Genomic DNA, 72,089 nt, shown 5'->3' on the forward strand with positions numbered 1-72,089 from the left:
AGGTGAAAGTTTTCATTATATGAGACAGATGCTTCCAAGAATAACTGATACCAAGATTAAGAAAGGCAGTTTTGTTGGTCCACAGATCAGATACATCATCAGTGACAAGCGGTTCAAAGATCTGTTAGTGAGGCCAGACAAAATCACTTGGAAAGCATTCAAGGTTGTTATTGAGAATTTTCTTGACAACTGGAGAGCACTGAACAACATCCAGATGGTTGGCAAATTTCCTACAGCAGGGGTGTCAAACTCGTGACAACATGTTGTAATCACATGACATATCACAACTTTTCCCCCTTTGCTAAACCAGGGGTGGGGATCGCCAGTGTGTGATGTATCTGGCCCATGGACCGCAAGTTTGACAACTCTGTCCTACAGTATACAAGACCATGAAGTGCAACATTGTCAGAGTTTGCACAGCATGACTACTATTTTGAGACAACCCAGGAGCAAAACACAGTTCACAGAGTTTTTTTTCTTACAAACAGTGGTCTATATACAAGACTTATATATGCAGAGCTACAATGATGATAGAAACACAGAGAAATACAGAAGGAGAGAGATACAGGAGGAGAGAGAGAGAGATGCCCTCACATGGTCTCCCTTATATATTCAGCTTCTTAAGGTGGTAGTAACCCTGCTGACTCATCCTCATGTCATCATCTTGGTTTACAGCCTTACAGCAGCTGGTCAGCTATTAAATCGTCATTATCCAGACAAACATGTCACTGAAGATTTTCTGCATTCACACTTGGGTTTCTTTTCTGAAAATCTGGATGCAGTCAGTGACAAACATGGTATATGTTTTTACCAGGACATTGCTACAATGGAAAAAAACATATCAGGGCAACTAGGATCCCATCAAAGCTTGTTGACTGCTGTATTACTAGACATTGCAGTGAGATGCATCAGACACTTGGTACAAGTGAAAATCAGGAGCAAAACATTTTTGGTCCTTTCATGTAACATGTCAGAAACATTATGCGATAAAATATATTATGCTCATTATAAGTTAAGTTCATATTTCTCAAGATTCGTATGTGATGCACTCATTCTGAAATTATATTTGTGATCAGTTTGAAGAGGTCTATTATGATCACCAAAAGTCTTTCAGGAAGCAAAAACTCAAAAAAAAATTCTTGTCCATTGTATTTGCAGCTTTTGACAAGGGTGTAAGGGATTTATATTTGTTGCTATTTTTAATCAACTTTTATGAGGAAGGGACGTGGTGGCTCAGTGGCTAAGACGCTGGACTTGTTGATCAGAAAGGTTGGCAATTCAGCGGTTTGAATCCCTAGCGCCATGTAACGGAATGAGCCCCCGTTACTTCTCCCAGCTTCTGCCAACCTAGCAGTTCGAAAGCATGTAAAAATGCAAGTAGAAAAATAGGGACCACCTTTGGTGGGAAGGTAACAGTGTTTCATGCGCCTTTGGCATTTAGTCATGCCGGCCATATGACCAAGGAAATATCTTCGGGCAGTGCTGGCTCTTTGGCTTTGAAACAGAGATGAGTACTGCCACCTAGAGTTGGGAAAGACAAGCATATATGTGCGAGGGAAACATTTACCTTTATGAGGCCTCAGTCACCAGTCTTAGGCTGTTTAGACTGTTTACATATTGAAATTAAAAACAGCAGCAACAAAAATAAAAACCAAAACTCTAATACGTACTCACATTGGAGAAGGATAGCCAGTTCAAACCCATTGATATTGGTCAGAATAAATTATCTGGGAATGCAGCCTATCCTAGGGGTGTCCAGCCTTGGCAACTTTAAGATCTGTGGACTTCAACTCCCAGAATTTCCCAGCCAGCCATCATGACTGAGGAATTCTAGGAATTCTAAGAATGGAAGTCCATAAATCTTAAAGTTGCCAAGATCGGACACCCCTGCCATCAGAGCTGTATAGGCATAGGGCTGAGATGGAGAATGCTATTTCTACAGGGGAAGCTACAGAAAAGGCACATTGTGACATTCCATAAAATGACAAAGCTTCACAAACTGGAATTGGCCATTCTTTCCAGATCTTCCAGGTTAAGTAGGAATTATTTACACTTGGAATACTGCATTATTATACATCATTATACTGCACACTTGGAATACTGCATTCAGTTCTGGTCGCCACGATGTAAAAAAGATGTGGAGACTCTAGAAAGAGTGCAGAGAAGAGCAACAAAGATGATTAGGGGACTGGAGACTAAAACATATGAAGAACGGTTGCAGGAACTGGGTATGTCTAGTTTAATGAAAAGAAGGACCAGGGGAGACACGATAGCAGTGTTCCAATATCTTGGGCTGCCACAAAGAAGAGGGAGTCAAACTATTCTCCAAGGCACCTGAGGGCAGAACAAGAAGCAATGGGTGGAAACTAATCAAGGAGAGAAGCAACTTAGAACTGAGGAGAAACTTCCTGACAGTTAGAACAATTAATCAGTGGAACAGCTTGCCTCCAGAAGTTGTGAATGCCCCAACACTGGAAGTCTTTAAGAAGATGTTGGATAGCCATTTGTCTGGAACGTTATAGGGTTTCCTGCCTAGGCAGGGGGTTGGACTAGAAGACCTCCAAGGTCCCTTCCAACTCTACTATTGTATTGTATTGTATTGTATTGTATTGTATTGTACTGTACTGTATTGTATTGTATTATCTGCAGTGATCTTTGATGAAATGTCCCCTATAACCTCTGTACATCCCACTATCCAATCCATCTTACTTCTTCCTATTCTGCCCCCCTCTGTTTAGGAAATTTAAACCTTCCTTTTCTTTCCTATTTAATTAATGTCCTTGTCTACATTCTCTTGTCTTGGTTGAGGGAGAGGGAGGGGTGGGGAGAGAGAGATGGCTGGCTGGTCTGTTTTCTAGTATTGTTTTTATTTTAGCACAACTTCCCCTTCCTCCCCACCCATTTAAAAACTTTTCTTTCTCCTTCTTCCCCTAATGCAGAATCTTACATTTGGTTTTGCACCACAATTCCATCCCCCCACTTTCTAAAAAATCTCCCAATTGCACTTTCCTTTCCCACAATCCCTGCTGTTCTTTCTTCTTTTTTTCTATTCCCCGCCTTCTCTCTTTTTTGCTGCAACGGTTGTTCTCGAACTTTTCCTAGCCCATTGTCTTTTTCTCTGGAAATCTGTCCCTTCCTTTTTCCAGCCCCAAATCTCACATTTGCTGCATCCAACTGCAGGCATCATCTCCTATTGTAGTCTTTCTTAGTTTAGACCGCTCCCTTCTTCCCCCATCAAAGGAAGACTTCAGTCTACACACACACCCAAAAAAAAAACCTTCCCTGTTCGACGTGCCACATTAATTGCATCCTTCCTGATTTCAATCCCTCTCCATCCCCCCCCAGTTCTTCTATGCGACATAGTTTCTGCCAGTTCCTCTGTTGCCACGTATTCATCCAAGGTACCACATTCCCAGCTCATTGCCATGGTGACCATTAACCCCTTCTATATTTGTCAGGAGGCTGAGCAGCTCTTGATGCTTCCTTATGTTGAGTGAGAAAGTTGACGGACCTCCAGCCTCTCTTGGATTTCTGCTCCCCTGAGCTCTGTGGAGAAATGGTCCCCTGGACAAGAGCCCCCAAATCCCTGTCCCCCAACTCACACAACTGACCCTGCCAGATCCCATTTTCCCTTTTCTGATAACAGTAACCCTCTCATTTCAATTTTGGGAACAAATTTCCTTCCCTTTCCTGCTTTCTGTAAATTTTCTCCCACAGAGAATCAACATTCTGCTGGTTACTGCCCTGGAAAAAGTAAACCAATAAAAGAAAGTACCTCTTCTTTTATTGGTTTTTTATAGCCCCTTTTCCTTTCTTCTTTCTTTCTCTTTTTCTTCCTTCCTTCCTTTCTTTTTCTCCTCTTTTTCTTTTTTCTTTCTTTCTTTCTCATTCATTCAATTAATTAATGTATTTATTTATAATAAATATAACTCCTTCCTTCCCCACAACAGCCCTGTAGGTTGGGCTGAGGGAGTGTGGTGGCCCAAAGACATCCACCCAGCTTTTATGCCCAAAGTGGGACTAAAACTCCAGTTTCTTGGATTCCAGACCTGTAGCTTAATCACTAGATCAAACCGACTCTCTATGACCCATTCTTTTAACTCCCTGGGGTTAAAAGAAATTCCCAACCATCGGATAGATTTTTGTAGCCTCATACACTCTGGAATTTGTTAGGATCCCACCAGGGAGGGAATTCCATAGCCATAACGATGCCAACTTGGTTTTGTTTGAAATAAAGTTTATTGAAGTTGTATTTACAGTATAATACAGAGTAAATAATATTTTGTTGTCCCAATCCCTCCTCATTGCAAGGAGGGAGATGGGGTTGGGACACTGTATTAATAATAATCATAGTAATTAATAACAATTTCCTTGTAATTATTTTAAAAACCCAGGTTCTTTTGTTCATTAAACTCCTCCCCTTAGAATTCCCTTACCCCCTACCCCACTCAACCCAAAAATCTAGGATGCAGACTAAGAAAATAACACCAGTGTCTCTCGAAACCAGCCCTGTGGCTCTGCCTCGTTTGTTGCAGATCCCAATTTTCTCACAAAAGCAGTTCCCTACTTGCTTTATATTTGAAGTTTCATTCTGTTTAACTTTACTACTAATAGGGAATAAAATGCTGGGCTGGTACCAATGTGTGTGTGTGTGTGTGTGTGTGTTGAACAAAGCAGAACATTTCTGTTTCTTCCATAATGTGATCAAACTGCTATGAATAGCAATATTTTACTTTAGGGAGGTATATGGCTTGATCATATACGGTTTTTCCCAAGCCATCCTTCTAACCTCAGTGCTGACAACATCCCCAATTCCTCCTCTCTTTCCTCTGTGTAAATGTACAAGATGGCTTTTAGCCCTTGAAAGTCTTTTTATTATGTAAAATATTTAGCTCCATGCATGTGGAACCCAAGTCTTGACAAATGTGTTATTTCTCTCTGTGTCAAAATCCATGAGCCAAAAATCTTCATTCCTCTTGCAGAATTTCTGTGTTTTAGCAGTTCTAGATTGGATGGAAGCTGAACAGGTGCATCTTTCCCAGCCATGAGATGTAGGATTGGTGAAAGACTTAAATTATTTGATTTTCATTCATCTGTAAAGGCACATGAGCCCTGCTCTTTCCGAGCACAATAAAAATAAAAGTTTTCCTCTTGCTGCTTTCAGCTCTTTTCTGCAGGAAACCATGAATGCAGTGTTAGCAAATTGAGGTTCTGAAAAGACACTCCGCACCTTACATTCAGGAGGAATTCTCACCAGATGTTTTCTCCAACGCTGCAGAGTTACCCTTCTTAAAGTTATGGGAAGCATCTAAGAAATCAGGCTGCCATATTTATTAGAAGTTTTCCCTTTCCTCTGTATGCTCTACATCTCCTTCCTCAGAAATCTCATGGATAGGAACAAGGATAGATGAAGAGGGGTAATTGTCCTTTCTTGATTCGTATATACTCAGACTGTGTTGCCACAGTACATAGAAATGTTCTAATTTCTGGATTCACATAATAGGCTGAAACTTAAACCAGCCACGAACGTGGGATCAGTCATACATTGCCTTATCTAGATTGCAAAACCCTAGATGACCTCTAGATGCAGCAGCAGAGATATAAAATACTACCTCTTTGGTGCCATCTAGTGTTCAGGTCAGGTACAGTAGCTTAATAATACACTCAGCTGAAATCTGGATTGTTAGTTTTGTACCTGCCTCCTGCAAACCCAGCCTTAAGCGCCCCTTGGTGGCTGCTAGGGTATTAAGCCCATGTGAAACAATGATCCAAGGCCACACATCACTAATAGGCAACATCTCTCCAAAGCCTAAATCATAGGTAAATCAGCACTGTCCGAACACAACAGAGGCAGGTGTCCAGTTCATGCTGTCTGAACTCTGAATAATCGAAAGGTTTATTTCTGAGTCAGAATGCACAATATAAAGGACTTGAAGACTTACATTGCACAGTCACTTTGTTTAATGGCCCAAGTCTCCTTCCTACTGTTCCTTGTGATTTCCCTTATTCTTCCATGCTTTATATTCTGAACTTCTAAAAGCTTTCTCTTCCAATGCATCCTTCCTTTAAGCTGTTTTAGCAATCCCTGAATTTTGTGCAGACCCTGTAGGAGGAGAGCCATGCTTAGTCGCTGGTAGCAAAATGATCAGAAGCTCCTGAAAACTTATGCCTTTTAATTCAACACATTAATTGGAAACGGTATTACAAAGGGCTCCTGGTTTAGGGGGTGGAATGCGACAGAAGCGTGAGAAAGTAAATACTGCCCTAATTGAATATTCTTGGACCCATCTCTTGAAGAGCTTTATGGCAGCCAAGAGTGCAATGTTGATTTTTTCGATTTTGTTGCTTCATCTCGGAGCCAGGAATCAGCTGGAAGCTTGCCTTTTGCACATCAGCCATGGGATACAAAAGGATGACCTTCCCACAAACTACCAGTTAGAAAGATGTGGGAAGAAAGCAGTGGGCACTCTTTTATTTTTCACACCGTCTTTGCACTTGCTTGCGAGTGTGAATTTTCGTTCACAGCCTGTATACCTTAATCTTCCATGTGTCAGCAAGCGTATACTAAGCTGCAAGATTTTACACACCTGATTACTACAGCAAACAGCCACCCACTTTAGTGGGATTTATTTCTGTGTAAACAATCAGAATATGATACCTTTTTCTTTCTTATTAAAAACATAATCCTGCATTCAGAGCTCTCGTCTGTCATTCAGCCATTTACAGCTGTTACATATATTTTTAAATTGGTCTGGTGGTATAAACATTGCTTTTTTTAAAAAAAATTGAATATTCTGAGTTTTTAATCACTTATAAGGAGATACAAGGAATAAGCATCCCCCCCTTAAAAATTCCTTATCATAAATGAGGCTGCAATTCTGAATAAATAGGATGACATCAATGAATCTTTTCACAGGCATCTGTTAAAAACATATAAAATAAAGAATATATGCTTATTTATTTAGAAGAGTTTGTTTTTTGAAAATGCATGATTGACTATGCTGTCATAGGATCTCAGCAGGTTCGGAGCTTTAGATATCTGTGACTAAATTCACTTAAGACCTACGGTACTTAAAAACAAGAAATTCTTCTTTAGCTTTCTGTAACCAAGTAATGTCTGAGTAAATATGCATAGGACTGAGTGGTAAAACCACTTTAATCCCATAGCAATGTTACTTGGCATTTGATTACTTGCTAACATGTCTGCTGGAGCATTCTTACATCTACAGATTCCCCATGGCAAACTGTTCCCAACCTTTCGGGCTTGGAGGAACAGAGTGGGGAAGGGGGAGAAGGAATGGTTCCATCCCATGCAAGCAGCAGGCACCCACATGAGTGCACAGAACTCCATTCGCCTGTGTGGTGGGTACACACGTGTCATTGTACAAATGGAGCTTTGCACACGAGCATGGCCACCACTCGTGCAAAGAGCTGCATGCGCACACATGCTCATCCACCACTCGCATGGCCCAATTGCAAATGTGCCACGGCCTGGTAGTGAGCTGCAGCCCAGAGATGGGGACTCCTGCCTTACGGTTTCTATGAATTTTTCCCCCATCATCAGAATTTTCCTAGTTATCAAATCACAGCTTCCCTGAGTACAGATGTTGTGTTCCAAAAGGAAAACTACTGCCCTGGATAAAGAGACTTTTCCAGGAGATGGGAAGCAATTTGGAAAATAGGAGATCTTGTCTTCCTTCTCATCTGATTGCCTAACAATCAAGACATGATCTTGTGGACCTCTGGAGCATTATTAGATTATTTCTCCTCAGTTGTGAAAGAACATTTTGCCCTCATGGTGGTTGTATAGACTGGCTTATGGACAATGTCCAAGATAAATAGGAACAGGATAGATCTACCTAGGAGAAGTGATCCTGACTGAAGCCGCACAAAATCTAGAAAATACACCAAAGAACAAAGCTAGGCCTTCAGACTTAGCCATGCAGAGTTTACAGTGGTTCATTCCTCTTATCTATGTCTTGGTCCTTTGTCTGAAAAAGGCAGCCTTTAAATAGGAAGCGGAAGTCAATATTACTATGTATATGCCACAGTAATGCTTTCTTGGAGCTATGAGATCAAAAGGACTAGAAACTTAATTCAGGGCAAAGAGTAATTTGTACAGTCCTGTTCATTCACAGCGCCTCCTAGAGGGCAGATGTTTTCATAATTCATACCAGTCCCATTCCCCCACCCAACCCTACCCCAAGATTAGAATATCTTATTATAGTGTCACTATATACAGCTATGAAACTTCAGTGGTTGATTTTGGGTCAATCGCTGTCTCTCTCTGCCCAGCCTACTTTGCAGGTTTGTTGCGGGAAGCATGAGAGGAGATAAGTTTGTCTTGCTTTATAAAAAGAAAAAAAATGCGGGGAAGAGGAAGACTTATTTGAGCCAGGCACACCCTCTTGCAACAGAGCAAGTTTAGCAACTCCTCCTTTACTTTGAATAAGCTGGGATGAAGAAGGAAATGGAAAATGAAAACACTTGGAGAGGTACCCTTGAGCGAGGACAAGGGGGAAAGCATGTGCACGAAATAGTTCTTGTGCTGGATTGTGATCTCCAACCTGAAGGTAAACAAGAGCTGCAGTTGATGCTGACAGCAGCAGGAGGAGACATGCCAGGGGGCTGGGGGGGGGGGATGAGGGGGAGGGGAAGGGAGTTGGGAGTGGGGGGAGGGAGAAGGCTCTTTGTGTGCCAGATCTGAGTCAGCATTTTTTTCTTCCTCTCCCTTTCAAAGCCATTCAGAGGGATCCGATATTCTTTATCCTTCACAAATCCTTGTGATTTGCCAGTTCTTCCTACTTCTACGGTGTCTGAGCACAATGGCTCGTTCGTTTCCTCAACAGCCTTCTGAGGCAGTTCTTCGCCATTGCTTCAAACTGGTTAAAAGAAGAAAAAAAAAAGGAGCCTTTGCTTCTCCCACGGAGGATGCGTTGCAAATACAGGGAAAAATTCTGTATTTGGGAATGACCTCCTGTTTCCATTTAAACATCTCAGTCAGCATTTCTCGACCCTCACAAGTTTAAAACATGTGGACTTCGACTCCCAGAATTCCCCAGCCAGCCAGGGGTTCTGGGTATTGAAGGGCACCCGAGTGTAGAAGAAGCAATGTGTGGAAACTAATCAAGGAGACTAAGAACTGAGGAGAAATTTCCTGAACAATTAATCAGTGGAACAGCTTGCATCCAGAAGTTGTGAATGCCCCAACACTGGAAGCCTTTAAGAAGATGTTGGATAGCCATCTGTCTGAAACGGTATAGGGTTTCCTGCCTAGGCAGGGGGTTGGACTAGAAGACCTCCAAGGTCCCTTCCAACTCTGCTATTGTATTGTATTGTATTGAAGTTCACGCATCTTAAAGTTGCCAAGTTTGAGAAACATTGATCTCCCTCTTGCAAAATAGGTTTGGATAAGCCACTTAATCCAATAAAGCCCATGTTCCTTTCTCATTCCTCATAAAGAAAATGGAACATTTCCCCCACTTTGCTTATACAATGGGCCAGAAAAATAGGTTGGGGGAGGGGGAATCACTAAGGAAAAATACAGTCCTCTTGTCTTACACAGTATGTAAGCATGGAGCAGAGATGAAAGGACAGGTAGTCCTCAACTTACAACCATTTGTTTAGTGACCGTTTGAAGTTACAATGGCACTGAAAAATGTCCATTTTTCACACTTACGACCATTATAGCATTCCATAGTCATGTGATCAGAGTTTGAATGCTCAGCAATTGGCATGTATTAATGACAGTTGCAGCCATAAATACATCCCCGCAGTCCCGGAATCATGTGATCCTCTTTTGCGACCGTCTGACAAGAAAGTCAATGGGGAAGCCAGATTCGCTTAACAACCGTGGTATTAACTTAACAACTGAAATGATTTACTTAACAACTGCGGCAAGAAAGGTTGTAAAAATGGGGAAGACTTAACAACTGTCTTGCTTTGCATCGGAAATTTTGTGCTCCATGTGGTTATAATTCAAGGACTACCTGTATTTCATTTCCATCAAAAACATTTTATATTTCCATAAAAATAACCCCTTTAGACCTAGTAAGATTCCTCACATCTTTTTCATTTACTGTTTACTGCTTCACTTTTCCACCAAATGCACTCTATTTTACTGTCCCTTCCTTTTTTATCCAACAATTATATTGGCGTGTTGCTTATCATGGCATTTTCTTCCAAATTTCTTTGCACTTTTCAATACTTGGTTCTTCTTGGCTCAACACTGCATACACAGAAGCTAGAAAGGAGTAGCTGAATAACAGAGAGAAAGGAGGAACAGGGAAAGGTGTGGTTTTTTAAAAACATGATAATGGATATATATTAAAACAATGGAATATTATAAATAATTAAATTAGATCAGGGAAAGGAAAACATTTAAAAAAAACCACTGAGCATCTGGAATGCTTATAGATGTCTACACCAGTAATAAAATCTGCAAGAAATTGAAAATGGAAGTTAATTAAAAGGAAGATGAAAATGTGGTTAATTAAAAATTAAGAGCGAAGGAGCAGATGCCTCAAAAATATAAATAATTTTAAGAAGAAATTAAAATGGAGAAGGCAGTAAAGCAGTAAGTAAATTGAGCAAACCAAAAATGAATAAAGTCTGAAATACAAAGGAAGAGGAAGTTGAATCTAAATTATTTCTTTATGAGTGTGGGTTTTTCTCTCTTTGAGATTCTTTTTTTTTTAAATGTGGTTTTCACCTTGCCAGCCCTACGTGGCATCAAGATGGAAGGAACCATGACTGAAGAGAGTCTTGTGTTGTAAGGAAATTGGATTTATGGCCAACTACGGCCAGGTTGCTTAAGATGGAGGTGGCAATTGAGGCATTGATGGCTGGAAGACACTATTAGTTCCTCACCCCTTTATAATGATGTATTCATTGTCCTTATTGATGGAGGAGGGTGGGTCCAAATGAAAACGTCTCTTCAAAAAGGTCTCTGGAAGAACAACCTGTAGAAGTCGGTCCTTCACAATACTGAAGAAAATAAAAATGGAGAAACAGCCAGGAAGTTGAGTCAGCAAGAAGGCAAATGGCATGAAAAGCTTTGGAGCAGTTGTAGATGTTAGCTAGGTTACTTCTTTCAATGACAGAACAGAGATTGCAGAAAAAAAATATCTCTGATAGGATCCATCTATTAGCCTGCTGTAATGATGCCGTATTATTTCAAAAGTTTCAAGAACAGGCTTGGAAGCAATATCAAAAACTTCAACCTTTGCAACTTTCATGTCTACGGACTTCAACTCCCAGAATTCTGGGAGTTGAAGCCCATGGGACTTGAAGTTGCCAAGTTGGACACCGCCAACTAGAAGATGAGAACGAGGGAGCAAGAACTGAAGTCAGGATACAGAAAATTACTTGGGGTGCTTCTAACTAAAATTCATTTGGAGTTAAAAAAGTATTGGGGGGAAAAACTTGCAGAAATTGCTAGATCAGTCTAGCAACAATCTCAGAACTATGCTTCATTCCAGAATACAGTTAGTCCTCGACTTGTAACCCTTCATTTAGCCACTGCTTGAAGTTACAACAAGCACTGGAAAAAGTGACTTATGGCCAGTCCTTACTCTTACAACTTTTGCAGCAACCCCACGGTCACATGATCAAAATTCGGGCGCTTGGCAATTGGCATTTATTTATCACCGTTGCAGCATCCCAGGGTCATGTGATTGCCATTTGCGACTTTCCCAGCCAGCTTCCAATAAGCAAAGTTCATAGGGAAAGACGGAGTCACTTAAGGAGTCACTATGTGATTCACTAGAGTGATTCATTTAATAACCATGGCCAAAAAAAGCCATAAAATCAGGCTGAGTCACTTAACAACCACTTGCTTAGCAAGGAAATTCTGGTCTCAGTTGTGGTCGTAAGTCAAAGACTATCTGAAATGGGGGAAAAAAACAGCAAGATACTTCATTGGACCAGGCCATTCGTAGTCAAACCAATATGGTATCCATATATATATATATATAACCTGTCATTTCTTACTAACACATGGTAAGATTTACTGTTTGCTGATGGATAAAGAAATGGTGTTTTTGGCATGGAGGAAAATAAAGTAAGATGCCATTTGATGTCAGGAAACTAAATACATCGCCAATAAGAGTAAAGCAATTATCTGCAATTTGATAAGATGGGGGCACTGAACCTCTCCGATCAGAATTGATTAAAAAAAAATCCCCAGCATTTGGTAATTCTTCCTCTCAAGATTTGAAAAGCAGAGATGGTTTCAACAACCCCATTTTTGTCAAATCTTTGGGGAGCAGGTTGAGGGAAGCATGCTTGGTGAACTGATTCTTGATGGCAATTCCAACTCTCTGGGTGAAAGGAGAAAACATTTGAGGCAGCATCGCAGGAGTAGAAAACATGTTCCTTTGTGCCGCTTCTTCTACTGGTCTGTGGAGGACCAGGAAGTTAGGAAAGGGTGAGGAAGAATTTTTCATTGGATGGCGAAGCTTCCTGGAAGAATCCAAAAATGAAAACAGTTTTCCAGCATGAACACCAGCAATTCCATAGGTGGCTTGGAAGACTCCCACTAGCTGGAGAAGAAGGAAGTGGGAGAAAGGGAAAGAGAGAGAGAGAGAGAGAGAAGGAGGGAGAGAGATAGGTAAGATAGATAGACAGAGAGAGATATGGCATTTATAGCAAAGCAGGTGGTAGAAGGTCTTCAAAGGAATGAGCTCCCCATTAGTAGGGCAGCCTGACGGGGAGCTGGGGGGGAATTGGACAATGTAGTCTACAAGCAAAGGCCAGGCTCCTTGTCCACCATGTTCTATGGCAGGTCTAGCAAGGTGATGTTGATATGTGCATATGTTCGGGATACTTGATGGCTGGTGGGTAGTTCTGAGTCATCTGGATGGAAACATCACTGGAGATGTCAGAGGGGCTGCGCCCACGGTGCCACACTTCAGGGTGCAAGAACTGGCCCGAGTAGTCAGAACAGTCGCTCAAGCGAGGGCGATAGAAGGCCGGATGTGGGCGATACATTTCCTCTTCCGCGTAACGTTTGGTGAAGAGGTAGACGGACATCACACCTGCACCCTGCAGAGTAGTGACAGAAGGAAGGGTCGAGATTAGAACACAGAAACAACAGTCGACCATCATGAAAGACACAAGGCAAGACAAACACCACCAATATTAGTAACTCTGATTGGAGACACTTCCTGATTGGAGAGCAATTAGGTAGAATAAAATACAATGACAAATAGTTTTCACTGCACAGGTACCCCTCAACTATACTGTATGATCACAATTGAGTCCAACATTTCTGTTGCTAATTGAGTCAGTTGTTAAGTGAATTCCTCACACCTTTCTCTTTTACTACCTTCTTGCCATAGTTGTTAAGTGAATCACTGCAGTAGTTAAATCAGGGGTGTCCAAACTTGAGAACTTTAAGACTTGTGGACTTCAACTCCCAGAATTCCCCAGCCAGCTATGCTGGCTGGGGAATTCTGGGAGTTGAAGTCCACAAGTCTTAAAGTTCCCAAGTTTGGACACCCCTGAGTTAAATTAATACCATGGGTGTTAAGTGAATCTGGCTTCCTCAGTCATTTTGATTGCCAGAAGGTTGCAAAAGGGGATGGCATGACTCTGGGATACTGCAACCTTCATAAATACATGCCAGTTGCCAAGCATCCAAATTCTGATCACGTGATCATGGGACTACTGTATTGGTTGTAAGGGTGAAACATGGTCATAAGTCACTTTTTTCAGTGCTTCAAACAGCCACTAAATGAATTGTCTGTAAGTTAAGGAATATCTGTAGTTGTGAACCTTAGATTCTATGGGGATAACATGTTATATCTATGTATCACGTGAAGTGTTAATATCACTTTATAATGCCTTGGTAAGGCCACACTTGGAATACTGCATTCAGTTCTGGTTGCCACGATGTAAAAAAGATGTGGAGACTCTAGAAAGAGTGCAGAGAAGAGCAACAAAGATGATTAGGGGACTGGAGACTAAAACATATGAAGAACAGTTGCAGGAACTGGGTATGTTTAGCTTAAGAGAAAGAAGGACTAGGGGAGACATGATAGCAGTGTTCCAATATGGGGGTTGCCACAAAGAAGAGGGAGTCAAACTATTCTCCAAGGCACTTGAGGGTAGAACAAGAAGCAATGGGTGGAAGGAGAGAAGCAACTTAGAACTGAGGAGAAATTTCCTGACAGAACAATTAATCAGTGGAACAGCTTGCCTCCAGAAGTTGTGAATGCCCCAACACTGGAAGTCTTTAAGAAGATGTTGGATAGCTATTTGTCTGAAATGGTATAGGGTTTCCTGCCTAGGCAGGGTGTTGGACTAGAAGACCTCCAAGATCCCTTCCAACTCTACTATTGTATTATTGTATTGTATTATTGTATTGTATTGTATTGTATTGTATTGTATTGTATTGTATTGTATTGTATTGTATTGTATTGTATTGTATTATTGTATTGTATAATTTTCTTTGTACAGATTGTCCTTGACAGAATTGGGCAAGAATTTTCATTGCTAAAGAAAGTGGCTACCACACCTGATTTCATAAGCTTTTTTGCCACCGTTGTTAAGTGAATCACATAGTTGTTAAGTAAATTCAGCTCTCCCCGTTGGCTTTGCTTGTTGGGAGCTGGTTGGCTGGGAGGGCCGCAAATGGTGATCATGTGACCTTTGGATGCTGAAACCATGACAAATCCATGCTGGTTGCAAAGCACCTCAATTTTGATCCTGCAATTGTGGGGATTCTATCATGGTTGTAAGGTTGAGGATTGATCATAAGACACTTTTTTTCAGTGCCACTGTAGCTTCAAACAGACACTAAATGAATGATTGTCTTCCCTCTGCCAGGACCTTGGGAAGGTCTTGGTATAGTATAGTATAGCCTTTATTGTCATTGTACATTATGTATACAACGAAATTGGCTTTAGCCTCACTGGTGCAATCCATGACAAAAAAATACAACATAACATCATAAATAGTATAAAGAATAATCCCTATGCAAGTAATTGGGGTGGGTGGGAAACTAGTCATACGTTTCCACACGTGCATGGAGTGATTGTGTATGTGGATAAAGATGCAATTCCAGTCTGAACATCTGATTGACAGTATGACCAAATAACAACAACAACAATTCTCAGAAGAGCACACTGACACTTTCAAGATCCTGTTATAGTTCTAATAAAATTAGTTTTAGATCCACTTTGTGTTTGTCTCTTAATCTGGTCAACCTTACTTGACTCTCATTGGCAACTTTAAATTGTGTCTCCCCACATTCCGTTGGGGTTCTCTCAAGTTAAAACAGTATGAAACAAAGAACTAAAAGGGAAGACAACAAGGAGAAAGATCCCCAGAGAGGAAAATGCCATGACTGTGCCAATCACTAGATCCTGTAGAGCAGAACTGATTGTGGTAAGTTCCTAAGGAACCACTCCCTGAACAGATTGTTATTGTTGTTGGTGTGTGTGTGTGTGTGTGTGTGTGTTGGGGGGGGGCATTGAGAAAGCGATTGAAGCAGCCTGGTTGAAGGAAACTTGCAAAGAAGCAACGTTCATTATTAGACATTGTATAGGGAAGAAGCAGAAGTGCTGCCTCTTATGGTAAATATATCTTTTAGAACCTTGTTCCCCAAACCCCGGGCCACGGACCGGTGCTGGTCCGTGAATCAATCGGCACCGGGCTGCCCGAGGAACTTCCGCTTCCTGATTGGCCAAAAGGCAAACCTCACCACTGTTCCCTCACCACAATTCTGAGAATTGAAGTCCACCAGTCTTAAAACAGCCCCAAGAAGCGAGGCGGCAGAAAAAGAAACGGAGGCCAAGGAGCTTCCCCCCCGCCCCCTCCCAGCAAAAATCTAACCAGGGAGCCGGGCGGGCAGTAGCAAATTAGCTGATCACGCCGCGTGATCGGGCGGCGTGATCGGCTAATTTGCTACTGCCCGCCCGGCTCCCCGGTTAGATTTTTGCTGGGAGGGGGCGGGGGGGAAGCTCCTTGGCCTCCGTTTCTTTTTCTGCCGCCTCGCTTCTCAGCCCCGCCCGACTTCAGGATCCTCCCTAATCATTGTGGGTTGAAAAGAAAAAAGGGAAAGGGGTGCTTAAAGTTTCAAAATATTGCATTGGAGCAAAATATCACTTCAGAGGCAACAGTTCTCATGGGGAATTAGCCCTGGAGTTTCAATGCCCCACCCGGTCAAACCTCGCTTTCCATGCATGCCGCGTGATCAGCTAATTTGATACTGCCCGCCGGCTCCCTGATAAGATTTTTGCGGGGGGCGGGGGAGAAGCTCCTTGGCCTCCGTCTCTTTTTCTCCCTCCTTGCTTCTTGGGGCTGTTTTAAGACTGGTGGACTTCAATTCTCAGAATTCTGGGAGTTGAAGTCCACCAGTCTTAAGAGCCAATTTTGCCCAGGGATCTGCAAAATTGGCTCTTAAGACTGGTGGACTTCAACTCCCAGAATTCTGAGAATTGAAGTCCACCAAGGGCATCAATCACTCTCAGAATTCTGGGAGTTGAAGTCCACAAGTCTTCAAGCTGTCAGGTTTGAAGACCCTGGGTTTTTTTTTCCTAAAGGGTTAGGGGTGCAAAGGGTCTTGCAACTTGACAGCTTTAAGACTTGCACACTTCAATGCCAGAGTTCCTGAGCAAACATTTTGGTTGCTAAGCAGGAGCGTTGTTAAGTGATACTGTCATTATATAACACTTTTAATTAAGCGAGTACCTTGAAGAAACATAACTTTGAGTTTCAAATAATACTGATTTCGTTGTTGTCTTAGGTGACATTTGTGACATTTTGGTGTAGCTGTATTTTATTTTGAAGGCATGTTTAAATACAATTAAATTAAAATTATTAAATCAAAACAAGTGGGCCATGGAAAAATTATCAAACATTTACTGGTCCGCGGCGATAAAAAGGTTGGGGAGCACTGTTTTAGAATACTGTTAGAAGTAGTGAAAAACAGGTTTTCTTCTCCCTGAAATGAAATTTTGGGATTCTGCTGTCCTCTCTTCTATCTTGTTTGAAGCCAGGAAACACTCTGGTGTCAGAAAGAATGTGTGTGTGTGTGTGTGTGTGTGTTTGTGTGCAAGGGGGAAGGAGGGTTGGAGGGACATGTCTGAAAAGAGGGACAGATATGGCCACTGTTGTGACTAGAGTGAGCAAGTGGCCTCCCCAACATTAGCAAAACATATTTATGATCATCTCCAAAACAGGTGAGCAGGTTCTGCCTCCGAGGTAAAGGGTAGTTCTCAACTTAAAATTCATTTAGTGACCATTCAAAGTTACAAGGGCACTGAAACAAGTGACTTATGACAATTTTTCACATATATGACCATTGTAGCAGCCCCATGGTCACATGATCAAAATTTAGACGCTTGGCAACTGACTCGTACTTATGATGATTGTAGTGTCTTAGGGTCGTGTGATCACCTTTTTTGACTTTCGGACAAGCAAAGTTAATGGGCAAACCAGATTTACTAAACTACTATGTTACTACTACTACACTAAACAAACATGGTTACTTGCCATATTACTGTCGCAAGAAAGGCCATACAATGGGGGGGGGGGAAGACTCACTTAACACCTGTCTCACTTAGCAACAGAAATTTTGAGCTTAATTGTGGTCAGGTTGAGGATTCCCCTATACACTGTTAAAATTCTTCTGTCTGTTTGCCTGTAACCTTCAATTAGTCTGAACTATGCATCATAATGCAAACATTTTTGAATCTGGGTACCCCAAATCCACTAACTTAAATACAAAATCCAAGACCCATTAGTCCCATATAATTGAAATTTCAAAGATCTTCACACTAGTTAGGGAACTGGAGTCTAAAAGATATAAAGAACAGTTGCTGGAATTGGATGTATCTAGTTTAATGAAAAGAAGGACTAGGGGAGACATGATAGCAGTGTTCCAATATCTCAGGGGTTGCCACAAAGAAGAGGGAGTCAAACTATTCTCCAAGGCACCTGAGGGCAGAACAAGAAGCAATGGGTGGAAACTAATCAAGGAGAGAAGCAACTTAGAACTGAGGAGAAACTTCCTGACAGTTAGAACAATTAATCAGTGGAACAGCTTGCCTCCAGAAGTTGTGAATGCCCCAACACTGGAAGTTTTTAAGAAGATGTTGGATCGCCATTTGTCTGAAACGGTATAGGGCAGAGGTCTTCTAACTTGGAACTTTAAGACTTGTAGACTTCAACTCCCAGAAGTCCACAAGTGTTAAAGTTGCCAAGTTTGATGACCCCTGGTATAGGGTTTTCTGCCTGGGCAAGGGGTTGGACTAGAAGACCTCCAAGGTCTCTTCCAACTCTGTTATTCTGTTTTTGTTTTTGTCTAGAATATGTATTGGCAAGTTAAAGCCACCATGGCATCTCTGCAATTATTTGTGATCACGTGATCTTGGTTTGTCCTCCCCCCAATAATTTTATTAAAGATTATATGATACAACTGCAAAATAAAGAAATGTATTAAAAATTAAGATTTAAAAAGTGCAGAGGAATAAAAGGGGAAGGAAAAGTGAATGTGGAAAAAAGAAATTGTGCAATCATTGTTTCCAATGCTCCCTGCCAGTTTCTCACAAGGAAGCCCAATTGGGGAAGCCAGCGGGAATTCAGAGGTTGCTCTTGTTCTTTTTATTATTTTGCCTGCCTGTGGTCATTCTGTTTCTCTCTTTAGGTAAGGAAATATCTTTGAAAGGATGACCCAATGGGTCACGGCTTGTCTTGTACGCCTTAAGGGTACTGTTGCTGGATGCTTTTGGAACAAGAGAGATAATACTATTAGATGGGTACAGCTAGCAATGACTTAATGGATGGGGAACAAGATAAGGACATTGTTTGCCCAAAGAGGAAAATTGCCAGAATATGATTTTGCTGTGATGAACAGAATTTGTCCTATACAGGCAGCCTCTAGAAGACATAAAGTGGCATTAAGAAGAGAGGCTGCAGCAGAGAGTCAGGTATTCCAAGCAATCAGCTTAACTTGTTCTATGGGAGAAACAGGATGGAGACTTGCAAAATTAGTATGATAAAACAAACAAACAGATGTCAACATGGCCCTCCTCGTTCTTAGGTCTATAAAGATTCTCAGTCATGGTTGTCCCAAAGGTGTTTTTCAGGAGGCAAGTGTACTTCCTTGTTTTTTTCTTTGAAGACTTTTCACTTCTTGTCCAAGAAGCTTCTTCAGCTCTGACTGGATGGTGGGGAATGGAAGGATTTATACTTCTTGCAGACAGCTGGTCATTTGCATCCTTTTAGAAGGTTGTTGAAGCACTTGGAAGTTTTTCTGTGTCCTCAGGGTCACCTGAGTGGTGCTGATGATTCATCAAATGACCAGGGATCTGTAAGGAGTATAAATCCTTCCATTCACCATCATCCATTCAGAGCTGAAGAAGCTTCTTGTGTGAGAAGTGAAACGTCTTCAAAGTAAGAACAAGAAAGTACACTTGCCTCCTAAAAAGGACCTTTGGAACACTTGTTCTTGGATCGCCTGCCTCTGTAGAGGATTACAAGAGGTCCTCAACTTAAGAATGTAATGGAGTCTGCCCATCATGGTCGTAAGTCACAAAGGCCATAAAATGGGCTACCCACATGACCGGCCCGATGTTATGACCTTTTCTGCAGCAGTCGTTAAGTGAACACTGCAGTTGTTAATCAAATCAATGGTTTTCTATGGAGCAGTTTTGCTGAAAGCCAGAAGTATGTGCCAGTTTTTGGCAGACATTGCAAAACATGGTAATGAGATCACGGGATGCTATGTGTGGCCATGAATGTGGGCCAGCAGTTGAGTACCTAACATACATTCATGTGATCACAGGCAGATGGGCAGCTGTCGGAATTTCCAAACTAGATTGTAAGTACCCACAACTCAGAAGGCCCATTGTAACTCTGAACAGTCACTACATAACTCACTGGTCATAAGAGTGTTGGGGCCCACCAGCAGAGCTGGCAGCAAACTCAGACAGTGAGGAGGTTGGGGAGGAACATGGGCCAATTCTGGAGCCTGGGGAAGGCTCTGATGAGGGTTCTTTGTCGGAGACAGAGGTGGAGCCAGGGCCATCTGACAGTTTTCAGCTGCCTTCTGAGTCAGACATCAGTGAGGCAGAGGAACAGCTGGAGCCTGTTCCCAGTGTGCGCATGTGCAGAGTAGCCAAAGCGAACAGCTAAAGAACATGGGTCAACTTGGAAGTAAGGCCACAGGTGGATGATGAATGGCCCCTCCCAGAGGAAATAAAAGAGGAGCGAAAGGGGAGTGGAGTTTGCAGGAGACAATTAATTTGCTTAATTGACTCTCCGAGACTCCTTGCCAAGTTTTGCAGATATTGGCCTGGAAGCTCTCCAAGCCAGATAAGGTCTGTGACTGTAAATTCTCCCTCGAAAGACTTTGCTGGATGTGAATGAGCAGAATTAATAAAAGGGCTTTTTGTCAGGTCAAGGAGTTTGCTTCAGGCTCTTGGGAAGCCTCGATCAAAACAAAGAGGAGGACTAGCTATACAACCTTTCTTCTGAAAAAGAGGACCGAGGGACACAGAAATCGGGACATAAAGGACCATGTTATTTTCTGCAAATGCGATCTCCTTGTTCACATTTTAAACATCCTGCTGCCCATAAACATCAATGCAAAAACCCAACTTGCAACAGTTCATTAAATGACCATTCAAAGTTACAATAGCACATTAAAAAGCAACTTAGGACTCGTTTTCACACTTACAACTGTTGGGGCAGCCCCATAGTCATGTGATCCAAATTTGGATGCTTGATGGTTGCAGTGTCCCCAGGATAATCATGTGATCCCCTTTGGCAACCTTCTGACAAGCAAAGTCAATGGGGAAGCCAGGTTCACTTAACGACCTTGTTACTAACAACTGCAATGATTCACTTAACAACTGTGGCAAGAAAGATTGTAAAACGGGGCAAAATTCACTTAACAACCATCTCACTTAGCAGCAGAAATTTTGAGTTCCATTGTGGTTGTAAGTCTAGGACTACCTGTATTTAACCAGTAGGGGGCAAAAGGATTCACTCTTTGAGACCATCCTTAAAAGTAAAGGTCTAATATTGTCCTCATTTTCTGCTAAATATTTTTTTTTTTAAAGAAATCTTCTTAATTCAATTTTCAAGGTAAATGCTGTTTCTAGATGAATATTTTAATGTTCTAAGTTCATACAGTTTGAAGGAACATCCAGGGGAGGTCAATATCTTTGGATGCTCAAAACATCATTTTTCTTCTTTCTATTTGCTTTGGTTTGGACAGGAATAATTGGGATAGGCAAAAATTTATTTTTTTGTATGAAATTTGATAGCATTTCTCACCAATAACAGAAATTGAAGGTATCAAATCAAGGTACTCAGAATCAAATCAAACAGCGGTGAAAATCCCCCCGTTTCTTTTTTTTAAAAAAAACATTGAAACTATTGCGACCACCGGAGATTCCCATTCTCAGACGTATCCCTCTTTGAAATATATTTCTACATTTCCTTCCTCACTGTCATTCACGCCTTAAGTCACTTCATTCAATGACTGCATTGCGTTAACGTGGAGCTACCCTTGAAGACTATCTGGAAGACTATCTGCAACTGGCCAATGGTGCAGTGGTGCATATACTTCTGGGTGCCCTGCAGTTCACCCATGTTACTCCTGTTGGTAATGTGACCGTGGGGATGCTGCAATGGTCTTAAATAGAAGGATTGGTCCATAAGTAACTGTTTTCAAGGCCCACTGTAACTTCATGTCTAAATGAATGGTTGTAATTTGAGTATTACTTGTATTGCTGTGTGAGCTGCGCTGGTTACAATTTGCTTTTTAGCTGCAATTCAACCTGCTGGTTATCACCTATAAAGCTCTGTGTAGCACAGGGCCAGGTTATTTGCAGAACCACTTCTCCCTGCAAGTGTCTGCCTATCCCACTATATCCGTGATGGCAAAGCTATGGCATGCGTGCCACAGGTGGCACACAGAGCCCTCTCTGCGGGCACATGAGCCATTGCCCCAGCTCAGCTCCACTGCGCATGCATGCGTGCCTACCGTTGGGCCAGCTGGTTTGGGGGTCTCTGCCACGCATGCGCAGCAGTGGGTCACATGCAGGGAGTCATGCGCAAATTGGGGGGAGCACAGGGGGATTGCACACATGACCAGGGGGCAGTAGGAACACGGGGTGGTGGTGGTGCACGCACATTGCATGATGGGTGCACGCAAAAAGATTAGCCATCACTGCACTAGTTAAACAGAGGGAACACACTCCAGTTCCCGCCCCTTAGTAGCTGTCATTTGACGGAACATCAAAGGTGCACCTTCCCTATATCTGCCCCAGACTTTTGGAATAGTCTCCCACCTGAAATTCAAGGCATCCCTATGAGGTGGCTCTTTTTCCAATATTTAAGGGGCTGCCACAAAGAAGGGGGGGGGGGTATCAATCTATTCTCCAAAGCATCTAAAGGCAGGACAAGAAGCAATGGATGGAATCTAATCAAGGAGAGAAGCAACCTAGAACTAAGGAGAAACTTACTGACAGTCAGAACAATTAATCAGAGGAGCAGAAGTTGCCTTCAGAAGTTGTGGGTGCTCCAACACTGGAAGTTTTTAAGGAGAGACCGGACAACCATTTTGTCTGAAATGGTAAAGGGTTGAGCAAGGGGTTAGATTAAAAGACCTCCAAGGTCCCTTCTAACTCTTATTATTCTGTTATTCCAAACATTGGCCTACACGTGTGCATATACAAGTGTGCCCATCGGGGCCACAACCCAGAAGAGGAGCTGCCTAGAGGGCATGCATGTTCCAGAAAACGAACTTCCGGTTTCCGGCATGCACGTTAGTCTTCCGGTTACTGGTGGGCATGTGCAGGAGATGATCAGCTGGCCGGAGCACATGCTCACGCCGGAAAATGGAAGACCAGCTCTTCCAGTTTCCGGCACTGGCGCACCCATGAAGGCCAGCTGATCGTCGTGCGCACATGTGCACCAGAAACCCAAAAGAGGAATGGGTGACGCCGCACATGCCAGGTGATGTGGCTCCGAGTGCCACTCCAAGGGCACGCGAGCCATAGGTTCGCCATCATGTTCAAAGTTACAATGGTACTGGGGGGAAAAGTGACATGACCGTTGCAGCATCCCCCTGATCACAATTCAGATGCTCGGCAATTGATTCATATTTATGACGGTGGAAATGTCCCGGGGTCACGTGATCCTCACCTTCTGCGACCTTCTGACAAGCCAAGTCAATAAGGGAGCCAGATAGACATAACTGTTAAATGTTACTAACTATAAAAACGGCAGTGATTCAACTAACAACTGTGGCAAGAAAAATCATAAAACCGGGCAAACTCACTTAACAGCCGTCTTACTTAGCAACAGAAATTTGGGGCTCAGCTGTGGTCGTAAGACAAGGACTACCTGCATTGTTCATTATAAGCCACTTCAGTTTGCTATTGAGATAGACAGCCACGTAAGTTCCTTAAATTAAACATTTTGGCTGCCCTTTTAAAAATTACTCTGCATCCATTTCTCTATGCACTTGTCAGTCTCAGCATTTAAAGATATTATTCTTTCCCTGAGGAAAATTGAGCAATCGACTTACAAGATTAAAGAAAAACACAGGGCTTTGCAAGTTAAAAGGAATCTGCCCATCACAGTCGTAAGTCATGCCAGTCTTAAAGTCGCTCATGTGACCACCCGATTTTCCAACCTTTTTGTGTTAAGTGAATATTACAATCATTAAGCAAACCAATGGTTCCCCCTATGGGCTAGTTTTATTGAAATCCGGAAGTAAATGCCAGGTTTTTGGCAAAAGCATTATAAAATGTGGCCATGTGGCCCTGGGAGTCTGTACATACAGTCCTGTTGTCCAGTGTCCAAAATGCAGTGGTGGCTGCCAGAACTTCAGAACCAGGGGTGATGCGTTGTAAATTCAAATGATGACTAAGCAATTGGCCGTACGTTAGGATTTCCTGTATCTTCATACCTACCATTTCTCTTGGAAGGAACGGTCACAACAACAACAACAACAACAACAACAACAACAACAAACTGAGGATGACAGGCCTAGTGGACAGGAACCCATCTCATCTCATCACAAGCTACCCACTGTGGTATCCAGGATGCTACAAATTTGCCTGAAATGAACCAGAGTGGCGACATATTCTGTATGTTGTCTTCTAAAGGCAAAAGAGGAACAACAATGCAATAGTGGCAGATTACTTCCGGTCCCCAGAGGCGACAGATGTTGCCGTCCGCTGTTCGTCTCTCCGGTGGGCTCCTTTTAGGAGCACAGGGGGTCTTGGAGGGACCACCTGCCATACGGCGGCTTGCTGGAGCTCCTGGAAGCGGCGGCAGCCGTTGGGGGGGTCTCCAGTCTCGCCCCAGGAGGCGGGGAGCGTCAGCTGCCTGCACCTTTGCCAAATGGATTCCGGAAGGAAATAATCAATCAGAAGTTGCAGTAGAAGTGCTGGAGGTGAGAAGTTTGCTCTAATCTCTTTTAACACCATTTAATTGATGAGCAACAGCTTTTTGCAAGTTGTGGATTCAATCTATTTGAAGTTGCAAGATTGGAGGGTTGTTTTTTTTACCCCCCTCGGCTAAAGCGGTATTTGGACTATCTCTCGATCTCGGAATGGAGTGAGAGAGTAAAACGTTGAATTACCCACTTGTACTAACTACGAGAAAGATTTACATCACAATTGCAAGAAGTGATTCCTGAGCGGTTTTAAAAGCCTTATGGAAACTTTGGATGCTTTGCTCCCTGGTTCCCTGTGAAAGAGGGAACCAAGATGGCCCACTTCCCTCTTCTTCGCTCTTATAAATGAAACTAGCCTTTTGAAACTACCTTTGAAGGAATTTCTGGCTTTATATTACTATTACCTCCCGAAGGTCTCCTGGAGCCCCCCCTGTTTTGTGGTCTTTCTAGATTTGGATTATTTGATTTTCTTCTTTTGACTTGAACTGTGACTAAGGATTAACATTCACTTCTGGGCTTGTCTGCCTCCTCGGCATCACCCAGCTGCGCATTCCACAGACACCATTTCTTTTGTATAAGACTTACACTTATCTCTGAACTTAACAAATGGGGCCTAGAAAACCACCGCCGGGTAAGGTAGCTTCGGCACCCACCTCCTCTACATCCAGCCCAACGACCCAACAGACAAAAATGTCATCATTCTTACAACAAGAAGGGGCTGGAGAGAGTTCAAAGGACTTATCAGTTACCCAAACGTTCCAGGCTATTATGAAGGGACAAGAAGAACTGAAAAAAGAGCTGACAGATTTTAAAGAACAACTCAGAGATGTACAGCAGCAAACAACAGAAAATAAACAGAGGGTTGGTGTACTGGAGGAGGGCATGGTTGGGTTGAGGGAGGACGTGAAAGCAACTCAGAAGGGGAATAGAGAATTGGAAAACTTCATGGTAAAGATGGAACTTGAAAGAATGTCCCTTTTTCTCAGATTCCAGAACCTACCCGAGACAGAAGATGAAGATCTTAAGGATACTATGTGTACAATCTTAGCAGAATACATTAAGAGAGATAAAGAACAGTTGTGGTGGGATATGGACCTGGTTTATAGAATCAATTCAGAATATGCCAGAACACATAATGTTCCAAGAGAAGTCCACATTAAATTTCTTAGGAAGATCACGAGGGATGAGGTTTTGGGAGCCCAAAGGGGGGGAACCACTAAAATATAAAGATAAAGAAATTACCATTCTTAAACAAATTCTGAAAAAAATAAGAGATAAGAGGAGGAAGTATTCCTCCTTATCAAATAAATTGTATAATAAAGGAGTTTGGTTTAGATGGTTATTGCCAGAAGGAATGTTGATCTGGGAGGGAAACAGAATTAGAATCAATTCAGCTGTGGAGGCAGAGGCCTTCATGAAAAAAACACAGTCCCCTCCTAGAGGACGAAACCATAAGAGGTAGTGAAAAAGGTGATAATACACAAGATATGAGGGAGGGAGGGGCTGTGGCTCCGCCAGAGGACAGGGGGGAGGAAGCAATATTGAAAAGACTCAGGTCACAAAAATAAAGGTATTTGAAATATTATTGTAATTGTTGATATATTAGAAAGTGGTAAAAGAGATGTAGCTGCCAAAAGTTTTTGTATATCGACCTACCCTTCCCTATAAATGTTTAAAAACAAATACAATTCTTTTTTTAAAAAAACAATGCAATAGTGGCGTGTTGGCAAACCTAAGGCCAAAGTGGCACATGAAGCCATGTCGTCCAGCACATGAAGTCTTGCCTGTTTGTCTTCCAGGTTTCTGGCACACATATGTGCACGATGATCAGCTGTCCTTCATGTGTGTGGCAGTGCCGAAAACTGTGTGCATGTGCGACAGCCAGCTGATTATCAGGTGCGCATGTGCATCAGAACCTGGAAGTTTGGTTTTTCTGGAGTGTGATCCCTTCATGCACCTGGCAGTGCCGAAAACCGGCATGCGCATGCGCACTGGCCTGCTGATCACTGGGTGCGCATGCATGCTAGAACCCGGAAGTCCGGCTTTTCCAGAGCGCAGTTCCAATGAGTGTGTGTGTGTGTGTGACATTTCCACATGATCTTTTCAAAGTGCAAAAAAGGTTCACCATCACTGCAATGGCGTGATACAAATGAAGACATGCTTGTGGACCTATTGTTAGCCTCAAAGTGACTGTGGCAGGAGAGAACGACTTAAGACACCGTGGGGTTCATCTTACAGTTCACAGGTCTGATTCTAAAATGCTGTCCAGCATTGTTCAGAAGTCCTTCCTGTTGCGGTTCAAATGTGGAGATTGCTGGCAGCTACGTCCCATGAGGTTTTTCCAGCCATCTGGGAGGTAGAGGAGGAAAGGAATTCCTTCTGCTCCGACCCTCAGCCTGGAAAATGCTATTTTGAGGCACACTGGATTCACACATTGCAGTGAGCCATGATTTTTTAAAATTGCACTTTGACAACTGAACCTTTTTCCTCTCTTGCAACACGTAGAATCATCCAATTAGTGTGCTGATTCAACAACAATGTAGACAAGCCAAAGTGAGGGACTTTAGAAAATATTATAAGTCACAACGGCAAATGGCCTGACACATGGTTCATTGTGTTCACACAACCCACTGAGCCCAAACAAAACTAATTACATTTTGACTCAGCAATAAAATACGAAGTGAAGTCTAACAATGAGCGGTGCCTGCGGGAATGGAAAGGTTTTGATTTCTCTTCTGTACCTCTTTGAGCAAGAAAGAAGACGCAGCAAATGCGAAGGACCATCCATAGCGATACTGGAAATACTGCTCGGAACCACTGGGACGGTTCATCACTTCGTCATTGATGCTGGAGATGTACAGGACCAAACCCACCACCAGGGACAACCCTAAAGAAGAGCAGAGAAGACAAAGGTTGGGATTGGGAGGAGAAACACAGGGTTAAAAAAAAAGGGGGGGGGTCTCTCACTTCTACTAACATCTAGGTTAAGTCTAAGTGTAGTGGTTTGTAGAAGCTTCATTTGAATTGTGGTCCAATCTCTGCAACTGTTCTATGGCCAACCAAAGGCCTTTCATGTTTAGCTTTGTGGGGGGAGATTTATCCTTGGGAGATAATGTTCCCTGCTCCCCATCTGCATTGTTTATATTCCTCTCAATGAGGAGAACGTTTGCTCTGGATCACAATGGTGCTCCCAAGCTGTAGGTTGGATGATGTCCTCAAGAAATGGCCAAAGAGCCACTGAAAATCAAGGGCACATCCTGTTTCCTGCACAGCCCCAAACTCAGTTTCATTTCTTGGCCAAGACAGCATGTAGCATAGAAACACAGACCTAGACAGATGGTGATTACAGTGCAGGGCAGTACACATCAGTACAGTTTTGTGGAGCAGTTTTATGGATTTCTACCACTTTCTCTTCAATGCCAGCATTGCAATGTAGAGTTAGTGTTAAAGTTACTCCTGGAAAATGTCTTGAAACTACTGATCTTCAGCATTCCTTGGTACTCCTGCACCAGAGAAGTGCAATTTGAACTTGCTGCTTCTTTCCCGACATTCTTCACAGGACTACACTTTAGGTCTTATTGTCTTAGGGTCCATATTCAGAGGTACCAGCTAATTCTAGAGGCAATATCTCATATGTGTGTGTGGGGGGGGGTTTCCCCCTCAAAAGGCAACCAAACTTTCTGGTTTGTTTGTTTTTTGTTTGAAAATGTTTTGTATCTCATCCAAGAAGCTTCTTCAGTACTAACGGAGCTGAGTTAGAACTGAAGACGTTTCTTGGATGAGAAGCGAATGTTTTCAACCAAAAAACAAGAAAGTCCAGTTGCTATTTGGAAAAAAGCACCTGTGGGACAACCATGACCTGGATGATTGAGAATCTCCACCGACATCTAGAGGCAATACTGCTTATTCTGCTTGCCCTTTCCTCTTGCTTCTGGCATTGATGTTACCTAGACTTATGAAAAGAATGGAATACTTTATTTGGCCAAGTGTGATTACACATACAAGGAATTTGTCTTCGGTACAGAAGCTCTCAATGTACATGCAAAGCAACATAATAATAATGATGATGATGATGATGATGATGATGATGATGATGATGATAATAATAATGTAATTCCAGTGCTTTCGGAATAGCTCCCAGTGTGCCGATTACCACTGGAATTACCACTGCTGGTAATCGGTACACTGGGTGCTATTCCAAAAGCACTGGAATTACATTTAAAACAGTTAAAACTTGACAAAATCATCATCAGTCAAATGCAAAAAGCTGCACTGCTTGGATCTGCACGTATATTACGAAAATATGTTATGATGTCCTAGGCCCCTGGGTGGGGCCCGACTAGTAATCAATGCCAAATCCGGCGAAACAACTGGCCGCTGTGATACAATCGTATAATAATAATAATAATAATAATAATAATAATAATAATAATAATAATAATAATAATAATAATAATAATCACCTGAAAATGATGAATGGATGACAACTGGAAGGACATTTTTGATCCAAAAAGATAAAGAAAAAGGAATGGACCCTGGAAACTATAGGCCAACCACCTGTTTGCCAACAACATACAAGCTCCTTACTGGTATTATTGCAAACCAAATTTATGGATACTTGGAAAGAAATAACTTGCTTCCTATAGAACAGAAAGGATGCTGCAAAAATTCAAGAGGAACAAAGGACCAACTGCTGATTGACAAGCTAATCCTAAAGAATTCAAAGAAAAGACGAACCAACCTGTTCATGGCTTGGATAGACTATAAGAAAGCGTTTGATTCAGTTCCCCATAGCTGGATCAAGAAATGCCTGAAAATCTTTGGCATTAGCAGCAACATACAAAAATTCATGGAAACTTCAATGAACCTCTGGAAAACGAAGCTTATAGCTAATGAAGAAGAACTGGGTGAAGTTGAAATTAAACGAGGCATTTTCCAGGGTGATTCCCTTTCACCCCTACTTTTTATACTCTCAATGATACCACTGACAATCATTTTGAAGAAGATGAACTGTGGATACAAACTTGCAAAGAAAGGACTGAAAATCTTGCACTTCGTGTACATGGATGATTTGAAGCTGTTTGGTAAAACAAACGCTGAACTGAGTTTATTAATTGAAAGCACAAAAGAATTTAGCCAAGATATAGGTATGCAGTTTGGAATTGACAAATGTGCAACAATGGCAACCAAAGCAGGCAAGGTCATAGAAGATGATGGAATAGAAGTTGAGAATGAAGAAATGATAAAGGCAGTAAAACCAGAAGAAGGCTACAAGTACTTGGGGATTTTAGAGGCCTCTGACTTAATGCATAATAAAGTCAAGGAATTAACTTCAGCCAAGTACATTCGACGAATTCGCAAGATTTTAAAGTCCAAATTGAATGGAGGAAACATCATAAATACCTGGGCTATACCTGTGATTCGATACTCTGCAGGAATAATTGACTGGACCCAGTTGGAGTTGGACAATTTGGACAGAAAAACAAGGAAGCTTATGACAATAAATCATGCTTTGCACCCTAAAAGTGATGTTGACCAATTATATCTACCAAGAGCAGAGGGTGGTCGAGGACTCCTACAAGTAAAACAGACTGTGGAAGAAGAAAAACACAGCTTGAATGATTACATCCAGAAAAGTGAAGAACCAATGATTAAAGAAGTAAATAAAGGAGGCCTTTTAAAGACAACTAAGTCAAAAGCTGAATTGAGAAGCGAACTGAAAATTGGAAAACCAAAGCTATGCATGGCCAATACTTGAAAAGTATTGAAGGTAAAGCTGACCAAAAGCTAACTTGGAACTGGTTAAGATCAGGAGCACTGAAAAAAGAAACAGAAGGCTTTATTTTGGCAGCTCAAGAACAAACCTTAGCCACAAACTACATGAAGGCAAAAATTCAACATGTTACCACCAACAGCAAATGTCGCCTTTGTAATGAGAAAGACGAGACAGTCGACCACTTGATCAGTGGGTGCAGCAAAATTTCACAAACTGACTACCTACAATACCATGACCACGTTGCTAAGATTATTCACTGGAAATTGTGCCAAAAGTTTGGATTTGAGTACAGCAAAAACCACTGGGACCATCAGGTTGAGAAGGTTTTAGAGAATGAGAAAGTCAAGATCTTCTGGGACTTCAGAATCCAGACTGACAGGCACTTGGCCCACAACACACCTGACATAACAATAGTTGAAAAGAAAAAAGTATGGTTCATTGACATTGCAATACCTGGAGATGCACGAATTGAAGAAAAACAGCAAGAAAAAATCACAAAGTATCGGGACTTGCAAATTGAAGTTGAGCGACTGTGGAAAAAGAAATTGTCTGTTGTCCCGATTGTAATTGGAGCCCTTGGAACAATACCTAAAGGACTACCTCGCTATTTGGAAATTTTAAATTTATCAGATTTGAACATTCTGATTCTACAAAAAACCGCCCTACTTGGAACAGCTTATATCCTTCGACGTTACCTTAACAGTTCCTTAGTTAGGACTTGAGCTGTTGAGCTACCAACCAGCCCCAAAGGCTGTGAATCTCACCAAAGATTAACCACATAATAAACCAAAAAGAAGGGGTTGGTAGAGAAGATGAGAATAATAATAATAATAATAATAATAATAATAATAATAATAATAATAATAATACTCAGTGGAGTGATGGCACGAGGGGAAAAAACTGTTTCTGTCTCTAGTTGTTTTGGCATGCAACATCCTATAGCCATGATGGTGAACCTATGGCATGCATGCCTGATGTGGCACGCGAAGCACATGTCACCCGGCATGCACGTCATCGCCGTTCCTCTTTCAGGTTTCTGGCCCAAATGCACGCACATCACTCAGCTGGCCTTTGTCCGTGCGGCAGTGTTGAAACCAGAAGAGCTGGTCTTCCATTTTCCAGCATGAGCATGCGTGCCAGCCAGCCGATTGGTACGTGCGCATATACAGCAATAATCAGAAGACTTGCTGGCCAGCACGCATGTGCACCCTGGAGACTGGAAGTTCATTTTCCAGTGTGTGCATGCCCCCTGGGCAGCTCCTCTTCCTTGTTGCAGCCCAGACAAGCATGCACGAAGTGCTCCCTTTTCGGCACTTGAGGAGAGAAGTTGAAATAGCTAATGTCCAGGATGTGAGGGGGTCTGTAGATATCATCTCAACCCTCCTTCTGACCCGTGCAATATATAGGTGTTCTATAGAAGGCAGGTTGATTGTAGTTCTTTTTTCTTCAGTTCTAGATATCCTAAAAGAAAATGGTAGCCATTTTCTTTTCTCTCTCCCTTTCTTCCTCCTGATGATTGCAATTCCTGTCAAATAGTTTGTGTTAGGAATCAATATGACCAGGGAGTGGAGGAAATAAGAAGGGCTCAACTGATTCCCACCAGAATTGGCCAATTGGTGCTGGATTAATTCCAACATTTTGGACTCTAGGCACTGTCATCCGGGAAATTCTGCTTGGAGTGATGGGGAAATCCTGTTTTTTTTCAAAGGGGTCTCTCCTAGGGGTGAAATGCTACTGGTTTGTATTGGTTTGCCTGAACCAGTTGTAAAAAAATGCTATTGGTTCGCCCGAACCGGTAGCATTTTTTTTAACATTCCGACAATCAGCTGTGCGACAATTGGCTGATTGTCACACAGCTGATTGTTGGAGCTACGTGATAGTGCCTGCAGTGTGCATGTGTGTAAAGCATGCATTTGGCACGCATGCACGCGTGAAGCAAACCAGTAGCAGACTTCAAAGCATTTCACCCCTGGTCTCTCCCCTCTATAGGGTGCTCTCCAGAGACTTGGTTCAACATGAACAACTATTGGTCGCTAGATGGCAGAGAAGAATTGAACATCCCCACACCACCCTTGTGCCTGTCAATTGTTCAGTATGCTTTTGAATACAGCTTTAGTGCTCTCCTAGACAAGCACTAAATTTATATTCAGCATCAGCCTGAACCAGGAGCTGACAGCTAGAAGGACTGGCTGGATTGTAAAGCAGCAGAGTAAGCAAGCAAGAGATGGCTTGGACACTCTTCTGATCAGCTGTCAGAAGTACAGCCTTATCCAAGCTTATCCAGCTCTTCAAGACAGGATACCTGGTGATTAAACAACCTCTTCATCTACCATCTCCACCAGCCCAGTGGGGCAAGTTCTGACAAGATGTCTAAGCCCATGACCCATCATCTTCTCCAACCACACCAGTGTTGCAACTCTGATTTATATCAAAAAAAGCAACAGAGCTTGAAATAGGATGACCATTGAGCTGTTGCGTGATAATAGGGGAACAATGACAAATTTCCCCCTACCAAACATCCAACATGCACCAGAGGCTAAGAGCTTAGTCCTAAAATCTTGCATTTCAACAAATAGTGGTAGTTCTTGCTGAATGATCCCCAGTGGACTCTGCAATTCCATCGCTAGACAATATTGTCTTGTTTAGCAAGACATCTTGTGACCACAATGAGCTTACAACATCACCTCCACTATGGTTGTTAAGTGAGACATCACATGACCACAACTTGCTATTTTGCTGCTAGGTTCACCATTGACCTCCCCTGTCAGAAATCAGGTGTGAACTCCACAAATGGCAATCATGTGATCACAGCAGGGGTGGGTTCCTGCCAGTTCTAACCTCTTCTATAGAAGAGGTTCCACAAATCTACAGTGCCGTTTAGAACCGGTTCCAGCTCCCTCCCCCTGCCCATCTGCACATCATCAAGATGAAGAGCGAGAGGAGGAATTCTGGGAGTTGAAGTCCACAAGTCTTAAAGCTGTCAAGTTTGAACATCCATGGGTTTTTTTTTTCTAAAGGGTTAGGGGTGCAAGGGTCTTGTAACTTGACAGCTTTAAGACTTGCGTGCTTCAAATGCCAGAGTTTCTGAGCCAACATTTTGGTTGCTACGCAAGAGCGTTGCTAAGTGAGTTTCACTATATTTTACAAGTTGGCCACGCCTACCTGGTCACATGGCTGACAAGCCACTCCCACCCGGTTACATGGCCGGCAAGCCACTCCCACAAAGCAGGCCACACCTACCAAAGAGGTTCTAAAAAAATTGAAACCCACCACTGGATCCCAGGGATGCTGTGACCATCGCAATCATGTTAGTTTTCCAGCACTGTCATAACTTTGAACAGTCACTAAACAGGGAAATTGTTAAATGAGCAATATCTGCCGAATCCTTTGAACTCCTAGAGTCCTCAGTTAATATGACACAGGGCATGATTTTCACAGATTTTTCACCCTGTCTTGCAGACCTTATACTCCCTACTCCTATGAGGAACTTGCGCAGGGGGTGGGGAGGTCATGCACATGGGTGCAGGGCTCACATACGCATGTGTGGGGTGTGTGAGAGAGCACAGGAGAGTCGTGCATGCAACAGCGGGGATCACAAGGGCGTCGTGTGGATATGCACAGTCAGGGCACATGGGGTGGTCGCGCAAACCACGCATTATGGGTGCGCATGTGCTTTCGGCACACAACGGCAAAAAGGTTAGCCATCACTGGCATATACCCATATATGCACACACATACTGTACACATATGCTATAAATACACACGGACTATATATATATATATATATATGTATGTATGTATGTATGTATGTATGTATGTATGTATGTATGTATGTATGTATGTGTGTGTGTATGTGTGTTACAACCCCTGGTATGTATATAAAGTATATATATTACTTTACTTTCCATTTTATTAATGGAAAGGCAAATCTGGATGCTATCCATAGATATTTATTCATTCATTTACCAAACTCGCATGCCAATATTTTGTTCAAAACAAAACATTTAGGGTAGCTTATGTGACCCCAGGGCAGAATCTAAAGTCTCTGTTTTTACCTCCTCGTTTTTTATTTAGAACATAAGTGATTGACTTATTGACAGACAGCACTTATTGATCACAATCTGTGTTTGTTTTGCTTTGTGGTGGTGTTAAGGCCTCCTTGAGGGCACCCATTCTAAACCAAAGGCACAGTCCCACTTGATCAGGGGTCTCTCAACTTGTCAACTTTTAAGATTTGTGATGTGCTCGTTGAAGAATTCTGGGATTTGGTTCACAAGTCTTGGTTGCCTAGTTCAGAGTCCCCTGCAATAGATCAGTGTTTCTCAATCTTGGGAACTTTAAGATGTCTGGAGACTCTTCAGAAGGAGAATCTGGAACTAAGGAAAAATTTCCTGAGTGACAACAATTGGTCAATAGAACAGGTTGTTTTTGGACATTGTGGGTGCTCCGTCACTGGAGGTTTATAGGAAAACATTAGACAACCCTTTGTCCAGGATGGTACAGGTTCTCCTACCTTGGCCATGACTTGGACTAGAAGATCTCCAAGGTCCTTTCCAGTCCTATGATTCTTTAAGACGTATAGACTTTAATTCCCACAATTATACAGACAGCCATGCTATCTGGAGAATTCTGGGAGTTGAAGTTCACACTTTTTGTAACCTCAACCTCGGAAACACCATGCTGGATCTTCCCCTCTTCACACTGTAAATTCCCACTCTCGGTCTTCAACCCAGAACTGTCCCTGCTATTAAAATAAGCTCTCAGAGCTTGCAGCTGCATCTCCCTTAGTAGAATAGCCCCAGCTTCTGAATCCTTACCAGAAAGGATGAAGAAGATGCCTGAAACGAAAGCCAGGATGGTTCTCTGTGGGCGGATATGTCCAATATTGCTAATGACAAAGGCTGTGAAGACCAGGAAGAGGCTGACCATGGGAAAGGGGGTGGCTGTGCGAATGGTCTCTGCCAGGAGAAAGGGAGTAAGAGAAAAAAGAAAGGGGGGAAAAAGTTAAATTTGAGTCCATCCTTAGACTTGTGCCCAGCGTTTCTTCACATTAAGGCTTAGACCAGAGGGATCCCACAAATGAGACGGCTTAAGAGCATACACAGCAATCTTTTCCTTCATTAGTAAATAACGAGCAGCAATGGATGGAAGCTAATCAAGGAGAGAAGCAACTTAGAACTAAGAAGAAATTTCCTCAGTGCCAAAAAGGTTAACCATCGCTGGTACAGGGTCTCCTACTTGAGCGGGAGATTGGATTAGAAGAACCCCAAGGCACCATCCAACTCTATTATTCTATATTCTGATTCAATCCTGACTTTATTGACCCATCGCCGTGAGTAGGTTTAGCAGCCTCCTTATCTAAATCTGACACTTCTTTCTAAAACCAACCTGCCCACATTTAAAAGATTGGCAGAATTTCGTCAGGGTCAACCAGAATGCTTTTTATTCCCTTGCATTTTGAACCTGTTCTCTCTGCAAGGAAAAGAAAACCCCAAATGAATCATAAGAACTCCCTGTCAGATTCTGTCACAGTGAAGTAACCGAGCCAAAATGTTTTTTTAAACTTAACCCAAATCAACTCACTTTCACCTCAAGGTTAGTAAAATGCTTATTCTGGAAAAACTGTGCAACATATCTCAGTTGTTTCAGAAGTGACACTGATGACTGCAAAAAGAAGGGCGTGATGATGAAAAAGGCTAGGAACCTTGATAGCAGAACTCAGAAGGATATTATGAAGATTTGAAGTCCAATCCTAGAGCTTAAATAATAAATGAAGGTGTACATAACATCTTCTTATGGAACAAAGTCATAGTATTAAATATATCTCATCACAGTCGAGTGAGCCAAAGTCTATTGTAACTTGAAGCACTGTTCTTACTGCAATTTTGAGCACAAATGCATAGTGAACACTGTCCATGTATATATGCTACAATAGAAAACAGCAATCTTTTGCATGTTATGTCATCTACACCACAGAACCATTGCACTGACTTATAGATTCCATCCATTCAGTTTGTTAAGTCAGGAGGCAGCATGCTGTAATGGGTTTATTGTTTCATTTAATCTTTAAAATTATGCCCAAAATAGCTCACGCGAGTAAAAACACCATAAAAAGGAATGTAGCCCTCAATATAGATGGATGGATAGCAGGATGATTGATAGTTAAAGATAGTTGGCTAGTTAGTTGATATAGATACACACACACACACACACACACACACACACACACACACACACACAGAGAGAGAAAGCCAGTGTGGTCCAGTGGTTAAGACACCAGACTAGAAAACAGGAGACTGTGAGTTCAAGTCCTGCCTTAGTCTTGAAGGCCAGCTGAGTGACCTTGGGCCACTCACCCTCAGATAGGGTTGTTGCTGGAAAAATAAGCTGCATAGGATGAAAAAATAAGAGGGAGGTTTACTGGATATGTTTGCTTGGATTGTTGTAAACAGTGGTGGGATTCAAGTAATTTAACAACTAGTTCTCTGCCCTAATGACTAGCTGGGTAGGCGTGGCCGGGTGGTCATGTGACTGGGTGGGCAGGGCAACTTGACCTCACTCATCACACCCAGCCCCTGGTCTCCTGGTCACTTGCCTCAAAGGCCTCAACAAGATACAATTTCCCTCTCTATTTATGTACTACTACTGAAAATCCAAATGGCTCGAAAACTGGTACAAAACCAGCCAAAACAATGGGCAGGGGCAGGGGCAGCCAGTGGTGGGATTAGCTGCTTCACAGAACTGGACAGAATTTTAACAACCGCTTCGCCCAAACCAGTCTGAACCAGCTGAATGCCACCTCTAGTTGTTAAACTAATAAAGGTGGAACAGAAATACATACATACATACATACATACATACATACATACATACATACATACATACTGTACATACATATGTGTCTGTGCGCACGCGCACATGTCTTAAGCAATGTTCCCTCTAAGCTGCGTGGCTGCGCGGCCGTGCAGGTGACAACAAAACACCATGCAGCAGTTTCCAACTGCCGTGCAGTGATCTTTAGCATGATGGACTTTAGTCTGCAGGCAGCTCGGAGGCTTCTGTCAGCTGGGCAGGGATATTATAGCACCTGGCCATGCCCAGAAGAGGGCGGGCCTTTGGCCAACAGAAACGTGGCCGCGTAGGGTTACAATTGGGCTCCCTCCGCCAGCGCGTGGCTGATTGACAGAGATGCCGTTCCCTCCTGGATCAAAGTTACTGAGGGGGGCAGTGGTAGCAGCAGCAGCGGCAGCCAACTCTCCGCGGGATGTGCAGAGCATGCTTCCATTGCGGTTTGTCAGCGAAGTCCCCATGGCTGGGATCCCCGCCGTTGGCTCCGCTTCCGAAATGCAGGTGTGTGGGAGGCGCTCGGCCACGCAAGCAAGTGGAAACCCATGCTGGGTGTACATGTGTTGTGTTCGGAGCATCTTTTTGCAAGAAGGGAGAGTCGAGCTGGTGCTCTGCAGATTTTATTTGATTTTATTGCTCAAAAAGAAAAAGAAAATAGAGGCTTCGGGAAGAAAATAGAGGCTTTCCGGACCGGAAAGTCAAAATCCGGAAAATTAACCTTGTTTAGGAAAGTTTTGCGCTGATGGGAAAATAGTATTTTTCCAGTGAAAATTTTTCCCTACTTTTTCTTGTTTGCTTTTTTAGCCTCTATTCCTTCTCTTTTCTTTCTTCCTTTTTTCTTTCTTTCTTTTTCTTTCCTTCCTTCTTTCTTTCCTCTTTTTCTTTCTCTCTTTCTTTTTTCTGCCTCTTTTTCTTATCCTCCCTCCCCTTTCTTTTTCTCTTTCTCCTGTTTCATTTTTCTGTCTCTCTGTCTCTCCCTTCCTCCTTCCTTCCTTCCTTCCTTCCTTCCTTCCTTCCTTCCTTCCTTCCTTCCTCCCCCTCCTTCCTCTCCCCTCTTTTTTTGTTTCTTTATGTACCCCAATTGCTAATCTACATCAATTGGTAATTTATTCATAACTTGCTAACATCACTGCAGACTATTGGATAGTAAGGGGGAAAGTATAAAGCATATAAAGTAATTCATAGTATGGAAAATGTGGATAGAGGGAAGTTTTGATCCTTTTCCCATAGAGAATCATTCATTGAACTTGAATACAAGTAGTCCTCAACTTACAACAGTTCACTTAATGACTGAAGTCACACCACCACTGAAAAAAGTGACTTACAGCTGCTCTTCACACTTATGATCATTGCAGCATCCCCATGGCCACGTGATCAAAATTTGGATGTTTGGCAACTGCCTCATATTTATGATGGTTGCAGTGTCCTTGTCCTGGGGTCATGTAGTCACCTTTTGCAACCTTCTGCCAAGCAAAGTCAGTAGGAAAGTCAGATTGACTTAACAACTAGGTTACTGATTTAACCGCAGTGATTCACTTAACTGTAGCAAGAAAGGTTGTAAAATGGGGCAAAACTCACTTAACAAATGTCTCACTAATTAATAGAAACTTTGGGATCAATTACGGTCGTAGATTGAGGACTGCCTGTATAGGGGAATTTCTTTACTTAATGGATATTTACATGGTAGAATTGAGTTTCAAGTAACACTGATTTCGTTGTTGTCTTGGGTGACATCTGTGAAAAAAATGCAGGTGCTCAGGCACGAAAATGTGCCGCTCAAACACTATACTTTTCCGCACACACTGAAAAAAAAATTAGAGGAAACGTTGGTCTTAAGCCTTATTAAAGTCTTGGCTATTTTCATTAGCAAAGCATAAACCAGGGGAAGCCAGGACTAATATAACTTTGCAGTGACATAGAAGAGAGCCAGTTTGGGGTACTTGTACTTGTTAAGGCACCAGGTGAAGAACCAAGAGGCCATGAGTTCTAGTCCTCGCCTTAAGCCTGAAGCCACCAGGGTAACCTTGGTCCAGTCACTTTCACTCAGCCCCAAGTAGGACGAAATGACAAGGAAATAACTTGCCAAGAAAACTGCAGAAACTAGTTCAGGCAATTGCCAAGAATCAACACTCACTCAAAGGCACCCCCTCCACCCAAAAAGGGACATGTAAATGTGTCATTTTGTAAAACAACATAAACATCTGATTATCTGCCTTTGTACTAATTCTGGAACTATTTTTATATACACTCCCTTCAATTTGACTTCATTACTCTGCTTGAAACATACTTTTCCCCCCAAAAAACTCAAAGTTTCCTAGGACACAAAATTGGCATAAATACTGTATTTCTATGATTCCCTTCAAGCTTTGTATTTGTGGTTTACTATTTCCAATAAGGGGACGCAGTGGCTCAGTGGCTGCTAAGCTTGTTGATCAGAAAGATCAGCAGTTCAGTGGTTCAAATCCCTAGCACCACGTAATGGAGTGAGCTCCCGTTACTTGTCCCAGCTTCTGCCAACCTAGCAGTTCGAAAGCATGTAGAAATGCAAGTAGAAAAATAGGAACCACCTTTGGTAGGAAGATAACAGTGTCTCATGCGCCTTTGGGGTTTAGTCATGCTGGCCATATGACCATGGAGGCGTCTTCGGACAGCGCTGGCTCTTCAGCTTTGAAACGGAGATAAGCACCGCCCCCTAGAGTTGGGAATGACTAGCACATATGTGCAATGGGAACCTTTACCTTTTATCTTTTATTTCCAATAAAGTGACATAAGTCACAATTTCCAGCTGTTACTGACTGTTCTCTGCTGGCGGCTGGATGCTTCATTAGTTCCTTTATAGTCAAATAGGGTGACTTGCAACCTGCACCTCTGAGCCATTGCACAGAAGACATTTCAGAAAGTGCAGTTTTTCTGACCCCTGCAGGGCAAATTCTAACTATCCAAGTTCGTGCTTGAATTAATAATGCAAGATTCTCTCAAGCTCTGCATTCAACGACTTTCCTCATCAAGATACCCGGACTGTCTTTTTGAAGAAGCTTTGAGGGAAGGCCTCAAAGGTAGATGAGAGAGCACCCCAAATTCCCCAAGCTTCCGAGTAATCTGAGAAGAGGAACATGATGAATCACTAACTTCTATCTACACAATTGCCAAGAGAAACGACATGGATGTGTCCTGCTGTGTAGTCGGCAAGTGCTGTGTGTGACTTTGCTACTAATTTTAGGGGTCTGGTTATAGCAACTTTCTCAATCTATGCCCTGATCAAAATATTGGATAACTTCCCTAAGCCACCTGGTTCAAGAAAACTAACACAGAGAGTAAAACAAGGTGTTAGGCTGCTGAGATGAGGACAGAATATATATTAGATTTTGTTCCTATCTCAGCAGCCCATCACCTTATTTTATATATTATGGTATGGAAGAGTAGTAGTGTTACTTTTTTAATGCTGTACGAAGTTTTGAGTAATAGGAGGAGGAAGCGGAGGAGGAGGAGATAGACGTTTTCCAGTACAAGTAGTCCTTGACTTACAACAATTTGTTTAGGGACCATTCAAATAGCAATAGCACTTAGACTTGTATACCACTTCATAGTGCTTTTACAGCCCTCTCTAAGCGGTTTACAGAGTCAGCCTATTGCCCCCAACAATCTGGGTCCTCATTTTACCCACCTCAGGAGGATGGAAGGCTGAGTCAACCTTGAGCCTGATGAGATTCGAACTGCCAAATTGCAGGCAGCTGGCAGCTGGCAGTCAGCAGCAAAAGCCTGCAGTACTGCACTCTAACCACTGTGCCCCCCTGGCTCTTTCTTTTGAAGTTACAATGGCACTGGAAGAAGTGAATTATGACCATTTTTCACACTTATGACCATTGCAGCATCTCCAGGGTCATGTAATTTAAACTCGGATACTCGACAACTGGTTCATATTTATGACACGTTGCGACCTCCCGGGATCATGCAGAAGCCAGATACCGTGTAACTAATTTAAGAACTGCAGTGATTCACTTAAGACATGTGGCAAGAAGAGTCATAAAATGGAGCAAAATTCAGTTAACAAATTAATCACCTAGCGACAAAAAAATTGGATTCAATTGTACTCGTAAGTCAAGGACTACCTGTATAGCTCTGCTCTGTGCATTGATAGTTTGGTATTTGTTGCCTGCAATATAAAATAGTTAGGGTCATCTTATAAACTGACATTTCCTGTTCCACGTTCTGCAGCATTCAAACAAGGTCAGACTATATAGGCATTCATATTGGGGGCAAAGTGCACCATCTCTGAAAGTAAAATACATGATTTTGAATGTTCTTTCTTGAAAGAATTCCCTGTGCATAATAATTCTATACACAAGGAAGAAAACTTCTATTCGTTCCCTATTGTTCTTATTTTCTAGTCTACGCCAGCCCCACCCCATTGGAATTGTGACTCCTCATTATGACAATAATAGCCTCTCTGCTAGTACTGATGATGTTAACTAGAGGTAAAGGTTCCCCTCACATGTATGTGCTAGTCGTTCCTGACTCTAGGGGGCGGTGCTCATCTCCATTTCAAAGCCGAAGAGCCAGCACTTTCTGAAGACGTCTCCGTGGTCATGTGGACAAAGGCGCACAGAACACTGTTACCTTCCCACCAAAGGTGGTTCCTATTTTTCTACTTGCATTTTTACATGCTTTCGAACTGCTAGATTGGCAGAAGCTGGGACAAGTAATGGGAGCTCATTCCGTTACATGGCGCTAGGGATTTGAACCGCCGACCTTTCTGATCGACAATCTCAGCATCTGAGCCACTGAGCCACCGCGTCCCTTAACTAGATGTTACCTAGTTGGGTAATAAAATGCCTGCAAGAAAACCACCAATCTCAGAGAGCATCAAGGACCCCACAGTTCAATCATGAGCTACAAATATTCTCTTTTACTGGTCCTATTATCTGTTCGGACCCAGCAGTTGATAGTAAGTGACTTCTCTTGTCTATGGTGGGGGTTACGTGGGAGAACCAATAGGGAATATTACAGGTTTAGGGTAGACTGAGAAACTAAACAATATCCCAGAAGAAGACAGTAGCCAATCACTTTGGTATTGCTGCCAAGAAATCGGAAATCAAGTGATCTGCGCGTCTGTTTCCACCTCCCCACAGGCATCGTAGCAGAAGGCCTGCTGATCAAATAGGCACTGAGCTGGGGGAAATTGATCTCAGGCTACAGGAATGACGTGACATGAGGCCATCAGTCAACCTTTCCTATCTGATCTCCATTCCATTAGTAATTGCTTGTCCTGATAGAGGATTCTGGGTATAGCTGAGTATAAAAAAAAAGAATAAATATAAAACCGGGAAGGGCAGGTTTGATAACAGCCGGTAAACATCTCTTTTCCAATAAATGCCACTCACTCCTTTTCACCTGTTTAAGATTTCTTCTCCCTCATCCGGATACAAACATCCTGTGTGCCTTCACTTCCTGCTTAAAGTGTGCTTTTTCCTGCACAGTGTCATAGCTGGGTTTTCTCCTTTCTGTGTGGAACTGCATAAGAGTTTGCTGCTGATAAAATGACATTTCCATTGACTATCCCATTTGTCCTTGCTGGAATTTCTGCTTGGGACAGCACTAATAATGAGCTGCATAATTCTTTCTACTCTCTGCATGCCAGGATTGCACCATTTTCTGACCAGCGCTGGCTGCTGGGAGCACAAAATATTTTTTCCCAGGTTAAAATATAAGAGTGAAGTAGTTCCTTATTTTATCCAGCAGAGGGGGCAGGAATATATATTCATATTTCTCTCTCACACACACACATACACACAAAAACACACACACAAACACTTAAATTGAAGGGTTATCTGTAGCAAAAAGTGATAAAATTATTTGATGGCAGCAGCGAGACACAGCGGATTCTAAACTCATTACTACGATCTAGTGGCTATCTGGATTTGTGCAGAACAGATATGGTAGCCCCACTTACTCCTAACTGCTGCCATGGAGATCTTTTCTTGTTTGCCAAATTCCCACAAAGCTACTTTAATCTCAATCTCAGGACTTTAGCGGCTCTGAAGGAGTGTGCTTTTGCACTCTTATGCCAGTTGCAATCCATGGCACTATCAATATCTCATTGTGCAGTGCTGGAATTTTAAAAAATTACTAGTGGTTTTGTGGGTGTGGCCTGCGTGGTGGGTGTGGTGAGCGTGGCTTGGTGGGTGTGGCTTGGCAGGGGAAGGATACTGCAAAATACCCATTCCCTTCTCACTCCTGGGGGAAGGATACTCTAAAATCTTCATTCCCTTCCCATCCCACTCCAGGACAAGGATACTGTAAAATCTCAATTTCCATCCCACTTCTGGGGGAAGGATGTTGTAAAATCCACATTCCGTCTCCACCCCACTAACCTGCTTTCCAGCCCTGTTCTCCTGTGCAGGGCAACAGAAAAAGACCCAGACGATCAGCTGGGACTTGGGAGGCAGCAAATAGATGTGGGCGGAGCCAGCAAGAAGTGGTATTTGCTGGTTCTCTGAACTACTCAAAACTTCCACTACTGGTTTTTCAGAACCAGTCAGAATTGGCTGAATCCCACCTCTGTCATTGTGCATTTCTTTGGCACAATCAGATGAGCCACTGTTAACCACAGATATTCTCAGGTATTCTTTCTTTTCTCCTTGGTTAAAAGAGCTGCTGGGCGCCATGGCATATACTCCCAAAAGATGGAACTATGAATTTTACCCTGCAGATTCTCCACTCACCAATCATCTGTCTGGAACGTTTAGCAACAGCAATAGCGCTAAGATTTATGTACTGCTTCACAGTCCTTTACAGCCCTCTCTAAGCAGTTTACAGAGTCAGCCTATTGCCCCCAACAATCTGGGTCCTCGTTTTACCGACCTTGGAAGGATAGAAGGCCAAGTCAACCTTGAACTGGTGAGACTCGAACTGCTGTCCAGCTGCAGAGTTAGCCTGCAATACTGCATTCTAACCACCATGGCTCTTCTTCTGTTTATTGGGACATCAAGTTGACCATTCTTCAGAAGAGGCTAAATCCAATAGCAAAGCAGACCCTCCAAACAGCTGTTCTCCATCATACCTAGATGTATCCTATCTGGGCTGCAGACCTCTGAACGATTGTTAGAATGGCAGCCAAGAGATACAGGAATCCTTAAGCCTTAGCTGTCATTTATACCAGTAGTCTTTGCTTAGCGACGTTCATTTAGCAACTGTTCAAAGTTATGACAGCACTGAAAAAAAGTGACTTACAAGTGATTCTCACACTTATGACCACTGCAGTATCTGGGCACTTGGCATCTGTCATGCATTTATGAGAGTTGCAACACACACACCCCGACAAGCAGTCAATGGGGAAGGCAACAGGAGCCGCAAATCACAATCACATGCCATGTTGCTTAACAACTGTGGGTGAATTGCTTAATAACTGGAACTGGGACTGCTGTCACTAAATGGGGCAACCATCTGATGTTTCGTTTAATTACCTCTTCACTTGGTAACAAGAGTTTCTGGTCCCAGTTAGAACCATTAAGTGAGGAATACCTGTAGTTATTTATATTTGGATTTTTGTAGTCTAGGTAGGATATTTGAACCTATTGATCGGCTGTTGGGGGCAGCTTCTAGATTTTGCCTGAAAAGACATACCAACCTTCAAATATCCTCAAACGTCTTTGTCCATGTGGATAGATAGTTTACACCTTGGTATGTTTAAACACTTTCTTATGTTTGAATCCAGAACTAAGTAGCTTCCCACTTAATCCCAGATCCACTTGATTCCTATTGGTGGTAAACATTAATTCATGCCACACCCATTAAATCTTGGGAACTTGGCTGGCACCCTAAAGTTCAAATTAAGGCATTCCCCCCCCCCCACCTCTTGCAAGGCCCCCTTCATTTTTTCCAACCTCCAACAAAAGAGAGCCATGTACAGGTTTTCTGTCTTTCTGCCGTGCCCATCCTATTTTCTCCATAAAATAATTGCCAATTTGTTAACTCTTCTGGAATTCTTGGATGGGAATTTATAAGGGAGCCTTCTGCAAGGCTCCATCAATCATCTCCTTTTTTGCCAAGAAAATAGTCCATGTCAAGAGTACTTGATTTATTTTGAATTAGCAACCTGGGTTAGAGCAAAGAGCATTTTACCTTAAGAAAATTGGGGATTAAAAACAAATAAATTTTGAGGCACCAATTAAACCCATCTCTACCCTTAGGAACCCTGATTCCTGGGTCGGTGGGAGAATACTGATTAAAGTTAATAAATCAGAATCAGAACATTTTCAACAAAGGTGTCCTGGGAAGAAGGATAATGTTGAATTGAGGATCATGCATCACAACAAAAACTGTCTGTTTCTACATGAGAGGGGTGGAGATTGTGTGGCACTATTTATTGCTTCTTGCATGGCATCGTTTTGACAACATTATCACACTGTTTAGGCAGAATGGGAAATAAACTGCATGTCTGTGAAATCAACAGATGTTGAAACACTTCTGCATTCTGGAAAAGTTTAAGCCTGATTTGTTGATCAGGGACGTGTTACTGATCAGTACAGGGACGTGGAAAAATACACCTCAAACCAGTTTCCATAATTTGAATGCAGTAATTTAGCAAAATGTGGGAAACACTGTTGATATAACTATTTGGAGTAGCTGGTTGTTGGACTTTACCTGAAGGAAATATAGGAGCATTTGACCATGTTAGGCTAATGAGGGTCTTGTTGGTTGTGGAAACCTGCCTTTCATAACCAGGGTTTGAGTATCAAAGAATCTAGAAACTTGGCTTCTGCAGAGACACTTTTCCAAAACATTGTCAGATCTCATGCTGGCCCCTTATAAACCCACCAGAAAGAGCACTAGATCTTTTTTTGAAAACAGGTTTAGTGCCCTCTTACTAGAGAGATAATTTTGTAATGCATAAAAAGTTGGTTTAAACTAGGAAATTAAACTGGCTCCTCTAGTCGTGTTTTTGTGGTTCAATCCTCATTAGGTATGTTACAGATTTTGCACAGCTTTGGCTTGGTTTGCATGGTTATACGTTGTATTTTATTTTCCTTTCTTTTTCTTTCTTTTTACTTTAGTTGATGGGGAGAGTGGGTCCATTTGCTGTGACTGTTGTTACTATGCACAGGACAGTCATAATTGCTTTTTCTCCATCATCATCTACTAGCCCAGGGATGGGCAACTGTAGCCCCTTTATGCCCTGTGGACCTCAACTCCCAGAATGCCTGAGCCAAGATGGCTGGCTGAGGAGTTCTGGGAGTTGAAGTCCACAAGGAATAAAGGGGCCATAGTTGTCTACTCCTGCACTAGCTAATTCTGACTAAGGCCAGTGACAAAATCGGAAGTGGATTTCTTAATCATTAATCATTCTTAATCAATTACCCACTCCCTTGCAGCCCTAGTAGAAAATAAAGTTTATCAATAATTTCCTTCCATTTCACCGCCCCATCCCCCATCTCGTAACCAGGTCTTTTGTCTTTCATTCAGACTATTTTCAGACAGGGGTTTAGCACCCTTTCAGAAAAGTGGTAGACCCATGTTCAGAAATAGGCTGAGGGACACGTCATATGCCTGGACACCTCTGCCACTGTGCCAAATATGTCATTTCAAGCACATTCTTATGTGCTCAAGCCTGCCCCCTTTTTAGGGAGAGTGATTTAGCAGTTTACTTTTGGTGGGAGGAGAAATGAACTTTCTTTGTTTTTATTTAGAACAATTAATCAGTGGAACAGCTTGCCTCCAGAAGTTGTGAATGCCCCAACACTGGAAGTCTTTAAGAAGATGTTGGATAGCCATCTGTCTGAAACGGTATAGGGTTTCCTGCCTAGGCAGGGGGTTGGACTAGAAGACCTCCAAGGTCCCTTCCAACTCTACTATTGTATTGGTATATTTATTTTACAAGATTCTGTTCTTGAAGCACCTCTGAATGGCTTACAAATTGGGGGAATCAATCAATCAATCAATCAATCAATCAATCAATCAATCAATCATTCTTTAACTTGCCCTGCATTAAATTCCTAAGGATAGCAACCATTGATGGTTTTGTTCTTAAGACTAAGCAGGGATCAGAAGAAGGGGAGGCACCATTTTTAGTGCTCCTCTATCTCCTTATGACTACCAAAATCAATGTTTCCTGCCAGCTGATAATGTTGGGGTAAAAAACAAACCCAATCACTCTTCTTACACATATGTAAAAAAGACGGTGCTTTGATGACATGATTATCGCTGCCATCTTGATATTTTTGATCGCCTTCATGGAGACCCCAATCTCTGCATTGGAGAAATGGGGGCTTGCCCGAGGTCATCTACTACATTGGCAGCTGAGACAAGATTTTAAGATGCCAGATCTCAAGCCCTTAGGCACTGCACTTTTATACATGTCTGCGACTTCAAGCAGATGCCTCAAATTTGTGGCCTGTGAACTCCTTCCAGGGAATCTGACCAGGTCATTTTCAGAGGGTGGTTTTCACTTACCTTCCCTACTGGTTGGCAAATGTGTGTGCATTTGCCTCACCCATGCATGTGCCTGGCCTTCTGTGCATGCGCTTTGCTCAAAAAACATCCCTAAATAGGACAAAATGGAGCTGGGCGTGTGGGCGACCCCACCTACGATTTCCACTACCGGTTCAGGTAAATCGGTCCGAACATACCATCTCTGGTCAATTTTTATGACCGTAGTCCTTAATTTATGACACTTGAGATCAGAATTTTTGTTGTTAAGCTAAGTGGTTAGTACGTGGTACCCATTTTCATGATCTATTTTGCCATGGTTATTAAGTGAATCACTGCAGTTGTTAAGTGGATCATGTGATCATGAAACAAATCGGCTTCCCTCATTGACTTTGCTTGTTGGAAGCCAGCTGGGAAGGTTGCAAATGGCAGTAACATGACCCCAGGAAACTGCACCAAACACCTGGATTTGGATCATGTGATCATGGGATGCTGCAATGGGCATAAGTGCGAGGACTGGTTGTAAGGTGCGAGGACTCCTTCTGGGAGAGGGCGCGGTTTAGAAATCAAATAAAAGTTAAAGTTAAAGTAAGTCACTTTTTTCAATACGGTTGTAATTTCGAATGGTCACTAAACAAATGGTTGTAAATTGAGGACTAACTGTATTTAAAGGTAAACGCTTCCCTGTCAGTCATGAACAACTCTCTGATTCTTAGCTGAGGGATCCAGCGTTGTCCAAAGACAATTTCCATGTCGCATGGCTGCACTCTGAAGTGGTTCCTATTAATCTACTCCCATTTGTATGCTTTCGAACTGGAAAGGAACTGGGCCAAGTAATGGGAACTCACTCCATTGCGTGGAGCGTTGGGTCTCAAACCCCGCTGCAGCTCTCCAGCTGACAAGCTCAGCGTCTTTAACCACTGATGCATTTTGTCCCCTGAGCTGTATTTAACAAAGTATAAAATGGGAGTCTGACACTTGCAGTTTTGCCTGACCCTCCAAGTAATTTCCGTAATCTGCCAGCATTCTAAATATATTAAAAACAGGGGTGGCTCAAAAACGGGAGGGCACATGCGGAGAGAGTCCGTCAACTGAATCTGGGTTGGGTAGATCTCCCAGCCCACCAGTGGAAAGGCGGCCAGAGGCAGCGTTTGGTTTAATTACCAATATGATACTTAGCACAGAAACCTGGCTCCATTTTTTATGGATCAACTGATTCCTATCCTGCCTTTATTCTTATCCAACTCACAGTGCAGGGGTGGGGTATTCACTTACTTTGTCTACCAGTTCGCAAATGTGAGCACGAGAGTCAACCTGTCCACACATGTGCTGGGTCTTCTGCGCATGCGCTTTGATTGCGTGCATGGCTTGCACACATGCATGCAGCTTGAAAATGTGCCTAAAGAGAATGGCATAGAGCCGGGGCGAGTGGGCAGGCCCACCCGCGATTTCCACTACCGGTTTCAGGTGAACCGGTCCAAACTGGCTGAATACCACCTCTGATGCTTAAACTGTGGTTCCTGTGTGAGGTGGGTTGGGCTGAGAAAGGGGAACTGGGCCAAAGTCACCCAACTGGCTTTCATGCCTAAGGTGGGACTAGAACTCGCAAACTTATGGTGATTAGGCCAAAGTCACCCAATTGGCTTTCATGACTAAGGTGGGACTAGAACTCATAGGTTGCTGGTGATTGGCCCAGAGCAGGGATGGGTTCTGGCTGGCTTCACTGCTGGTTCGCTCGTGTGCACGCATGCACAATTCAATTAAAACTGTTCTGCGCATGTACAGAACTAAAAAACATGATGGCGGCAGCAGCGATTGAGAAACCGATTCAGTGGCGTGGCAGGCCTTGGTCGTTACTGCTTCTAATGAACCAGGCCACCGTACCACTACCAGTTTGGCCGAACCGAGGCAAATTGGGCCGAGCCTCTGGCCCAAAGTCATCCAATTGGCTTTCATGTCTAAGGTGGGATTAGAACTCATAGATTGCTGGTGATTGGCCCAAAGTCATCCATCCAGTCTTGATTCCTGGGGGGGGGGGGGGAGACTAGAACTCAGCTGGTTTGTAGCCCAGCCCCTTCCCCAATACAAACCGACTTAGGCAAGTCCTATAGCCTCTGATATGCACCCTAGCCATAGGGGGCTTAGTATCCAGGTCCTTGATCATTGCCCCTTATGCACATGGCACATTTCTCTCAAATGATATGGACAAACCATTGGCAAACCAGGATTCAGCCTAGAAGTTGTGTCTGGAAATCCAGCAAGTTTGGAGGGGAAGAGATGCCCCTCTCGCCCCTCTCTGTCAGTTGCCTGTGACTTACCAGTTGCTCTGAACTGTTTCTGGAAAAGTTCAAGAAAATAGGTGGTCTCTCTCTCTCCCTCCCCACCCTCTAAGTGCCTCTCTGTTAGTACATTTAGTGCCCTTTTCCTCAACTGCAAAGTGTGCAAGTACTTTTTCTCATCTGTGAAAATTAACAACTCTGTATTGAAGCTGACTCATAAACATTTGTAAGTGACTTACAAGAGCTCAAAATACATGTCATCACCATAACGTTGGAAGAGGCAGACTTGCAACCTTAACTTTGCTGAGCAGGTGGCAGCAAAGGATTAATGCAATGCCTCTTTTTGTGGTTGTTAAAATCTTGGAAATGATGGAGATGGGCATCTGGTGTGGATAAAATAAATAACAGCAAGGAATGCACTACAGGCTGAGATTTCTGTCCTTTAAATGGACCAAATCTGTGTTTTGTGTGCAAGAACTTTCTCGGAATGGACTTGCAATTGTGTGAATGGCTTTAAAAATGAAAGACGGCCTGAGATATAAGTTAGGAACCTTAGGTGCAAAGGGACATACTATATGTAGAGCATTAACTCTTTCTTTCGGCTGCTGTGCTGATTTGGCTTCCAACTGTAATATGTGCCTATCGTATTTTTTGGACTATAAGACACACCGGTGTATAAGACACACCAAGATTTTGAAGAGGTAAGTAAGAAAAATAAATTTTTGTCCTCCCTGCCCCCCAGAAGCACTCTGCAGGTTTCAACAGGGCTGGGGGGAGGAAAAAATGACCCTGTTTTTGTGAAAAATGGGCTGAAAACAGCCCATTTTTCACAAAAAATGGGAGCATTTTTGTGGAAAATGGGCCATTTTCTGCCCGTTTTTTGCAAAAATGGGATGCGGGGTGGGCTTTGGGAGCTGTTTTCAGTGTATAAGACACACCAACATTTCCATGCTCTTTTAGGGGGGGGGAAAGATGCATCTTATACTCTGAAAAATACAGTAATATTAATTTATTGTTAATGCTGGGAATCATATCATGTCTAGATATCTTATCTACTTACTGAGAATATTTTCTGTGTTCTCCGTAACAAGGGGACCTTCAGGATCAGGGTCAGGCCTGGGCTCAAGGAAGTATTCGGAAGCCACACAGCTGCCTTTTTTCTGACCTAAAAAGAGAAACAAGACATCAAAATTCAGACAGCAAAAGTGGCCCATGTTAGGCAGTGTTTCTGAAGCTCAGCAAGTTTAAGAAGAGTGGACTTCAACTCCCAGAATTCCTCAGCAGCACAGCTGGGGATTCCCAGGAGAACTCTGGGAATTGAAGTCCATGCCTCTTATAGTTGCTGAGGTTTAGAAACGTTGGTATAGGACCTGCAGGGAAGAAATGAGCCATGGTGGTGCAGTGGTTAGAGTGCAGTACTGCAGGCTACTTCTGCTGATTTCCGGCTGCCAGCAATTTGGCAGTTCGAATCTCACCAGGCTCAAGGTTGACTCAGCCTTCACTCCTTCCGAAGTGGGTAAAATGAGGACCCAGATTGTTGGGGGCAATAGGCTGACACTGTTAACTGCTTAGAGAGGGCTGTAAAACAGTGTTAAGTATATAAGTCTAAGTGCTATTTGCAGCAAGGAAGTCCCAAATCAGCAAGGCCAAATTACTATGTAGTCATATACACTTCCCTTCAAACAAGCCACTTCTGTAAGATAAGTCAGCTCAGAGCTAGTATCAAGCAGGATGCCTCTGGCCATTTCCAAAGCCGTTCTAAGCTAGAAGAGAAAGAAGACAGTCAATTTTTGTTCTGCTGTCCAGAACATGGACCTGGGGCCTCATCCTGGAGGAGATATAACTTTTTTCTTTTACTGTTTCATCATATACTCTGTGTGTGTCTGTGTGTGTGTTTGTTTGTGTGTCTGTCTGTCTGTCTGTGTGTTCCAGCATAACTCTGGAGTGCCTCAAGCAATTTCAACCAAACTAGGTACAAAGATGACTTACTCTCTGGAAAAAAATACTTTGGGGGTCAGACACACCTAACACTCCTGGTGTGTGTGTGTTCTGTTAAGATACATCCTGTTGTGCCTTAAAATGGCTTCTACTGTACTGCCATAAAATGACTTCTACTGTACAAGTCAGTGAAGTTGCCATGGTAACGACTTCATAGTACTCCACAAAGGGGCTACCTCTGGTAAGCGGGGGGGGGGAACCAACATTAAAAATTATGTTTGGTCTGGACATTTTCCCCAGTGGTGGGTTTCCATTTTGTTTACTACCAGTTTACTCGTGCTTGTGCGCGCGTGGTGCTTCTGTGCATGCGCAGAAGTGTCTGGGCAGATGGGCAGAGCCTCCCAACGCTGCTACTACCGGTTTGCCCAATCTGGGTCGAACCAGGAGCAACCCACCTCTGATTTTCCCCCTATAAATAAATACCCTGGCAATGCCGTGTTATCAGCTAGTCTTGGGATAAAAATTAAACAATGGCCCCATATATGCACCTCTTAAGGATAGGAGAGCAGAAAGGAGGTGGGTGGAGACAAGTGGGGATCCTTTTTAGTGAGTGCCATAAAAGATCAGATCCTCACAGATCCCCTTGTGAAAGTCCAACTGAACTGATTTATTGCTCATTATGCCTATGCACAAGAATCTTCTCAACTAAAGGTTAATATCTTTTTGGGTTAAGGTCAACAGAATTCAAGGAAGTTTGGGCTTAGTTCACTAATAGTTACGTAGGGATTCTAGGCTGGTTCCTCTTTTAACTCCTCCCACAGATTCTGCCACTCCTTGTCCTACATCACTTCAACAGTTTCCTGGCAGATGGTTCGGCCAGTTTACCCTCCCCTTTCTGCCAGAAAGTCACAGGAAAGGCCCCTAGGAAGGGCCCCTGGGTCAAGGAACAAGTAGCCAAAGTCCCATATTCAAAAGGAGCATCAGGTATGCATACACACTGCTCTGTTCATGAGATCTACTAGTTCATATATTCAACCAGCGCTGGAGGACTCAGATTCAAGTTCTACTTCCAACCATGGAAGTTCAGTGGGTGATCTTGGGCCACTCACTCTTCTTCACTTCATAGGGATATTGATGTGGAGCAAAAGAGTAAGAGGAACTACAGGGCATAGGACTTTGAGCTCCAGGATAACAATCTAACAAGGAACTGAATAAAGAAATGTCTCTTATGTTTATTGCACTATTCCACACCTGCTATCTTAGATGTAATAAAAGTATATTGTCATTACCAGTAACATTGATTGTTTGTTTTGTTTGATTGTTTGATTATGTGCCATCAAAAGCAGGGGTCACCAACCTTCCAGACCTCTAGGGCCACTAAATTCATAAGTTTAAATCCTGTGGACCATTAATATGAATTAAGGATGGGATGGGGTCCTTCAGGCACTTAGCTTGGCCACCTGTTAGCAGAGAGAAAAGCACGGGGTCAACCCTAGGTTTGCTGTCAATTGCAACTAAGAATCTCAAATACAGCCAAGAATGAATGTTTGTCTTGTAGCCAGCCCCGGGCGCTAGATCGGCCCCCTGTAAATTCTGCCTTTTGAGGAGCCCTGCCCAAGTTTTGCACATCACTCATTGAAGCGCCTGGACTCCCAGGGAGGGAGGGAAGGGCTGGAGCTACTAAACAGGCAGCCAAGCTAAGTGCCTGAAGGACCCCACCCACATCCACGAGTGGGAATAATTGCTTCTGCAGGCCATATCCAGCCCAGGGGCTGTATGAGGATCCATGATTTAATGCAAAAAATGCAAAAATGCAAAGATTTTTCTGCGGACCACCAAAATTTTCTGGACAAAACAGTGTCTCATTGGGCAACAATTTTTTAACCGAGGTACTTCAAATGGGTTAACTTACAGAATGTGTCCAAAATCTGGGACCCAGGACTCCCATTCAAATGAAATTCGGCAAATTTTATAAAACATGTTATGACACAAAAATCACCGAAAACAGTTTATGGTATATAACACAAAATGTCACAAAACATTTTTTGTGCTGATGTTTGTGCTATACAGTTCAACATGGGGTGTTTTCAAGACAGACGCATCTCTGAATGCATGTCCAATGAAGGCAGTGCCTTAGATAGAAATTCTGTCAAAAATTCTGTTAAAAACTCTGAAGAATCTGGTGAGGAAATACTTCTGAAAGGATGGCCCAATGGGTCACAGAGTTCCTAATATAGGTAGTCCTCGATTTACAAACACACTTGAGTCCAAAATTTCCTTTGCTGGACAAGGCAGTTGTTAAGTGAATTCTATCCCATTTTACGACCATTTTTTTTGCCACAATTGTTAATCAGATCACTGCATTTGTTGAGAGAATCATGCAGCCATTAAGTGAATCCGGCTTCCACCCATTGAAGCTGGGTGGGAAGTTTGGAAATGGTGATGATGTGACCACAGGACCGTGCAACTGTCATAAGTACATGCCAGTTGCCAAGCAATCAAATTTTGATCATGGGCTGCAATGATGAAAACTGGTCATAAATCATCTTTTTTTCGGTGCTTCAATGGTTGTAAGTCAAGGACTACCTGTATGCATGTTATTTTATGTATCTAAACCTGTGTTTTTCAATCTCAGCTCAATTAAGATGCGCAGACTTCAACTCTCAGAATTCTTTAGCCAGTTGGCTGGGGAATTCTGGGAATTCATACATCTTAAAGTTGCTGAGATTGAGAGAGGCCAATTTAAATGGACAATTTTTTGAGGGGGGAGAGGGGTCTGCAGACTGTCAAAATGGATCCATGGCACAAAAAGGGTAACAATCCCTGGCTTAGAGGCAGGAATAAAGGGCGACATCGTTGCATAGGAAAGACAAGATAGTTAAATGTGCATGGGTGGATAGTTGAGTTGCACAATTTTAAAAAATGCAATATTTGTAAATGCAGCATTTGCAATATTTCTAGCATTATTCAATGAAAAAAAGACAGGCAGACCTTTTCATTCCAAGGTTCTTAATGAATTCTTCTCTCTTGGAGGAGAATACATCCCTAAAGTCAACTCTGCCTTGCCTCCCCAGCCTGATTAGAATAGCTTGGAATTAAGAGCCAACTTTTAAAGCTAAATCTAGGTGAATGACAGCTCTCTGAAGAACCTTGTCAAGAGCTGAGTTGCAGACCACTCCAGAGCTCTGGGAAGACACCCCCCCCCCCCGTTTCTTGGGTTCCCACATTGGCCAGTGATTTCAACTTTGCATGTAGTCAGTCAGAATTAAATTGACTAGAATCTACCCAAATATGAATGTTGCCCTTCACTTGAGGCATTGTTTTGCTACTCTAGCTATCAAATGTTATAAAATTACCAGCTAGGCTGGAAAGAGGAGTCAAGCAAGGGCCTAGCTTGGAGTCTTTCTGCAACTGCAAGCAGCATAAATTAGATTTCCCTCAAGATCCATGGAGCTTTACCTGGTTGTTCCCCAGACAACCAGCCTGGTGAGATTCTTGCAACATAGGTGGTGGATAATAAAGTTACTGACTCTATTCATGAGTGGCTCTGGTTGCTTGCATCTGATCTGATCTGAAGAATATAGAGGAATTTAGGGAATGAGGAAGCTTGAGTCTGGTTTGGTCCTGAGACCCTAAGATGGAAATACTAAGACTGGTCCTAAGATATGGTCCTAAGGCTCGTACATGAAAGCAGCATTGGAAGAGAGCCCTCAGACCCTTACCTGCAAAGAAGCAAACCCTCCAGAGGCCAGCATGGAGTGCCATGACTATTTCCGTGGTCTGGTTTTGCGGAAACACAATCCCTTCCTCCATGAACAGCCAATAGTCAGTACTGACAGCAATGCCCACCAGGAGCAGTCCGCACGCTCCAAAAACACTAGACAGAAGGGTCAGGGCACGACTGCTGCAGTTACTCATCCTAGGTGACAGAGGGAGCGACTGGCCAAATGCAGCGCAAGGATCTGGAAGAGAAATAAACCCCCATCAGTCCAAAACTCCTGGGGAGTACTAAAACCAAACCAAACAGACAACAAACAGAATAACAGAGTTGGAAGGACCTTGGAGGTTTTCTAGTCCAACCTCCTGCTCAAGCAGAAAACCCTATACCAGTGATGGCGAACCTTTTGGGCACCGAGTAACCAAACCAAATGTACGTGCCGAGCCCCAGAAACTTGAAGACCACCTAGTCTTCTAGCTTCCGGCATCACATGCACGTCAGCCAGCTGGTCTTCATGCACGCCGGAGCCCTGGAAACTCAAAGACCAGGTGGTCAGTGTGCATGCACGTCCCAGAGACCTGGACACTTAAACCAGCACTGTCCAGTTGGTCTTCAGGTTTCCCGGACCCCGGCATGTGTGAAGATTAGCTGGCTGGGGCGTATGCGCATACCAGAAACCAAAAGAGAAAGAGCGTTGGTCCTTACCTGAACGCTTCTTTTATGTGGCGACGGTGGGAGGGGCTACAGCAGGGTTTGTTACAGCCTGATTGGTCCAAAGACTGAGGGGTTTTTCTTAAGTATCCTCCTTTCCCTCCTGGCTCCCAGTTTCCGAAGTTGAATGGAAAAAGCTGATAGCAGTATGTAAGGAAACAACACCAAATACATTGCAACAATACACCGACCACCCCGACCTAAGCCATTCCCCAGGGTGGGAAAGTAGCCCCTCCCACCTTTGCCACATAACAGAAGCATTCAGGTAAGGACCAACACTCTTTTTCCTGTGGCTTCAGTGGGAGGGGCTACAGCAGGGACATACCCAAGCTAAATCCCAGGGCGGGTCACATGCTGTGGGGAAGGGGTGGCCGCCACCTGTTGCAACACCCTACGGCCGAAGGCCACATCCCCCAAAGCATAATGATCCAGCCGATAGTGCCGGATAAAGAGGGACGAAGAAGCCCAGGTAGCCGCCCGACAGATATCCTCTAGCGGAGCCCTGGTAGCCCAGGCAGTGGTGGTAGCCACGCTCCTGGTAGAATGGTCTGTGATATCCTGCGGTGGAACCCTGTGAACAGCCTGGTAGACCTGCCGCACCCACCGACCGATAGTAGCAGAGGAAACCCTGGCCCCCTGGGATCTAGGGAGGAAAGACAGAAAGAGGGCCTCTGACTGACGAAAAGTGGATGTGCGCCTGAGGTAAATGAGGAGGGCACGGCGGACATCTAGGCGATGCTATCGGACCTCCCTCTCATGAACCGGGGAGGGACAGAAATTGGGTAAGATTTCGTGCGCCCTATGGAACATAGAATTGACCTTTGGCAAGAAGGTCGGATCTAACCTCAAGACCACCCTGTCCTGGTGGAACTGGCAAAAATCCTCCTTGGACGACAGGGCAGCCAACTCGGAAATGCGTCTGGCCGAGATAACAGCCACCAGGAAAACCACCTTTACGGTAAGAAACCTAAGGTGCACGGTCCTTAAAGGTTCGAAGGAAGCCTCCATTAGGGCCCCAAGGACCAGGGACAGATCCCATGTGGGGAACCTGTGGACTGGGGGGGGCACATGTTCTGCACTCCCTTCAGGAAGTGTTTCACCAATGGTGACTGAGTTAACGACCAGTGACCCTCCCCTTCTAGGATTGAAGACAGGGCAGCTGTCTGCCTGCGCAATGTGTTATGGGATAGGCCTTGGTCCAGCCCGTGCTGAAGGAATTTGAGGACCTGGGCGACCGAGGCCAAAACCGGGTTAATTTGGAACCTCCCGCACCATGATGCAAAGATGGACCACGTACAGTTATAAATGCGAGTGGTTGAGGGGCGTATAGATGCTTCGATGGTGGAAATAACCTTGGCGGACAGGCTTGTGTTCCTCAGGATGTGCCACTCAAGTGCGCAGGCAGTCAGCTGGAGCCACTGGGGCTCCGGATGTTTGAGGACCCCCTGCCACAGAGTGACCTCCTCCTGGGGAATCCTCCAATGCGGGGACACTGATAGCTGAACAAGGTCCGCGAACCAGGGGGGCCTCAGCCAAAATGGGGCCACCAGGATGACATGGGCCCCCTCTAACACTATTTTCCTCAGGGTGCCCTGAACGAGAGGAAGGGGAGGAAAGGCATAAAGAAGGCCTGGAGGCCTTAGGCTTCTGAGGGCGTCCATGCCCTCCGCATTGCGAGCCGGGAAACAGGAAAAGAATCGCGGGAGCTGGGAGTTGCTCGGGCTTGCGAACAAGTCCACCAGTGGCTCACCGAATCTGAGGCAAATTCTGTGGAACAACTCCGGGTCCAGCTGCCTCTTGCCGTGATCCACTGTTGCCCGGCTCAGCCAGTCTGCCTGGTGATTCGCAACCCCCGATATGTGCTCTGACAGGATCGATGCCAGGTTCTTCTCCACCCACCGGCCGAGCTTCCGAGCCTCCTGCCACAGGCTCATGGAGTGGGTCACCCCTTGACAATTTATGTGGGCCTTCATTGCGATATTGTCCGTCAAGAGGAGGACATGGCGGTTGGCTATTGAGTCCCGAAAATGAAGAAGGGCTAAGCAAGCCGCCTTCAGCTCCAACCAATTGATGTTGTGGCGCAGGTCGGATCTGGACCACCGCCCCTGCACCAGGCTGGACTCCCATCACTGCTCCCCATCCAAAGAGGCTGGCGTCCGTCGTGATGGATATGCGGTCCGGTTCCCAGACCGGCCCCGCGGTTCAAGGACGGGGACAACAACCACTTCAGGGACCAGTGGAGGACTGGGGCAAGCCGAATGGGGTGCAGGGAGTTGCTCAACCTTCTCTGATGAAATGGGATGAGGGCCCACTGGAGTGTCCTGGAATGCAATCGCACTCACAGGACAATCCCTATGCACGACACCATCTTGCCCAACAATTGTGCCAAGGTCAGGATGGAAGTGAACCAACTTGCGTGGACGCATCGTGCGAGTGTCTGCAGGCTTGTAAGACATTCTGGGAACAGTTGAACAAGGCCCGACCTCGAGTCTATCATCGAGCCCAAGTGTAGAATCTTTGTTGAAGGGGAGAGATGACTCTTGGGGAAATTGATGGAGAACCCCAGGGATTGTAATGTCTGGATGGTAATCTGCAAATCCTGGATTGCTTGTGACCGAGATTGGGCGAGGACAAGCACACCGTCGAGGTAGCAATGGAGCTTCACCGGTCTGGACCGTAGGTGAGCCGCCATTGCCGTCAGGACTTTTGTGAAAGAGGCTAGGCCAAAGGGAAGAGCCCTGTACTGATAGTGTCGACCCCCGTGGGAGAAACAGAGGAATTTGCGGTGAGTTGGCCGAATCAGAATGTGTAAGTATGCCTCTGTTAGGTCTATTGAGGCCATGAAGTCATCCTGCCTGATTCCCAAAAGAATTGACTTGAGTGAGGACATCTTGAAGGGCCGATAGACCAGGAAGGAATTCTGACGCTTCAAGTCCAGAATTGCTCTCCATCCCCCGGAGCTCTTCGGGACTATAAAGAAATTGGAGTACACGCCTTGACCCCACTCCTCCTGAGGAACCAGTTCGACCGCTCGAATGTCCAGCAGATGTTGGATTGCTTGGAGCATCAAGCGGCGCCTCTCTGGGTCCCTGGAGGGGGCGAAAGTCCTGAAGAGCGTCAGGGGAGGGGCGAGGAACTCCAGCCGAGACTCTCCCTTACTGTTGATCTGACCCAGGCATCTGATGTTATCTGATCCCACTGATCCGTGAAGGATGCCAAGCGGCCGCCTATGGGTAGACTCGGGTTGGAGTCATTTCCCCCTGCGGAAGGGACGGCCACCCCCTCTCCGAAAGGGCCATTTGGATTGGCTCTGGAACCTGTTCCTATCCTGATAAAATGGCCGTTGGTTCTGCCTATCGTACCTGTAGGGGGCGTACCTTTGTTGTCTGTAATCCTGGTCCAAAGACCTGAAAGAAGAATGCCTCCGGTATGAAGACGGACAATTATCCGGCTTCTTGGTATTAGAGGGAAGGACCTTCTTCTTATCCTTGTTCTCCACAAGGATTGGATCTAGGGAATCCCCGAAAAGGTTGGGACCCAAAAAGGGCGTCGCCGCCAGATTCCATTTGGACTTATTGTCCATCTGCCAATTTTGGAGCCAAAGAAGCCTCCGTGCAGCCACAGAAGTGGATAGAGCTCTGGACGCAAATTTGATGGAATTCAGGGTGGCGTCCGCCGAGAACTGGGTGGCCGAAATGATTTTAGTGAGGTCTTGGTGAAGACGCTCATCTTGAATCGGGATGCAATCCTGTAATTGCCTGAACCACATCACTGTTGTGCGGTTAAAATAAGAGGCCGCCGCAGCCGCTTTAATGGCCCAGGCAGAAGCATTGAAGTTCTTACGGAGGGTAAGTTCCGCATGCTTATCCTCTGGTTTTAGCTTGTCAGCCATGTCCCCTGAAACTACCGTGGACGCATTGGCCAATAGGGCAACTGGAGCATCTACTGTTGGGAGTTGCAGGACCTTGGTGAAGGCCTGCTCCATGTTATAATAATGTTTGTCATTACTGCCGGGATTAGGCAATGAAGACGGCCTTGCACACTGATTCTGCACTACCTCAAGGAAGAGGGGAGGAGCCGGAACCTCCTCTTTGTCCATGTTGGGATTGATGAACATGGCCAGGTTGGGATCCCTGTGCTGAGAGACTGTAGGGGCCCCTGTGCCAATTTTGGTGATTTTCTTTGCTTTGTGTAACATAGGCTTGAAGGCAGGGGGGGGGGGAAGAGGCCCGGGAAGGCTGGAGCCTCTGGGGGAACTGCACCCTCGTCCTCAGGGAAGCTTAAGTCTGTGTGAGTGTGCTCCCCCAAGATGGAACCCTCACTGACCACTGAGGGGGAGAGGGGGTACAGGAATGTTGTGACCCCTGGAGGAAGAGGGGGACCTTCTCCTGGCAGCTGCCAGTGGTCTAGACCTCTCCTGGGGGAGGGCTCCCTCTGGGCTAAGCCTGAGGAAATACCTCTGTAAATAGCTGCGGAGATGAGCCTCCTAACGCTGTCTGGTAATTGATCTAGGTCTTCTAAATCCTCCTCGGATGGGCCTTGGGGTGGCCCTCATGGGGCGAGTTGGGCTGGTGGGAAATAGTCCCTAGAGCCCCCTTCACCCAGGTCCTCCACTCTGTCCCTGAATGATCTGGGGGAAATGGGGGGAGGAGGAGAGGCCACCCGCCTTCTGGGCCTGGCAGGAGATACAGAAGGAGAGGAAGGGCTGAACCCCCTGGGGGAAGAGCCTGAGGCTTGAGAGCGGGAAGCCAGAGGAGACCTAGATCTGTTGGGGGATTCAGGCCTAGAGGCCTGAGCCAATTTTTCTGCCCTGGCCACCTGTTTTTCCAGAGCTTTCTGTCATCTGGACTCATCTCTGGTAGCAGCCCTGGAGGGGCGTTGCTCTGTTGCAGGCCTGGGGCTGCTGTTCTGGGCCTGAGCCTGCCTTGGGTCACCTCCACCCCCTCTCCTTGGGCCTACTGATCCGGAACTATAGAGGCCATGCCTCACTCACGTGACCTGCTGTGGTGCCTGCCGGTCTGGATCCCTTGGCCTCGCTGCAGCCGTGTCGCGAGGTCTGGTGCACCTCTGCTCAGTACTTTGCCTTCAGCTGCTCAGGAAACATGGCGAGAGGCCGCCGCCCATGAGGTAGCACCAAAATGGCCACCGCACCTCGTGGGTGAAGATTCGGGCGATTTAACAATGATGGCTCTGAGGGGTTAGCCTCGCAACGAGCTGAGCTCAAAAGCTCCTCCTGCACCCCGCTGCACTCCTCCGATCTTTGCAGTTAACGAGCCGCGGCAGTCTTTGAAGCCGCGGCTGAAGATCGGGCCGATACCTGCATCGTGGCAGGTCTTTTGGAGCCGCGTCTGGAGATCGGGTTGATAGCGCGCTCTGGCTGGTCTTAAATATGCGGCAAGGCTCATAAAGGGTGAAAAGCCTCATCGCCTTGCTGATTTTAAAGTCACAGCCCCCGCAGTGCTCCGGAGGAGCCAATGGCTCTCAGGGAGCTCCTCGGAGCTCTGGAGACAAAGCCCCTTGCTCCCCTAATTAATTTAATTGTATGCAATAATTTTAGAATTTCCAATTAAATCCAATTATTTCCAATATGCTCAATATATAAGGTATCTCACAGGAGCCAGCAAGTTGCTTGGACCAAAGACTGAGGGAACTGGGAGCCAGGAGGGAAAGGAGGATACTTAAGAAAAATCCCTCAGTCTTTGGACCAATCAGGCTGTAACAAACCCTGCTGCAGCCCCTCCCACCGAAGCCACAGGAAAAGTTGGCGATGGCGCACTTGCCCAGAGAGAGGGCTCTGTGTGCTACTTCTGCCATGCGTGCCATACATTCGTTATCATGGCCCTATACCATTTCAGACAAAAACCCTTGTGATTTTTACCAGAACATTTGTTGCCTGTTTTTGAATCAAATGTGTTGGTTCCCGGAGACCTCCAGAATGGCTGGTTCTCAAATGCTTTTATGTTGTCTTGGATAATTTGAGCATGCAGGGCCACCAAATCCATTAAAACTTTCTCCAGGCCCCAAGGAGCCTGATATGAAAATTCTGAAAGGAATTTCCTAAGGATGGTCTCTCCTCTTTGCATTTTTGTGACTGGAAAGGGTTGAATATTTGACCATGAAATCCAGGGCAGGGGCAAAGCTTCCTTCTGTAATATTTACTAGAGCAGGCTTCCCATCTTTGGGGAAGCCTTGATGAACCAGGATTACAAGTCCCATAACTTCTAGCCTCTCAGGATTTGTATTTATCAATAAAGGGTGCAAAAAAAAAAAAAATCCTACGCCAGCATTTGGCAAGAAAATACTCAGAATGGCTCCATGTGGTTTGAAAACTCTTCTTAGGAACCCGGTTTTTCTGCCTCTGGTCTCTTATTGTTCTCATGTGCCAGGAATTTTAGATTCTAGTCTTGCACATTAAAGTGACAAATTCCTCCCATACCAATAAAACGGAGGAATTATGATTGCTTGTATTCAGCCTAACCAATTTTCTGACATTATGCAAGTGTCATTCAGAAGTCATTTTCCAACGCACGATTTCTGCTCCTTTTCGAAGCTGATAATCTGATATCTACCAATCTTTGCTATTTAGCCCATGGCTGGCTCTAAATTTGGCAAAGTGTTTATGGATGAGGCCCCTTCCCAAGTTTGGCTGGTCATGACAACCATGCTGTATTGAATAACATCAGGCAACTAGATCTGAGAACCATGTTTTCTGATTTCTTAAAACATTTCTAAGTGCTGTTTGTGGGAGAACCATTGTGGGAAAACTAAATATGATTGCTGGATCCAGTAGCTGGATGTTGACTAGACTATCTCTTGCATGTATAAAAAAAATAGCATTTCACCAGTATGAAACATTGTGGCAATAAGTTTGCTGAACTGTCTTTGAAAAACGTGGCTTTTCCATCTCTTTCCATCCATCCATCCATCCATCCATCCATCCATCCATCCATCTATCTATCTGTGCCTGCCTGACTGACTGCCTATCTATCTATCTATCTTGTATATCACCCATCTTGTCAGAGGAGAGTCTCTTAAGCAACACCCCCCTCCCAACACAGGAGTCTTGGACCATATGTAGAAAACAAACACATTTCTCAAATAGGTGTTTTGTAAATAGAGATAAAATGATCTTCTATATGGAGAAGACTCTAGATTTCTTATAGTTTTTCTGAAAATATGTTCAAGTGCAGGATAGATCATTTCGGTCCTTTATTCATATAAACACTGTAGGACCATCTTGAGTTCATGCTTGTTCAAGCCAATAAAATAATCAATTCCTATACAGTTAATATTGACCAACCCAAAGATGAGCCATGTTTCGGAATCAAATAATGTGCAATACAGCAGAAAGGATCCTATATAGACTAAACTGTGAACTACCATATGTTGTCATTGCAGTTTAACTCCTAGGCAAGTTTGAACAAAAAAACCTCCTGAAAATCTTTTAAGAACACAGATGGCAAGGGTGAGGAGAACACAATATAGTATTTTTCTCTGTTTTTATCAAGGTTTTCACCCATTAAGGAGGATATTAAAGACCAGAATTTGAGAGCAGTATCTGATTAGTGTGTGGGAAGACAGGCTTCACACTCTATCATAAAAATATTTTTGCAGAGGGTTGGTGGACCAGGAGTAGCAACAGAGTTTGGTGTAACTTGGCACAATCTGCTGAAATTTAGTCCAATAAGAGGATCATCTGCCAAACTCAACCTTCCACGTTGACCTCATGGATTGCACTTGCTTGCCTTCTCCAGAAATGAGAGCCATGATAAGAGTGAGTAAAAGGAACATTTTCCACTTAGTCTCCTTCTAATGTGAAGAGAAATTCTCATCAAGGAGAACCTGCCCAATTTCTTTTCCCCACACTTTTCATCTGACACTTGTCAGGCAAAGGATTAGGACCATAAATTAAGTTGCAATGCAAAAAGGATTTACTGCTCAAGCCTATACACAAGAATCTAATCAATGAAAGTTTAATACTATATTGGTACCAAATAAGGATCAATGGAATTCAAGAGGGGTTGAACTTGGACGATTTATGACAACTTATTGATTCTAAACTGATGACGTGCTTTGCTCTGCCCCCCAGCTCCGCTTGCTCTTCTCCTACACACTGGGATTATGAGGGAAGAGTGCCTGTTAACAGTTCGATAGAGAATTTCTGCCGAAGATCTATCTGGTGATTTGAAAATAATATGCGAATGCCACTTCCCCCCCCCCCCCTTTCTATTCATGATCATGTCTTAAGATGCACTTCTTTGGAAGTTCTGCATTACTGAATTTCACATGCTTAGTTTCCCTTGAGATATTATGCGTCTGAAACCTGACAGGAAAAACTTGTATTCCAGAAATAAAACTCTGATTCTAGACTTTCTTCAACTATCCCGATTTTCATCCGCCACATTTTAACAAGCTTCTTCCTCCTCTCATGGCACCCTACCAAGAATTTCAAAAACCAGGATTTCTATGCTTCCTTATGAATATTTTATAGTTTCAGCTATATAAAAATGCTTTTAAGAAGTTTAATCTCTTTGGTTTATTTCTCTTTGTAGAAGGTGGAGAGACAGAAAGGTTATTTTCATGGAACATTCTTGCCCATGATTAATTGAATTCCGATTTTTTGGATTGGGCCAATTATCTGGGATTGGATGGTATTCTGGACTTTGTTTGCAGAACATGGAAATGTCAGCTCTTGCCCACTATTTTTGTGGTTCAATGTGCCACATGAAAACAGTCAAAATGTAAGTACCACTTATTCTCAGGCACCTGAGAGTGAGGGTTTCCCAACCTTAGCAACATGTAGATGGGTGGACTTCAACTCCGAGAATTCCCCAGCCAGCATGACTGCACCAATCTCCTTCAATGATGTGGCCCAGGTTCCTTGCTCCATTTTCCTCAGTACCTCCTTATTAATGATGAAGGTAAAGGTTTCCCTCTCACATATGTGCTAGTCGTTCCCAACTCTAGGGGGTGATGCTCATCTCCATTTCAAAGCCAAAGAGCCACAGCTGTCCAAAGACATCTCCCTGGTCATATGGCTGGCATGACAAAATGCCAAAGGCGCACGGAACAGTTACCTTCCCACCAAAGATGGTCCCTATTTTTCTACTTGCATTTTTATATGCTTTTGAACTGCTAGGTTGGCAGAAGCTGGGACAAGTAACAGGAGCTCACTCAATTACATGGCGCTAGGGATTTGAACCGCCGAACTGCCAACCTTTCTGATCAACAAGCTCAGCGTCTTAGCCACTGAGCCACCACGTCCCTGCCTCCTTATTGGGTACCCACAAATGTTACCGAGCCTTGATTATTATTATTATTATTATTTGGTCAAAAACGTATAATTCTCTTCAGGATATAATTTTGCACTTTCAACATCTAACATCATTTCCACTTGCAATGCAGTTTTCAAGAACTTTTCCTTGCTTGTATCTATTGGGGTTTCTAATTATGTTTTCTTTGGCCAAATTCGTGCCATTGAGATAAAAAAAAAACCCTCCTCCCCAGGATATAATTATCTGTTATCATATGGATACGTAAGATAGAAAAGTAGAATTTGGGCTGGATAGAGGATAGAGGGCTATAGGGGAATGGAAAAGAATCCAGGCATAAATTGAGTTGCAGCCCCCTTGAAGGGGCTCAAGGATGAGATAGGATCTTGTCTGTAACGATGGCCCTACTCCCTACTTATGCATTGTTGATAATTCCTGGCAGTGTGGCATTACCCCAGCTGCTAGCTGAGAAGTTTCATCTGATGTCTCCCATCTGCAATGGGTTTATTTTGGTTACAGAAGGTGACACAATACCCAAACCATCCTACACAAACCCTGTTCCAAATCAGCACATACACGCATACGCATATAACACAATCAGGCACATAACTCTGCGTGTGTGCGTGCGTGGAGCAGTATATGTGTGAAGAAAGAGGGGGATTATATCAGCTAGTGAGAAAAGGGATGTGCATGTTTATAGCCAGAGACCAAGATATGGATGAAGAGACAATCAAGTTCAGACATTTTATATATATATATATATATATATATATATATGTGTGTGTGTGTGTGTGTGTGTGTGTGTGTGTGTGTGTGTGTGTGTGTGTGTATACCATATATATATACACACACACATGGTTCAATGTACAGAGATGTTTAAAGAGATGGATGATACTTGGGAAGATAGCTTTTTCACTAGAAAGTTACAAGTAGAAAAGAGTAATTTTAAGAGGTGCTCATTTTGGATTTCTTGCTTTGCTCATTACCATTCCTGGGTAACTAGATGATTGTAGGGGAAGGCTGAAATGTAAATATTTAAGAGAATATTGGGCACTTTGGAAACATCCAGAAACACAATGGATTATTCCTAGAGATAGTCCTAATTTACCACAGTTCATTTAATGAATATTTGAAGTTACAACAGCATTGAAAAAAATTGACTTATAACTGGTTTTCACACTTATGACAGGTGCAGTATCCCCATGGCCACGACCAAAATTCAGACACTTGGCAACTGATATATATTTATGACAATTGCAGTGTCCCAGGAGGATCACATCTGGTGACCTTCTGACAAGCAAAGTCAGTAGGGAAGCCAGATTCACTTAACATTCATGATACTAACTTAACAACTTTGGCGGTTCACCAAACTGTGGCAAGTAATGTTGTAAAATGGGGCAAAATTAATTTAACAGCTGTCTAGCTAAGCAACATAAATTTTGGGCTCAATTGTAGTCATAAGTTGAGGACTACCTGTATTGCTTTGCATCACTTACTGTTAGCGTTTTTAATAATTATCTACCTACTTGTTAACCTGTCTTCTCTTACAATTTGTTGTAAGCAGTTTACAACTCTCTGTGTCCAACGTAGGACAGATTAAACATTTAAGACACAAAACATGTCGAAAATGCATTTGTCTTTCACCCATAAACCAGTCCCTATGATTAAATATTACATACACATGGTTTGTGCATGATGTTTATCACCCATGATCTATTTCTCCATTAATGACATACTGCGCTTGACAGAATTCACCCAGCAGATTAAGCAAAACCCCAAAGCATATGCACAAGATCTGTTGACACAAAAGGCAAAAACAACAACAACCAGCACATGGAAATGGATTGGGAACTATGCCACCTTCCATTGGACATTCGTCACTTCTGTAAATGTTGGCCTACACAAACGTGTTTTTTCCACACACTACGCCCAGCGGGATATGTTAGCACAATTAAATACACATTCTGAATGACAAGCCATATACTTTCAAAATTCTGGTATCCATATGCAAGAAAATCTGATCCTGTATTCAATTATCCACTTTAGAATTATGTTTGCCCACAGTTCTGCTAGATCTTTCCAACGGGATACTCCCCAGATTTGTTCATCTCTCATTGGTCCAACCAGCAGGGTTGCAGGACATTGGATTGGGGAAGGGGACATCATATTAAAGGGGCTACGACTAAGAAGAGGGTTCCAAAGCACTTGAAAGCAGAATAAGAAGCAATGGATGAAAACTAACCAAGGAGAGAAGCAGTCTAGAACTAAGGAGAAATTTCCTAACAGTGGGATCAATCAGAATGGCTTGCCTTCAGAAGTTATGGATGTTCCATCACTGGAGGTTTTTAAGAAGAGACTGAACAACCATTTGCTTGAAATGGCAGAGGGTTTCCTGCCTGAGCAGCAGTTGGACTAAAGAACTTCCAACTCTGTTATTCTGTTACATATTTTGAAAGAATATGAGACTTTAGTGCCTTTGACTATTACTTTTCCAGAGTGAAAAATATCAAGATGTTATGGATTTCTTTCAGATTCTCTTAACAATCAGTGAAAACAATATGGCAGTTGCCAATGTATCCTAGAGCCTGGCCAAGTGATCTGCTTGGCATGGACCAAGCCATTTGTCTTTAGTGAGGGCAGCCATCTTTGCCAGCCTCACTGCTGGGTCTTCAATAGCAGCAGAATCCATAAAAGTGTAACAAGTGAAATCCCTCCTTTTTTCAATGGAGGGAAAAACTAAGCTACTAGCAAAATTAGTGTGACAGATTCATTTAGCTCAGGGGTGTCAAACTCAAGGCCTGGGGAGTGGATCCAGCCTGCTCCCAAGCTCAGTTTTCATTGGCAGAGGGTTGCAGGAGGCTGTCACAACCAAAAATGGAGCTCGCGAGGGCCGCGGGCAGCCTTGCCGAGCTCTGTTTATGCTGGCATAGGGTTGCAGGACACCGTCGCAACTGAAAGCGGAGCTCAGGAGCGCATTTTCACTGGCAGAGCGCTTGGGCCACCACAGGCGCCCCTCCAACACAAGTGATGTCGAGCTGGCCATGCCCACCCGCCACAATCCCCCCTCCCCCTGAGGTCAAACACAACCCTGAGGCGGCCGTCAATGAAACTGAGTTTGACATCCCTGGTCTAGCTGAAGCCAAGTGATGCTTTTCAGAGGTGTTGAGCTACAACCTCCCTCATCATCAAATAGTGCTGGATAGGGCTAAATAAAATAAATAAAAACTATGAGGTTGCAAAACCTAATTTTATTTTATTTTTTAATTTTTTTAAAGGAGAAACAGTTTCAAATCTACCTCCAGTTACGAATGTTGCTGGATAATTCAGCCTAACCTGGCTGAGGTGAATAGCGGTACATTGTGCTGAGCTCTTTGCTTTTGTGATACAATCAGAGAATGATTAATGTAAGGTTGTTTCATAGGTCTGTTTTTAGAATAAAGGGGAACATACCTATGCCTAACCCATATGTTCTCCTCCAAGCTATGAGGGGATGGGTTATAACTGTAACACATTAGATATGCAGGATAACTCTCATGGATGTTAAGGGACACCAAATGAATTTTTACAGGATTAATTATTTTTTAGGTAGGTGGGAGGGTATTGTTTTTACTTCTCTATAAAGAAATGGCATATGGAGTAGAAAATCCAATTTCCATTTTACCCGTTGGTTTCGAAACTCAAAATGGTAAGCTCCATTTACAAGAAAGCATAAATGCCATTTTGGACTTCAAATCTCGGAATTCCCCAGCTGGGGAATTCTGGGAGCTGAAGCCCATTTGTCTTAAAGTCACCAGGTTTGAGAAATACCAATTTAAGTCTCCCCTTTCACCCTGTTTGCTCACCAGCTCAGTTTCTTTACGCCATGACATCAGATGGGTCAGATAGGTAGAGCTAAGGGGCCCCAAATTAGCAAATAAGCCTTACGTGTGTGTGCGCGTGCGCGTGCGCGCACAAGTGTGTGTGTGTGTTTGTGTGTGTGTGTGTGTGTGTCTAAGTATTGTGTCGCTTAAAGCTTTCCTCGCCCTAACAATCTCCAAATATGTCAGACTACTTTTTATATTTAAATATACTGCTTGCCACTCAGAACAAGGTATAATATTTAAGCTGAGCGTCTCTGTAAACATTCTACAATAAATGAACAGCAAACAATTTTCAATCCTCCTCAGAAAACCTATTTCAGCCTATCCAAGAAGCTAAGTCTAGGAAAGTGAATTAGAGGTTCCTTTGTTTAAGACCAACAGTCTAGCCACTATGCCCTACTGCCTCCCACACAACCCGCTCAGCATCAAGGGAGGCATAACAACATTTCCTCCATCATCCCTTTCACTGCATAAGAGGATACTCTGGCTGCCTGATGCTCCAACTCACAGCATACTACTATTATTGTAGGAATGATGCTGTGCTTGACACAGATTCTCACAAAGGTAGTAAAATTAGCTCTCAGCCAGCCTGCCTCCTCTTTGGCTCTCGTGTGCTATGTCAGTCTGGTACTGATCTCCATCCCATCCCACCACTGGGAGCGTCTCCTTCCAGCTGTGGCTACATCACCTTCACCTGTCAAGAAATACAAGCCCATAGCCATATCACCTCTAGAATCACCTGGGGGAGTCCTCGGCTTCTTTTGTGTGAAAATCACACAGTCTCTAACAGTTTCCCCCAACTAAGCACCAACATCAGGATAATCTCATTTTAGGTACCATGATACCGTTCCAAAAATTGATGTTCCTCTACTAGTGGGGTGAACCTCCCCCATAACCCCACCAAAGCAGAAGGATAGAAAATTCACATGGATGCCTGTCTTGAAGGAAACTTCCTTATAAAAGACATTCTTCTGAAGAAGACAGTCAGTCACCCAAGGAGGAGTGAGAGATATGCTAAGCTTAAATCCATCAGCATATCCAGGACAGGACACACACACACACTCATACATACAAAGATCACCCTTGTACACTGTATAATGTTGGGATCATCCTCGACAAATCATATGTGCCTTTAATTGAACATTAATAAGGGGCAGTAGGGAGGTGGGGCTACCATAGCCCCAGTGTTTGAAAAGATTTGTGCAATATGCGAAGACAAGGAAAATAGGAGTTAAGGGAAATCATGCAAAAATATCAGGGCACTGAGCAGAGAGACGTACAAATACCCTCTGTGAAATTATTCTCGTAGGCAAGATTAATGATAGGGAAAAAATCGAGGAGAAAACCTTTTCTATCAGTGTCACACGCATACACACCCAGAGAGACACACACACTGCACAATAGTGCAAGCATCCTCAATCTTGTATTCTTCAAATGTGTTTGGACTACAACTTCCAATATCCCCGATGACCAACCTCTACAATTGGGATGGTGGCCATGGAAGCCCAGCCAATATATCTGGAGGCTGGAGAAGGCTGCCCTGATGCACCATCCAGAGAAAGGTGTTAAACATTCTTGCATCCTCTCTTAGCCTGTCCTACTAAACCTGCACAACACACTAGCACAACCTCAGAAGCAGGCTAAGCAAAAAAGACTTCAGTATTACAAGAAACCAGTGTCATGTTCTGCCTGAAATCACATATTGCCTGCCTGCCTATCAGTGAGGCGCTAAAGACATCTATGTATGACACCAATTCTCTCCCCCTGCCCTAACACACACACACACACACACACACACACAAACACCTACACACACACAACTACTCTGCTATGCTCTTGTAGCATAAGCAGACACATCCTATCATTCTGGCCATAGAACACCACAATAGAAGTATGAATCTCGGACAAGAAATCTTATGCTCCTGAGCTATTATCTTTCTTAGCAAGGTGGGGAAAACAGTAAAGATATTTACAGCAGCAGCATCAAGTTGATGACAATTGCTCCAAAGATTGTTTTAAAACCAAAGGTGCTGTTTTTACCCATGCACATTTTCACCATAGCCAGAGAGGAAACAGAATTCCCAGCTGCAATGGGAATTTTATTCAGACTCAATGAAAATTTGCACTTTTAGGAATAGATGGTTGTCCCAAGAAGGCAATATGCATGTGTAGTGGCAAAGAAACTTGCCACCTGCAGTATCCCACAATCTTAGACTGGGATTATTATTCCAATAATTACCTGCCCTGTACTTCAGCACCCACTACCCAAAAGCAGGCTTAAGACAACCCTATGAGCAGACAGCATCCAGCCACATACTTGCTATCAGGAAGGAATTAAAAAATGCAGCTATTTCAAGTTGAAGCCAATTCCTTTAAAAAAAGAAGGATTCAAGACCACAACCATTACATACCTGCCACATACCTAGGTTGTCCACAGCCACCATTGCACTGTTTTGTGTGAGAAAGGCCACAAGCTGGCAAAGCAGCCAAAGTTGTACAAAGTAGCACTCACATCTGGACGAATCAGCCCCAAAGGAAGAAATAAACAAGGGGGTTCTTTCCTAAGATCAGCAAGGGGGTGGGGGTGGGATAGGGATGATGGGGTTGCTGGTGGCCCCCGTTTTCCAATATATACAGAACTCTGGTCTCTGAACTTCTGCCTGGCATGCTGGTTTATGGAGTGACACCGGGCAGGCTGCATAGTTCCAAGGCCTGAATGCAGAGGGGCACGCACGCACTTCCCCCTCCCACCCCCTCAGAACCAGCAGGGCCCGGGGGAAGCCGGCCCAGGGAAGGCAGGCAGTGATTCTCAAGTAATAGGCTTGGCCGACCACGGCAGG

General features: G+C 43.7%; 1 protein-coding gene across 1 annotated transcript; it reads right to left on the reverse strand.

Moving 5' to 3' along the window:
* Window positions 1–12,413: 12,413 nt before the first annotated feature.
* Window positions 12,414–55,606, reverse strand: CACNG7 (calcium voltage-gated channel auxiliary subunit gamma 7; the record flags this gene model as incomplete). The annotated part of the gene is made up of 5 exons (XM_081970950.1): window positions 12,414–13,044; window positions 27,166–27,311; window positions 35,018–35,158; window positions 50,811–50,915; window positions 55,411–55,606. The coding sequence occupies 5 exons, from the start codon at window positions 55,604–55,606 to the stop codon at window positions 12,787–12,789; spliced, it is 846 nt and encodes a 281-aa protein (XP_081827076.1). The 3' UTR covers window positions 12,414–12,786.
* Window positions 55,607–72,089: the final 16,483 nt, after the last annotated feature.

This window comes from Natrix helvetica, assembly GCF_964273705.1.
Source record: "Natrix helvetica genome assembly, chromosome: Z".
Classification (NCBI taxonomy): domain Eukaryota; kingdom Metazoa; phylum Chordata; class Lepidosauria; order Squamata; family Natricidae; genus Natrix; species Natrix helvetica.